This window comes from Musca vetustissima, unplaced genomic scaffold (assembly GCF_032173495.1).
Source record: "Musca vetustissima isolate MV318-11 ecotype Yass unplaced genomic scaffold, APGP_CSIRO_Mvet_v1 utg14306, whole genome shotgun sequence".
In the NCBI taxonomy this organism is placed as follows: Eukaryota; Metazoa; Arthropoda; class Insecta; order Diptera; family Muscidae; genus Musca; species Musca vetustissima.
The window spans coordinates 165,733-237,821 of record NW_026879768.1 but is presented as its reverse complement, the minus strand read 5'-3'; the positions used below and the strand labels follow the sequence as shown (position 1 = coordinate 237,821).

The 72,089-nt window shown below is 35.4% G+C and overlaps 6 protein-coding genes across 6 annotated transcripts in view; 5 read left to right on the top strand and 1 right to left on the bottom strand.

The window, feature by feature from the left end:
* The window catches only part of LOC133324922 (neurofilament heavy polypeptide-like), an 8,613-nt gene extending 6,731 nt beyond the window's left edge, over positions 1-1,882 (bottom strand). Inside the window, exons 1-2 of the mRNA XM_061533746.1 lie at positions 1,864-1,882; positions 1-1,817 (exon numbers count right to left, since the gene is read on the bottom strand). The exon at positions 1-1,817 is cut by the window's left edge and continues 189 nt beyond it. Coding sequence (XP_061389730.1) covers positions 1-1,817; positions 1,864-1,882 — 1,836 coding nt within the window. The remainder of the gene's footprint in view (positions 1,818-1,863) is intronic.
* Positions 1,883-38,841: 36,959 nt separating this feature from the next.
* Positions 38,842-40,050, top strand: LOC133324904 (annexin B10-like). Its single transcript, XM_061533727.1, has 4 exons — positions 38,842-38,859; positions 38,929-39,637; positions 39,699-39,880; positions 39,947-40,050. The coding sequence occupies exons 1-4, from the start codon at positions 38,848-38,850 to the stop codon at positions 40,001-40,003; spliced, it is 960 nt and encodes a 319-aa protein (XP_061389711.1). The 5' UTR covers positions 38,842-38,847; the 3' UTR covers positions 40,004-40,050.
* A 1,461-nt stretch (positions 40,051-41,511) lies between these two features.
* LOC133324925 (annexin B10-like) lies at positions 41,512-42,685 on the top strand. The gene is made up of 4 exons (XM_061533748.1): positions 41,512-41,539; positions 41,605-42,313; positions 42,375-42,556; positions 42,629-42,685. The coding sequence occupies exons 1-4, from the start codon at positions 41,528-41,530 to the stop codon at positions 42,683-42,685; spliced, it is 960 nt and encodes a 319-aa protein (XP_061389732.1). The 5' UTR covers positions 41,512-41,527.
* Positions 42,686-44,302: 1,617 nt separating this feature from the next.
* LOC133324924 (annexin B10-like) lies at positions 44,303-46,374 on the top strand. The gene is made up of 4 exons (XM_061533747.1): positions 44,303-44,366; positions 44,433-45,141; positions 46,064-46,245; positions 46,306-46,374. Exons 1-4 carry the CDS (start codon positions 44,355-44,357, stop codon positions 46,360-46,362), a joined length of 960 nt encoding a protein of 319 aa, XP_061389731.1. The 5' UTR covers positions 44,303-44,354; the 3' UTR covers positions 46,363-46,374.
* A 1,230-nt stretch (positions 46,375-47,604) lies between these two features.
* Positions 47,605-49,822, top strand: LOC133324921 (annexin B10-like). The gene is made up of 4 exons (XM_061533745.1): positions 47,605-47,639; positions 47,706-48,414; positions 49,519-49,700; positions 49,766-49,822. The coding sequence occupies exons 1-4, from the start codon at positions 47,628-47,630 to the stop codon at positions 49,820-49,822; spliced, it is 960 nt and encodes a 319-aa protein (XP_061389729.1). The 5' UTR covers positions 47,605-47,627.
* A 1,840-nt stretch (positions 49,823-51,662) lies between these two features.
* LOC133324920 (very-long-chain 3-oxoacyl-CoA reductase) lies at positions 51,663-62,640 on the top strand. The gene is made up of 5 exons (XM_061533744.1): positions 51,663-51,885; positions 52,150-52,196; positions 61,739-61,814; positions 61,884-62,224; positions 62,296-62,640. The coding sequence occupies exons 1-5, from the start codon at positions 51,723-51,725 to the stop codon at positions 62,638-62,640; spliced, it is 972 nt and encodes a 323-aa protein (XP_061389728.1). The 5' UTR covers positions 51,663-51,722.
* Positions 62,641-72,089: the final 9,449 nt, after the last annotated feature.

Below are 72,089 nucleotides of genomic sequence, written 5' to 3'. Positions count from 1 at the left end.
ACCCTTTTCTTTGAGCGATGAAAATTTGCCAATCTCCTTTTTGGGTGTAGCCTTTTTCTCCGATTTTTTCTCTTCCTCTGAGAATTCCAAGAGATTTTTCAATGTGGGCAGTTCCATGCGTATGTTCTCTTCATCCTCTGATCCCGACTTAAAGGCATAAATATCATCATCCTTGGCGTTAGCTTCTTTATCGGCCGTCTTTGCCTTGGCCGCCATTATTTTGGAGAGTTGTGATTTTTTCGTAACCGCTTTGGGTATTTTCGGCTTAATCGGATTAACTTTGTATTTCGGCTGTAATCTCTGTTTCAAGTTACCCATCTTCGGAGGCAGAGGTTTGACAGGCTTCGGCAGAGTGGCAGAACTTGGGCGCTGGGTTTCCTCTTTAGGAGATGTCTCCGGTTTTGAAATACTATCCTGTGGCGGAGCTTCCACTACCTCCTCTTTGGGTTGCTCTTTTGCTGCCTCTCCACATGAGTTGTCCTTTTTAAGGGTCGGTTTCTCTACGGCAATCTCTTCGATTTCCATTTGAACCACTTCAGTATTTGAGTCTATGGTTACTTTGAGTATTTCTTCTTTTTCTTCATATAATTCGTCTAATTTATTGCACTTTGTTTTGTTCGCAGGATCGGATTGCTCACCGGTCGTCACCGGTGGCTTTGAGATACCGGGTGACTTTTTGGGAGATTTACTGGGAGTTTTAACCTTCTCTTCGGTTGTAGTATCTTCTTTAAGATCTTCCTCTTTTGACTTACCTTCCCTTAGCTTTTCTCCCTTTAACTCCTCTTCTTTTATCTTCTCTTCCTTTTCTTTTTCGAGTATTTGTTCTAGGTCCTCCTTGAGAGGTTCTTGTTTTTCTGGACTCTTATGCTTGGGAGATTTTCGTTTCTTGAGAGTCTCCAACTTTGCGTCTTGAGATTCATCTTTATTTTCACTTGGCTTTTCTCCTTCCTTTTTATCGTTTATAGGCTCCTCTATCTTCTTCTTTTCTTCCTTCTCCACTAGCTTTTCTTTGCTATTCTTTTCAGTTTTAAGGTCCTCCTTTACTTCCTCGGATAACTTGGTTTCCTTGACTTCCTCAGGTTCCTTTATTTCCTTTTCCTCAATTTTACTCTCTTCTGTTGCAACCTCGGTCTGTTTTTCATTCTCTTTCACTTCCATTGGCTGATCTTTATCCTCCTTTTGGTCTTTGATCACAACGGCCTTCTTTTGTTTTTGTTGACTTTCCATTCTGGCCTTTTTCTTTTTACTATCCCCCAGCAAATCCTTTTCAATTTTCTCTTGCTTCTCTTGGTCTTTTTTCTCCAACTCTTTGGCGGCGTGTACACCACCACTTTTCTCTCCCTGTGCTTCTTTGCCGCCTGCCTTTGACTTTGAATTTTGTGCTTTCTTCTTGTCCTCTTCGCTGACCTTTGGCCTCTTCAAGGGTTTATTATTGGTCAAGGTGGCAATTACTTTGACTGCTGCTGCCCGAGATTTGGTTTTGACATTTTCCGAAATTGAAGATTTCATACCCAGCTCCTGGATATTTTGTTCCTTGGGCAAGAGATTATCAAAGCCACTGATTTTAATATCTAAATTCTTAAGCATTTTACTAATGGCCTTGTGTTTGCCATCCTTTTTGTCCTGATTCTTGCCCGGCAATTCCGTTGAACTAATCGTACTAGAATTGGAACTTTGTGGCTCTTCTTTGCGTGAATCGTCTTTCTCTTTTTCGGCTTCCTTTTTTAATTCTTCTTTGTGTAATTTTGCCTCATTATTCTCTTGGGCAGATTTCTTAAGGTTCTCCCGTGAAGAAGCTCTGGTGGTACTCTTTTTCTCTTCTTCAGGTTTAGGTCTTTCCTTGCTTTTCGAACGTTCATCAACTTTGGCGGAATCTTTGCATGGTGACGACGACTCAACCAAATCGGCTTTCCCACTACTAGTTGTTTTTGGATTCTTTTTAGCGGGTGATGTCGTTTTTGTGCCGTCCTTTTTGTTAGGAGTTCCAGATGTCACGGTCGAGGCAGGGGCTGCAGTATTTGCTGGCTTTGCCGGCGGTTTACGCGAAGCTGGCGATTGACTAGTGCTACCAGTGGCGGGACGCTGTTTCTTGGCTCCTGCTGCTGTTGTTGATGTCGCTGCTGTTGCTGCCGTTGTATTTGACCGTTGCTGTCGCTCAGCAACAGATAAACGCCTTTTAGGTCCCATCACCCTGAAAATGTGAAAATGAAATAATAAATACAATATTTTTCAAAAAATTATTCGTTATTTTAATTTTTATACAAAACAATAATGACGAAGCAGTGGCAAAACTATATTCTTGTACGTTCAGAAATCGAACATAAGTCACTATGACCTACATGCGTATACGTGCCGACAATAGTTATACGCACCGAGGCACACAATTATTATTTTCGACGATTCTATTATTTTGCAGGCGGCAAATATTAGGAAATTAAGGGCAATGCCGGCCCAATGTTTAAGTTTTCCACTTCTATAAATATCGAATATTTTTCAGGTCCTCTATAAATATCAGATTAAAGATTTCCCTGTGAGAAAATTGTGCCTTGAACGATCAATCATCCAGAGGTGTACTGGAGACGTAAACCAAATGGGATGATAATGTGATTCACTACTTACGTTTATTTAACGGCTATGAGAAAAGAGTTTTGGTCAAATAACTACCGGGATGTTTTAGCCTACTTAAAAAAATAACACCTATATTCCGGTAGATATGTAATAGATACTCTAACCGTATAATGAGCATGCATGCGGCGGTAAATACATTTAATTTTTATAAAAATAAAAAACAATAAAAAAATCTTCAGAATATTAAAGAAAATAATATAATAATTACCAAAAATAGGGTTTTTTGCGTATATATTTCTAAGTGAACTTTGGCAGTTGTATTTGACGTATACGTGTTGGCAATAGTTATACGCACCAAGGCACACATTTATTATTTTTGACGATTCTATTATTTCACAGGCGGCAAATATTTAGAAATGAAATATTAACGTATTCTTATTCTATAAATATCGAATGATCTTCAGGTCATCGATAAATATCATATTGAAGATTAACATTGCGAAAAATGCAGTGCCAAAACATGGACCAATTTTGAAAACTGTATACCTAGGGGCTTTCTATCTTCTGAAAAAATTCATGCTAAATTACAGACAGGGAAATGATCACTTGGAAAATTCGGTAAGAACATTCAACATATTGAAAATGACGTGGGACCTTTTATATGTTAGCGATATAGATTTTTTTACCAGGCCTTTTTTATCCCTTAATAATACAGAATTTCAGTTAATGTCACTGAAAAATGCGTTAAACAGCTAAATGGAGGCTGTATTCAAACATTTATTCAAATATATTTTTGAGGGTGAAAATTTCTTATGGGAATGAAAGGGAGAATATTAAGAACACAAAAAAAAACTCTTTAAATGAAGATTAACGTAATTATCACGTTTTTCATATTTTTGTAGGTAACAATATATTTGTTACTATGACACATTTTCTTTAGGAGAACAAGAGGCTGATCGATATTCTGAAAATATGTGGCGTATATGAACTGATAACATGCATTCGCACCGGATCGAGTTTTAAAAGTCGTATGGCGTATATAAACAGACTTATGCTGACAAAACCAATTTGTTCATAATCAATTTCTGTATGAACGTCTGACGTCTATTAAAATTTTAATTTTGAAAATAGGTACGAAGTTCTGCAAGTTTTTTGAGCAGTTACCTATTTAGCGTATGAGTATCGACAACATGTATACGCCTCTTGAGATAACAGAAATGTTATCTTTTTGAGATGGCATTTCTTAAGTCAAATCAAAGGAACAATATATTTGTAAAATATATATTCCTCAAAGATTTGAGACGGAGTCTTCACAGACAAGAAATCGATATTTTCATATTTTCATTGCGCTTTTTCATTTTTTTTCCGATTGTTACTCAGAAAATCCCATTTGGTCTATGAAAATTAACATAAAAAGTTAATTATGCCAAACATATTAATAGCATTTTTTCGCGGAAAATAGATCCGCCCGACATTTTGGAATCGAATTTTCAGATATTAAATGTTACGACTTTTCCTATCGAAGTTCAAGAAATATGGAAAATCTTTCGCACTAACTTTTAAAAAAATCACATATAGAGTAGTGGTATTCTTCTTCCACTCTAACACTTCCTACAAACAAAAGAAATTATAAAACGAACGAAATAAAGCTATTCATACCTAATGCTACAAATAAAACTACAAAATTTCCTGTAAATTGAACTACGTTTCAAACAGATTTCTTACTAATTCTTTTTCCATCCGTTCGTCTGTCCATTCCCACTTCCTTTCTTTTATGCCGCACACACACCCACTCAATAGCCAAACATTTAATTTCATTCTCACACGGCACGTGTTAAAGTGTTGCAAAGGTATTTATAGTTGTCGTTGAGTGTGTGTGTGGCCATACAAGTCTATTTGCAAACATTTATGGGAGGGTTGTAAGTGGACTTGTAATGCAACACATTGAACATTGAATTTGTGTTAGATTTGTTATTTGGAATTTTAATCGTTCAATGGTGTTTTTTCTCTCTTCCTTTTTTATCGAATTGTAAAAGAGTTATTTTTTCCTGATTTTACATTATTTACAAGAGATATAGAAAAAGAACGTAACTTGTAAAGTGATTTTGAATGGTTTTTCCAGTAAATCGTTTACAACATCTTATCGGAGAGATCACGTATGAATAAGTTAGCTTAGCTCAAATAACAAATCTATTAGAAGTTTTAAATATTAGTTTAATGGGTGCAATCAACATAGATAAATTGGAAAGGTAATGACGTAGAATTGAAAACTACCTTAATGATAATTGAGGTAAAAGAGAGAAAAGTGGAAAAGTGATATTCTTTTCATTTACAAATATTCGTATAAGTAATGTCGTCACGTATACGCACCAATGGGCACTATGTTTTTTTAAATAAATTTATTTCCGAAATGTATAATATTAATTTCAAAGTTTTATTGTAAATGGCAATATTAGAATGGTAATGAAATTTAAAACATTATTTTGAAAAGATAAAGGGATAAGGGTAAATCTTTTTTAATTTATATATAGACGTATAAGTGCCTTAGGGCTTACCAAGAGGCTATAACAATTGTTTAAAAAATCCACTCCTTAGGGCTTACCAAGAGGCTATAAAAATTGTTTAAAAAATCCGCACCTTACCAAGAGGCTGTAAAAATTGTTTAAAAAATCCGCACCTTACCAAGAGGCAATAAAAATTGTTTAAAAAATCCACGCCTTAGGGCCTACCAAGAGGCTATAAAAATTGTTTTAAAAAATCCACGCCTTAGGGCCTACCAAGAGGCTATAAAAATTGTTTTAAAAAATCCACGCCTTAGGGCCTACCAAGAGGCTATAAAAATTGTTTAAAAAATCCACGCCTTAGGGCCTACCAAGAGGCTATAAAAATTGTTTAAAAAATCCACGCCTTAGGGCCTACCAAGAGGCTATAAAAATTGTTTAAAAAATCCACGCCTTAGGGCCTACCAAGAGGCTATAAAAATTGTTTAAAAAATCCACGCCTTAGGGCCTACCAAGAGGCTATAAAAATTGTTTAAAAAATCCACGCCTTAGGGCCTACCAAGAGGCTATAAAAATTGTTTAAAAAATCCACGCCTTAGGGCCTACCAAGAGGCTATAAAAATTGTTTAAAAAATCCACGCCTTAGGGCCTACCAAGAGGCTATAAAAATTGTTTAAAAAATCCACGCCTTAGGGCCTACCAAGAGGCTATAAAAATTGTTTAAAAAATCCACGCCTTAGGGCCTACCAAGAGGCTATAAAAATTGTTTAAAAAATCCACGCCTTAGGGCCTACCAAGAGGCTATAAAAATTGTTTAAAAAATCCACGCCTTAGGGCCTACCAAGAGGCTATAAAAATTGTTTAAAAAATCCACGCCTTAGGGCCTACCAAGAGGCTATAAAAATTGTTTAAAAAATCCACGCCTTAGGGCCTACCAAGAGGCTATAAAAATTGTTTAAAAAATCCACGCCTTAGGGCCTACCAAGAGGCTATAAAAATTGTTTAAAAAATCCACGCCTTAGGGCCTACCAAGAGGCTATAAAAATTGTTTAAAAAATCCACGCCTTAGGGCCTACCAAGAGGCTATAAAAATTGTTTAAAAAATCCACGCCTTAGGGCCTACCAAGAGGCTATAAAAATTGTTTAAAAAATCCACGCCTTAGGGCCTACCAAGAGGCTATAAAAATTGTTTAAAAAATCCACGCCTTAGGGCCTACCAAGAGGCTATAAAAATTGTTTAAAAAATCCACGCCTTAGGGCCTACCAAGAGGCTATAAAAATTGTTTAAAAAATCCACGCCTTAGGGCCTACCAAGAGGCTATAAAAATTGTTTAAAAAATCCACGCCTTAGGGCCTACCAAGAGGCTATAAAAATTGTTTAAAAAATCCACGCCTTAGGGCCTACCAAGAGGCTATAAAAATTGTTTAAAAAATCCACGCCTTAGGGCCTACCAAGAGGCTATAAAAATTGTTTAAAAAATCCACGCCTTAGGGCCTACCAAGAGGCTATAAAAATTGTTTAAAAAACCCACGCCTTTGAACCAAAAAAATATTTTTTAAAAAATCCACGTCTGAGGGCCTACCAAGAGGCTATAAAAATTGTTTAAAAAATCCACGCCTTAGGGCCTACCAAGAGGCTATAAAAATTGTTTAAAAAATCCACGCCTTAGGGCCTACCAAGAGGCTATAAAAATTGTTTAAAAATCCACGCCTTAGGGCCTATCAATAGGCTATAAAAATAGTTTAAGAAATCCACGCCTTAGGGCCTACCAAGATGCCTTAAAAAAGGGTTTAAAAAACCTACCAGAACCTATGTAAATTGTTTATATATTTTAATGGTAATAGACGCATTTTTCAACCGATGTGGATATAACATATCTGGATTATTGACGGACAAATGTTGGACTATTGTGCTGTTCTTCAAGCGATCCGTTATTTCGTTGGAGAATTCCCAAGCATTTCAAGAAATTTCACTGCCGGGCTTATATTATATACGTACGAGATCACTTTGTGGTCGGATTCTTGGTCATCTTGACACAGAGAGCGGGAATAGGATCATATTTTCGTGTTGACATTTCTCTGAAGATTTGTTACAGAGAGCTGACGACACATATCTTTATGGTTAAGAAGTGTAAAGCAAAGGTGAAAACTGCCGCAAGAGCCAATATCGAAAAAGTTTAGCCAGGTTTAGTCGAATAGGAGCTTCAGAGAGGTGTCCACCCCTCTCAGAATTATCTGGAAGAATCTTCCGAATCATGAACACTACTGCAATCGTTCGCCTTGAGACCAAATTTCACAGTAGATTCCACAGAATACGCAAATGATCGTGATGACCTCCGTCATACGGTCTTTAAAAAGATAGATGGAGAGAACATACGCATAAAGTAAATAGGAGTACTACGTCGTTGAAGAATCTCCCGGAAAACTAAGTAATAATGCAGATCGCAATGTGACATACCGTGAGTTACAGTCATGCTCCAACATTTGTTCTATCAACACGCATTCGATATTGATAGAAAAGCTGTTTTTAAAAAGGTTCGGAACCGGTCTCTCGCATCTCTTGTTCTGTCTCTCGTATCCCGCACAAATGGACAATCAATCAAAAATGGATCGTGATGATGGGTGCAGAGAAAGCCGTAAATAAAATAATCACATGCGATGAATCATAGACATATGTATATGAACCCGAAAAAAAAAACAGTAATCAACTGTGAAGGCAAGCGGAATCCAAAGAAACGAATTCGTAAATAAAGCACAAACTGGCAATGTGGCGACTGTTCCGGTTAAGCAACGTAGGAGGCCAATTCTGAGTATTAAACCACAACTTATTTCCCTGGGGTCTTCGGAAAAATCGAAAAACGAAGGCGAATCATTGTTCGCCAGAAGATGTGTGTGTCTTAATAGAATTGATAATAGACCTTTAAAAATTAGTTTGATCGCATGAAGTCTATAAATCGCGTTGGAAAATATTTTGAATTTTTTTTTTACTATTTGCATTTCCAATAGGCCCGAAATATAAGCATCCAACCCACAATACCTCAGCATTCAAGCAGACCTTAAAACGTTTTTGTCTATAATATTTTTGAATAAGCCCGCTTTAAATTGAAAGAAGGTGGTGTATACTCAACGTCAACACATATACGCCCCTGGGAGAATACTCACAGCTACTTGGGTTAGACATATTTATACCCTACACAGCTATGTTGTCAGGGTAATATAGCTTTGTGCAGCCTCAAGAGTTTGTAACGCCGCGAAATATTGGTCCTACACCCACCTTTAAGTATACCAATCGTCATATCTCGATTAGCTGAGTCGATCTATGTTTGTCCGTCAGTCCATTATAATTTGTAAACACGACACAGACCATAGTTATGGACCAATCTTCATGAAATTTTGCATGTAGGATGGGTTCTGGTCATTGAAGATTGTTTTTGGTAAAGATCGGATAATATTTTGGGGATGAAATGGACCAAAAACTTTATTTTTGTCTGAATTTCTGGAGTCGATCTTAAGCCAAAATTATGAGCCAATGAAGGGAAGAGCTATACTGAATATTAGTAATAATTTTTGACCTCTAGTCGGTCAAGAGGGTAAAAATATCTGGAAATATTGCCCATGCTCAGAATGTAGAACCACAGAAAGTTAGATTTTCATGGAAGTTATGTAGGGTATCATATGGTCGGCCCCGTCCGACTATACTACTCCATTCACAGGTTTTATATTAAACCGACCTCTTATCTAAGCTACCGTAAACAGTTCGATATGGAGGGATGACATTAAAAGGAATTATGCGAATATTCCCCAACTGAAAGTACCAAAAGTATCATTTCATGGCATATCTTCATAGACGCACACCTATTTAAGATAAAATAAGTGAATACTTGTTTCAATAAATATTTCGAACAAGCTTTCTATCCCTTTTAAGTAGGGTTGGCGTATACTTAACGGCAACACTCATACGCCTCCCTATAGCAAGCAAAACAAAATAAATAACACCATTTTTAAAACATCACCCACATAACTCGTGAAAGTGAAATTCTAAATATTTAGCGATGCTGTGCAGGTTAGATATCCATATTCAAAACAAACCTTCTCACACATGTAAACAAGTGAAATTCCAACATGTGTTTTTAGAAGAACAAAAAATGGCAAAGTATCGCGGAAGTATTGAAAGAAGGAAAACAAGCCTACAGAAAAAGAATGCCGTGCAAATATTCACACGCAAAATCCTTTTTTTTCTGCAAATAGGGCAAATATATTGTTGTCGGCACGTGTGAATTACACTACACTTAATGGTTATTTGAAGTGACAATTGACCCAGGTCACTAAAATTGTGTTCAATATATATTGAGGATAATTGCCCCAGAAATATTTTCGTAAGCGAATAGTCTGCGAGTAAAGACAGAGGCTTCTGACTAATATAATTTCGATAAATAGAATATAGAAGGTCGTTGCAGAATTAAATAGTTGAAATTAACTATTCAGCAAAAGGAGCGATCGGTGCTAGGTTTGGATATTTTGTTCATCTAGCTCTTTTGCCCCTGATTTTAATCTTTGTTCTTGTTCATCAAGTTCCTTTCGATCCAAACGTTCATTAAGTTCTTTCCGTTCATTGGTCGAATTAAGTGATCAATGCCAATGAACAATTGAATTAATAGGAACTACCAAACTTAATGAATGAATTAGTTCCTTTTGTGGAGCGAACCGAAAATGAGCGCATCGCTTAAGGAACGAAACTGGCCAACTCTATTGGGTTATATTATTTGTTGAGAGGTCTCTTCGATCTTTCGAACATTAAATTGGATTGGATAACTTTCTTACCAACAATTTTAAAGGATCTCAACTAGTTCCTTTCATCCGGCGACATTTACATACAAATATTTAAAACGATGTATATTCCTCTACACCATAATAATTCTTCACGGGTTAGTTAGAATAAATTTACGCGCTGCTCTAAAACCATTTGTTTTACAAAACATGTCACATGCCATGCCATGGCACTGCCATGCTGGAAAACACAGTAAATATTGTGTTTGTTTTTGTTCGTATTGAAATGGTAATCGAGAAGAAAAACCTCCACTGGCAGTGGTTCCGGTAACACGCGTTTGCCATTTCACTGGCAAACAGAATAGAGAAAAAAATACAAATTCCATTTCGCATAACTTCTCCACACTCCGGCACGTGGAAATCTAACGAAAATGAATATTTTGCCAAATTGTTGCTGTCAGAAAACATCCAAATTTTTTTGGCGGAAATTGTCATTCATACGCCTGCCCTCCCACGAATAAAAAATTGTATTTCACTTCTACGAAGAAAAATGAATGATGGGAATGTTGCTGTGGATGCTGATCATCACCGTCAACAGAATTTCATGAACCAAATAATGGTAGCAAGCTAAAATAATGGAACCTGCCTCCTAAATGATGGTCTTTGTGACAGACCAAAATGTAAATGAAATTTGTCGTGTGGCTGGCCGAGGTAAAATGTTGTCACCTTAAATGTCAAACATGACGAAAAAGTGACATATCGAATAACCACATAAAATATCAAATGAATGAAGGGGAATTTCATACACCAGATGATGTAAATCTTTCACGAATAAATTGATGTACGAACGTCTTCTACAGAAGTCTTGAAGAGTGTCTTAAAAGTCGTTATAGATAAGCTGAAGCGTGACTTTTACGGTGGCTTTCTTCCATAGACGGTCTGCAATAAGAAATTCATCAAAGGTTTCTTTTTAATGACCTGTCGCTCATTGGTAAGCTAGTGGGAGACGAGTTGAAGGGTGTTTTTTACATCTATAGACTGAAGCTGAAGGGAATCTCTATAAACTAGCTAAAAAGAGTGAAAAACGAACAAGAGAAAATGAGTCATTGTGATCTTGGAGTTCTAATAATCCGGCGCAAACCAGCATCATTTTCACCGGGCAAAACATGGTATTGATAGGTCAAAACACGGACTTATAGTGAAAAATGCGTCTAAAACATTCAAAGAATAGAAAAGGGATTCGACTGTACCGAAATGTGTACCGGTATGTTTCATATGCAATATCAAGCCCCCTTAAATATTGGGACCTCAATAGGTAATTCATCTGAGATCTTTCTGGCGCAATGGTTATTTCATAATAATAAGAAACATATGCTCATTTAGAGGACCATATCATTTTTATGCAATTTTGCATAATCAAATCGCAAAGGACTTGAATAGACGAGAGGCCCTTACAGTGGACACCGTAATGCCGTAAGAAATCATTATCATATCTCGACTGACGAGGAAAAGGGCCTAGTCAGTCAAGATGACTTTCCACAGAATTCCGGTTCTTACACTGAACTAAAAAGCTTTAAGACCCAAGTCTTGAAGTCTGTGGAATACCCAATTAAGAAGCGACGTGGGTAGATTTTATTCTTCACATCACTAACTTGTTCAAAAAGCTCGACATTTTCTACCAAAATCTGTATTTTGGTCTGAGAGAAACTCTGAAAATGTCCGTCTTTCTGTTTGCTACGCACGATAATTCTCGAAGCGAATAACCGATTTGATCCATAGTTAGGTTAGGTTGTAAAGAGGGGTGGATGATACCACCACATGTCCAACATAAGAAGGCCATACACAGAAGCCATGTGCAACTTTATATTAAAAACATTTGAGTTTGATTCCCTTATGAATCAAGGAATGCCGTGTTTTTTACAAACTCCTTCAATCTCCTCCATTCACACCCCCTCAGATCGGTTAGTCCGTGAAGAGTGTCATTTCCCAAGAATTGTCTCCGAAGGCATGTAAATGCTGGACAATAGCACAGGAAATGTTCCAGCGTTTCACTGTCTTCCCCACACGCTCTGCACATGCTACTGCCTTCGCATCCAATCCTGAGTAGATGTGCCTTCAGGGTAAGGTGTCCCGTCAGAATACCCCTCAGTCGGCATATTTCTTTTTTGTTTAGGGTTAGGATTTGCTTAGTTTTGTCTTCACTTGGGTCGCCCCATAAGATTTTGGTGATTTTTCCTGTTCCCTCATTATCCCAAAGGGTTTTGTGGGTCTCATTCGCCACTTCCCTCATTTCTTGGCGTGTTTCGCTAAAGGGTTTGGCGGTATTCAAATCTATTGTGGGTAGTGCAGTGGCACTCGTGGCAAGTTGATTTGCTCCAGTACAGTTTTGGATTTAACTGTTTTGGCAGATATTGCCTTTATAGCTTGCTTGTTGTCCGTAAGATCGTGCTCTGTAAGACGAAAAGAAATTTCGGTACCCGGTTCTTCGATAAAAAGTCCCAGTCCAGTTTTTCCTTCTAATCGAGAGCCATCTGTGTAGCAACAGCTACCAGGCGGCATCTTAACTAGTGTTCCGCTATTCCATTGTTGTCTATCTAGTATTATATATATATTTTTATCCATTGCTGTCCACCAGACAGAATTAGAATTGGTCTTATAACGCTTTTATAGATACCCTGGTATCATCTTGGAATTAGAGCCTACGGCTCTTCTGCAGAAACACCAGCATCTTTGGGCCACGTCACCCCTTTGCTGTATGCGGCCTTTCCATTAAAGTTTCTTTTCTAGAATTACTCCCAGATACTAAACTTTGTTTGATATGGCTATCGTTTTGTTTTGGAAGATGGGCTCTTCATACTGACCTGAAAAGAAAGGACATATCTCCGTTTTGTCCGGATTTACGTTTAAGCCCCTCGGTTTTGCCCAATCGTATGCGATTTTTAGCCCCGTTTCGGCTTTCCTACATAATAAGTTTGGATTCTTTCCCTTAAGAAGTACTATAACGTCATCTGCGGACTGGTTCAAATCCTTCGTCGGTTAAGTTCCTTAAGAGTCCGTTTATAGTGGTTACCCACAGGAGCGGTGACAAAATCCCTCCCTGTGGTGTTCCCTGACCTACTTTGTCTCTGATTTTTATGCCATGTATGCTACAGCTTATCCATCTATTCCTTAGCATATAGTTAACCTATGATTGCCCGGTCAACTTGGAAGGTATCTAAGGATTGGATAAACATATTAGTGCTGACATTGTTGAAGGCTCCTTCAATGTCAATGCATACCGCTAAGGTATACATCTTCTCAGCGAAAGTGCCCTCAATATAGTGTACTACCTCATGTAAAGCGGTTTCCACTGATCTCCCCTTTACATACGCAGGTTGTTTGTATCATTGGGTTGAGTAGGAAAGAAGTTTTGAGTAGGAAAAAAGTTAGGCTTATTGGCCGATATGATTTTGGTGTGGCGTAGTTTGCCTTGCCGGTCTTGTGTATGAAGACTACCCTAGCTTCCTGCCAGGCTTTCGGTGTGTACGTCAAACTTAAGCATGCATTAAAGAGTGCGGCTGGATGTGGTGATAAAAATACGGCCTCTTTTTGTAATAACGCGGGGAAGACGTTATCCTGATCCAGAGTTTGTATGTGGAAATATTTTGTGAATAATCAATTTTGATGATAGGGAATATCGGGCTCTTCATACTGACCTGAAAAGAAAGGACATATCTCCGTTTTGTCCGGATTTACGTTTAAGTCCTTCGGTTTTGCCCAATCGTATGCGATTTTTAGCACCGTTTCGGCTTTTCTACATAGTAAGTTTGAATTCTTTCCCCTAAGAAGTATTATAACGTCATCTGCATAAAAGACTGGTTCAAATCCTTAGTCGGCTAAGTTCCTTAAGACTCCGTTTATGGTAGTTACCCACAGGAGCGGTGACAAAATCCCTCCCTGTGGTGTTCCCTGACCTACTTTGTCTCTGATTGTTATGCCATGTATGCTACAGCTTATCCATCTATTCCTTAGCATATAGTTAACCCAGTCTATGATTGCCCGGTCAACTTGGAAGGTATCTAAGGATTGGATAAACGTATTCGTGCTGAAATTGTTGAAGGCTCCTTCAATGTCAATGCATACCGCTAAGGTATACATCTTCTCTGCGAAGGTGCCCTCAATATAGTGTACTACCTCATGTAAAGCGGTTTCCACTGATTTAGGTGTGGCTTCCTGCCAGGCTTTCGGTATGTACGTGAACCTTAAGCATGCATTAAAGAGTGCGGCTAGATGTGGTGATAAAAATACCGTCTCTTTTTGTAATAACGCGGGGAAGACGTTATCCTGATCCAGAGTTTGTACGTAGAAATATTTTGTGAATCATCAATTTTGATGATAGGGAATATCGGCTCATTTCTTCTGGCACCTCCACCATCAAATGTTTATAAAATATTAATGCAAACGAATCGTTTATGGTCCAAACTTTGCACATCGTATTTTTTTAACAAACCTAGCATTCTACTTCTTACGTCACATTGCTCACAAAGGGTCTAAATTATTAAAAATTGTAAATTTCATATTAATATAATTCTGTATCCGCCATATTTTTTCCGATTTCGCAAACACAACATTGCATACTGAATAAGTGAATACAATATAAGAATATGCTAGTTGTCTGCCGGCAACAACGACTATGCTATCCGATCAAAAATGAAGGTCGGATCAAAACATGAACCATTTATTTATCTCCCTCTGATATAATACACGTATGCCTGCATTTTTCCTAATCCTCGAAACACTCATGAAGCGGACTATTTTATATAGACAACAGTTCAAATTTCGAGTTTTCTTTTATCTCCTCAATGTGTGTCTTTAGTTTTGGCAAGAGGAAAAGATCACCCACCGTTGGAGCCAAATTTGGTAATTACGGTAGTTGAGGCATTATAACGGACAGTAAAGTTGCTCTGCATGACTTTCGTTAAGTCGTTAATCTTTGTTGGGTTTCTCGATAGAATGGGAATGAAATAGCTGACAAACCACCTATCGGTTATTACATTGGCGAAATTGGTAGATCTACATCGAGAAAGCCGGTAACAGATGGTTCCTGAGTGCAGAACTTCACAAAGCATCTGGTCTGAGATTACAAGAACTACTTCGTTGCTGTCAATGAGGAAAATGGGAGAATAAGCTCACATCCAGATGGGACATCAATAGAGCCGATTATTGCCGACAATTCAAAATATACATTGAAGATGTACAGCGCTAGGTAACAGAAGATCTATCATATATCCATGATTCGTTACCAGGTTTGACCTTTTTGAAGTTGGAAAAATCTTCTATGCTGCACGTTTTTTGTCAATAATCTCCACACATATTTTTTTTAGCCGAACGTTATGCCAATATAATCAGGAACCTATATTAACTATTTCAATGTGTTACGAGCTTGGCCTAGACGAATAACTTCTCGAGTTTTGTTAAAGCGGTTATACCACAACTTGTGTTATGTTAATAGTTGACTCGCCAACACACGACTAGACTTATTATCTTTTAAAAACAAAATGACTATCCAATAAGTAATGATTTTCTAGCTCGTTTTTGAAAACAAAAAATATTTCAAGGTCCATAATTGTATACCTTGAAATGATTTCAGGACCTCTCTGCAACCATTTCTATCTAGTTTAAACTTTTCCCACAATCTTTAATCAATCAAATATCCCTCAGTGTCACTAAAATCCCTTTCACTACATTTCAAACTCCACCTTCGATTACCCACTTTATGAAATTACCCAAACATCTGAAAAATGTTTCCCTCCTTCGAAATTGCTATACCTACACCAATAATAATACTAATAAAAATAAAACTAATAAAAACAACAACAATAAAAATAATAATTAACTTTATTACTGTTATTATAAATATTAACATAACTGTCATAAATGTATACATAATAATTATTATGAATATATGTTTTGGTTATGTTTATGAGCGGTGTATGTGCGTGTATGCGTGCCGCAAACATTTATACATAATTACTAACAAATGTATCTAAATTGTAATCTAAAAATGTATCTACAAAATGTTTTGGGGCTCCGAAAGAGAAAACAAAAAAAAAAACAAAACAGAAGTGGCGCTTATTTCTACCCACCAAGTTGTTGCATGTCACATGCTATATTCTTTTGAATTCTCTCACTCTCTAGCCATTCTGCTCACAACCGTTTTTGTTGTTGTTAGTACTTACATTGTTGCTGTTATAACAGTGTTAGTCAACAGAATGTTAACAGTGATATTACATTTGTGCAGACTGTTAATAAAATGTAAACAGAAATATATTACTCTCTGTGCCACACACACACTCTCTCCCCCTCCCTCTCTCACACTCATTATCTTTCTAACCCTTAATTTTTTTTTTTTTGTATTAGAATTATTGTTGGGAAAATGTATCTGCGCGTTGCAGATTTACAAAAACAAAATTTTTTATTTCTTTTTGTTGTTGTTGTTTCTTTGTAAAATAATTGAAAAGAAATGAAACGTGTTCGCTGTATTCTTGTGTCATGTTGTTTACGACGATGGGGTTCGGAAGTAGAGCAAAAGAAAGGAAGTTGGGAGGAAGCCACCACAATAAAAAAAGAAACGAACAATGAAAATTCATATTGTCCAATAATACATACGAACATCTATGGCACTGTGTTCCAGTGGGTATTTTGTAAAAGACAGATGTTAAGCATTGATGTATTTCGGTGTAGCAAAGGTTAGGAACGGAGTATTTGACTGAGTATATATTAAGATCAACAGAGGCAAATAATAAATTCTTAGAGAATAAGGAATATTAAATTGAATGTTAAAAATGACATGCTTGATTGGTGACTCTTCATATAAACAATTTCCAACATCTACGATTGTATATGGACTGGTAATTAAATATAGGAGATCTCTTAAAAATTATTGAAGAAATTTGGGGGTGATCATATTAGGGACCGATGGGAATAACATTTTGTACCAGTCTTAAAAGCGCTAATTAAAGAAAAGCCTCAACTCGCATCCTCCTAATACTTCCAACCTTAAAGGGACGTAAATATTATAGTATTGAATTAATACCAATAAGCGGAGCAGAAAGAGAAAAGATCCTGGAGCAACCAGATAGAAGCCTTAAAAGGCCTTTTTATACAATAGAGTCCTTTTAACACTAGAACGCCGAAGGCAGTCATTTTGACCGCTTTCAAATTTCAAGTACAAAAGCAACTGTGCATTTAATGACACGATAGAAGCCTTTAAAGGGCTTTTGTAAGCGACGCGAAACAAGTAAAAAAGTGTCAGTAGGTGTTACCGACATATATATATATATATATATACCCTCAGCCAGGGACGTACGCAGGGGGGGAGCCCTGGGGGCCCCGCCCCCCCCCTGCAACAGCGATTTTTTTCATTTTGTACTACCGGAAACATTTTGTACTACCGGAAATAAGTTGTGCAAAGTTTCGTTCGTCTAATATTAGATTTATAATTATTGAAAATTTTGACCATTTGTAAGGGAGGTACCAGAATGGATGGACCAATGGGCCCCATCTTCGGCTTAGTAAAAATAAAAGTTAGTGCAAAATTTACTTCAAATCGAACATTCCATTCGCATCAAAATTGAATTTATAAATATTGAAGTAGTGGACCAATGGGTCCCATTTTTCTCCTGTATCTAGGCTTGGTAAAGATGATAGGTTTTGCAAAGTGTGGCCCAAATCGTACAATCCACTCCCCGGATATTGTATTTATAAATATTGGAAATGTTGACCCTTTATGTGGGAGGTACCAGAAGGAGTGAATCAATGGGTAACATCTTCATACTTTTGATCTAGGCTGGGTAAAGAAAAAAGTAAGCTGTGAAAAGATTAGTTCAAACCGGACATTCCATTCGCCTGATATTGGATTTATAATTGTTGAAAATGTTGACCAATATGTGGGGGAGGTACCAGAAGGAGTGGATTAAAGGTCCCATTTTCGAACATGACGTAGGGTTGGTAAAGATATGTTATACACAGTTTAGTTCAAATCGGATAGAGCGTTCGCATGATATTATAATATTAATTTTTGGCAAAATTCTGGGATATACCAGAAGGAGTGGACCGATATTCCCCATCTTCGAACTTGAACTATGTTTGGAAGTTTGGACGAGACTGGAATTTCAGTCGTAACTTCTTATCATACGCAAATAATTGCCAGAAAGGAGAAAAAAAAACAATCCTAAAAATCCGAACTTCTGCTAAGCGAAGATCACTCGTTACCGTAATTATATGTATGAGTGCAGGAGGTGCATTTATTCCTTGAAAAATAATATGAAATGCTCATCTTCGAACTTGATAGATGAAATTATTTACTTATTTCAAGACAAATAGCAATCATCTGCATCTGGGATGATGTATATTGTTACCGCAGAAAAGTCTGTATATTCTCATTATCCACAAGGCCACCCTCTTACGGCTATTGATATTAATTATAAAGTATCCACCTCGTTATATTTGTGACCACAGTGCAGACGATTTTTTTTATTTTCCCTTCACATGGAATTACAATGCTAAAGAAATTATAAACAAAAAAAAGCAATGTGCATAAAAAATTTCATGGCAAACAAACAGACATTCACGTGCATATTTTTTATTATTCAAATATCCGTTGAACCCATTTGTTTGTGTCCGTCCTCCCTTTCCCCGCAAAAGTAAATGAAATAAAATTGCAAAATTTAATTCTCTCTCTGTATTACTCTTTGCAATTTTAATGATCTCTTTTATTGCTACTGTCAATAAAAAATTACTACATTGTTGTTGCTATTGAGAACCACAGAATAAATATTAAATCACAAGTAAAAAAAAAAAAACAAACAAACGCACACACACACATGCTAAATAAATGAAACGCAAAGAAATAAATCAAACAACAATAACAAGAAATGTGTTGTTTGATTTGACAGATGACAACAGAAAGAACTGCCAAATGTATCTCAATTCGTGTTGTAGGCAGGGCTGCCAGATTTGACGATTTATCGTCATTTTGACGATTTTTTGGTCAAAAATTGAAAAATGACGATTTGACGATTTTTGCCCAAAATATGACGATTTTTGGCCATTTTAGTAATATTGGAATATTTGGGTTCTTTTTGTTATGGCAACATCAAAAATGTATAAAGCGAAAGAAATAGTAAAAAGAATATGAATATTTGGCATATGTGTGTGAGGTATACTTTGTACTGTTACAAAGCCAACAACAGTTTACGTTTACCCAGATAGATGAAAAACTACCAATCAGCTGTGCCGTTCTCTGGGTAGACAGCAACAAAACAAATAAAAGTTAACGGTTGTTGTTTTTTGACACGGGCAAATAGAAGAAAATTGGTGAACGGAAACGTTGTTATATTAAATTAAAGTTTCAATTTATAAAAAGTTATTACAATGTTAAAAAGATCCGATTTGAAAGCATTTTTAAAATGGTATCTATGATAAGTCCCACGAATATTAATAATGAAAAGAATAATTCATTTTTCGATATCCTTAAAGAATTTCCACATTTTGTGAACGAAGATGAAAAACAAAAATTGGATTCAGAATTTCACGAACTAAGGTTGTTTGATTTTGATAACATTTGTGAAAATGATGAAACCAATTTATTTCGTTTTTGGAATGCAATATTTGATTTGAAACGTGGTGATGGTTCATATGTTTTTCCTATAATAACTAAATTTGTACGGAAGGTAATGGTATTACCCCATTCCTCAGCAAATGTTGAGCGTGTTTTCAGCCAAGTAAATCTTAATAAAACGAAAAGTCGAAATTCCCCCAATAAGGGTTCAATGGAGAAATTTATACCAAAGATTATTTAAAAGTTAACAAAACAAATTGTTATGATACGATAATTAAAACCGACATGTTGAAAATGATTAACACAAATATTTCTTTTCAAAATGAATGACTTTATTAAAGTCGAAATTACTATTCAAATATTTTTTTATAAAATAAATGAATTTCTTGATTAGCTTTAAAAACGTGTTTAATAAACTGAATGCCTCTTTTATGTTCATTTTAATAAAAAAAATATATTTAAATATATCTAAATGTGCGTATTTAAATTTTTGACGATTTTTGATAAAAAAAAATCGTCATTTTGACGATTTTTCCAAAAAAAAATCTGGCAGCCCTGGTTGTAGGCACGCGCCTTGTCTGTATCACCTCTCTCATTCGTTTGAGAGATAGTGAGAGCCTAAAGACTAAAAAACTTGTGTTTGGCTGAATCTGCAAACACTTGGCAAGAAGTTGTTTACGTTTTGTTGTTGTTATTGTTCTTACAAAGATTTCTGTGTTTAACAAAGTAACGGACATCCATACAATTTTGACCGACCGACCGACCAATATTGCAGAAGGAAGATTGTTTGTCGATACGAAGAAGTCTGATTGGAAATAAAGATAGGTACGAAAGAATTTGCAATAGAATCGAGTGGTAATACATTTCAAAACAACTATAAGATTTTAAAAATCTATGATAAAAGGAACTTTGAAATTAATTATTGGCCAGTAAGGAAAGTAGTAAAGTCGAACTGGGCCGACTATATTATACCCTTCACCACTTTGGGTATATTCTACATATGTATCCGAAAAGACGTCGCCTTTTTGAAGGAATTTTGACATGAAATTGAACGAACATAAATATGTGATTTTTATGTCTTTCTGGAACCTATGCAAAATTTCATTATATTTGGGTAAGTTTGGAGTCGTTTGCGCACTGTAAGACAGATTTGTGTAAATCGATTTAAAGCAAACTGTTTAAAATTTAATCTCAATCAGACACCCATTGATATATGGAAGTAACCATATATCTATATCTGAACCGATTTCAAGCAAACGTGCAAATCGAAAGATATATAGGGACTTTGGTACACCATTTGCCTAAAATCGGGCGAAACTATATATAGGAGCTATATGTAAATCTGAAGCGATTTTCACGAAACTTAGCACACATCATTCTAGACCTAATTCAGTAGGCTATATCAAATTTCGTGGAAATCGAAAGATATATAGGGACTTTGGTACACCATTTACCTAAAATCGGGCGAAACTATATATGGGAGCTATATCTAAATCTGAACCGATTTTCACGAAACTTAGCACACGTCATTCTAGACTTAATTCAATACACTATGTAAAAATTCGTGCAAATCAAATGATTTTCAGAGACTTTGGTGCACCATTTACCTAAAATCGGGCGAAACTATATAGGGGAGCTATATCTTAATCTGAACCGATTTTCCCAAAACTTTGCACGCATCATTTTAGACCTAATTTAGTAGACTATACCAAATTGCAAATCGAAGGACTTTGGTGCACTATTTACCTTAAATCGGACGAAAATATATATGGGAGCTATATCTAAATCTGAACCGATTTTTCCAAATTTCAATAGGCCAAATAAGTGAGTTGTGCCAAATTTCATCCAAATCGGTTCATAAATGCGGCTTGTACTTTGTTTACAAGTTAATATCAACAGACTGAGGGACGGACATGCATAAATCGACTCAGAAAGTGATTCTATGCGTATTCTCAAAAGGAACCCTGTGTATATCTCGTTTCCATTTCCCTGTTACAAACATATGCACAAAGACATAATACCCTGTACCACAGCGTGGTGAAGGGTATAAAAAACGATTGTAATATGGTTAAACAAGGCTCAGACATTAAAATCTTCCAGAGGAATGGATGGCAATCCAGCAGACTTCTATATATAGAAATTGGAATTAGACACAGAAGTTATTATTAGCTTTATATAAGAAATATGGAGTGGACTTAACCTTGACTTCGTAAAGATAATGGGTTGTGCAAAGTTTGGTTCATATCGGACATTCCATTCGCCTGATATTGGATTTACAAATATTGAAAATTTGGACGATTTGTGGGGAGGTACCAGAAGGAGTGTACCAATGGGTCACATCTTCGGCTAGACTAGACTTCGTAATTTGACGGACTAATACGTGGAATTGGTTAGTCGTGACTTGAAAAGAAAAATATATGGTCAACGTTCCAGAAGAATGGGTTGTTGCTTTGAAAAATAGTGTCCTTCGTATAGCAAAAATACCTTCTAGAGGAGACTTTCTGAATGCCGTAATTTCATAAAATACCTGAATAAGTTCTCCTTTTGATATTAAACCATGGGTCTTCCTTAGGATGAAAATCGTCTTAAGTTCATAGTATAGATGGTGCATATATCACGAAATATTGCTCAGGTTCGAAATCCGCAGAAAGTTAGAGTTCCGTGGTAGTTGTGTAGAGTATAGTATGGTCGGCCCCGTCCGACTATACTGCTCCGCGCACTGGCTTTTATATGAACTATAGGACTTTATTTAACATGCTTCGGAATGTCCGATTTGGGCCAAATATGCAACGTTTTGTTATATGATTTGTTGCCATTTTAAAGGTAACTTCATAATGCCTCTCTCATAGAAGTCCTGCTCTTTATTTTCAAAAAAACTCTAGTAGTCCGGACTGTATGGCGGATGCACTAAAACTTCCTAACCAAGCTCCCGAAGTTTCTGGCGAGTCACTATAGATGTGTTTTTGGCCTAGTGTTGTCCTGGTAGACACCTCTCAGTTGGCCAATTCTGGCCGTTTCTGGTCAATTGCTATCTTCAATTGGTCCTGTTGCGGACAATAGAGATCAGAATATAGCGTTGGGCTATATGGAAGCAACTCATAATAAATAATCCCACCAAATGCATAGCAGAACTTTCCTGGCCGTTAGTTCTGGTTTGGCCACCGTTTGAGGTGATTCACCGCTCTTTGACCCCGATCGTTTTCGCACAGAGTTATCGTATGTGATCCATTTCTCATCTTCAGTCACCATCCGTTTAAAAAATGTGTCTATCTCATTCCGTTTGGCCAAGGCTTCGTAAAAGGGACTTTGATCTATCCTATTTTTATACCCTTCACCACACTGTGGCACATGGTATTATGTCTTTGTGCATATGTTTATAACAGGCAAAAGGAAACGAGATAGACACAAGGTCCGTTCGTCTGTCCATGTATTCTAGTAAACAAATTACAGGTCGCATTTATGTTCCGAATATGATTAAATTTGAATATGAATGGAATCACTTTCTAAGTCGATTTATGCATGTCCGTCCGCCTGTCTGTCCTGTTAAATTGTGAACAAAGCACAGGTCGCATATATGATCCGATTTGGATGAAATTTGGCATAGGTCATTTATTTGGCCCAAGGACGAACCCTATTGAAATTGGGAAAAATCGGTTCAGATTTAAATATAGAATGATGTGTGTTAAGTTAGATATAGCTTCTATATCTGACCAAATGAAAAATTTAGTATCGGTTGCAGAATGACATGTTTATTGATCCAATTTCATTTTACTGGTCCTTTAAAAATGCGACGTCTGTTCGTATTCCTCTGTTGAATATACGCAAAGTGGTGAAGGGTATCATATAGTCGGCCCCGTCCGACTTTACTACTTTCCTTACTAGTTTTTTAATTGTCTATTACCTATATGCAAATGACCATAACCACAAATTATAATGGACAGACGGGCGGACAACAATATATAGATCGACTGATTTTGTCGAGATATGATGCAATATTTCGTGGTTTTATAAACTCTTTGTCTATAATATACCCCACAATATATTTGCACAGTGTAAACTAATATACAAAAGAAAAAAACTATCGTATCGATACCCCGAAAAGATGGCCAAAATCCGTCTATGCCATAAATTTTATTTTTTGGTAGTTTTATTCATTGGTAGTTGAAACCACCACGGCAACCAACCAAACCAAATAAGGTATCGATTCTTTGGCGAATCCCAGAAACAAATAGTTTATTTGTTACTTAAAGACCGTCTAACAGTTTTCCGTCAATAGAATACCTTCCACAGGTTTTCTAAAGAAAATAATGATAATTCTATAGATAGGAGCAAGGTAGATCGGAATTGGGATGAGATATCAGTATCGAGCCTGATGGGTTCTTTAGTAAATGTCAATGGTATCTAATCAATCGGAAAAACATTTTCCTTTTAAACGATGTCGATTAACGCAGCTCATTGTTTGCCTTATATAAAGAATGGAAACAACGAGTTTATTGACACCCGAGTCATATTTCTTCGGATTAGCTTTGGAAGGTTCCTGCGAACTTTCCGGACTTATCCCACTAGTATTAGTATTCTACTACTCTTTCTAGGAGTGACCAAATCACATAAACCAAACGGAGGAACTTTATGCATCAGCGCCCACTTCCGTTTTTACTCTCTGTGAGGATTGTGAAATAGCAACAGCATAGGTAAATGAGATTCCGTGTGGGATATTAACGTCCTCAAATGAATTTGAAAAAAAAATTAACAGTAGAACGCCTGACTTTGCAAGTAAAATTTAGGATCATAGAATTTGGCATCGACAAATCAGAGGATTCACCTTGTTAGAGTCGCTTTAAATACACATCGGTTTGAGACAGATGTAAAGAAAAATTCCTGCAAGATGGCAAGAAACCGATAACTAAGGAATCGTTATGGAATTCATTGGACCAAACATCACAAAGAAAAATAAAATTCAATTTTTACATTTGAAAATTGTTTCTACGGAAATATATTTGTGCTTAGTATAATTTCGCTACTTACCTTTACATGTGAACCCCCTTATTGAGCGGTGTCTTTTTCATTACTGGATATCAAGCAGCGAAAATAAATCCAAAGGCTGTACTTGTCGACAAATTCCGTATTATTGGAGTTTCATATCCAAGATCCATAAAATTTTGTTCTATTTCTATATTCCTCTCACTTTATTTAAATTTCGATGTGCTAGTATCTTCGCGTTTGAAGAAATGCCATCATATTTTCATTACGAAGTACACAATATTAAACAATTTTCACAAATATGTTGTTGGTTTAAGTATTTTTCTTTTCACTTCACAAATTTCAATATATTTTTTACATTTTGATTGATTTATAATTTTTGATATTGCACAAATCCTACTTTGATTTCAAATAATTTTTTTTCACTTTTAAGTGTATTTATTATTTTGATGATGGTAGCTGTTAGAACTGTATCTGTAATACATATACGGAATTTATTTAAATTTTCTTCGGCGGGAAAATCATTTTAATTCATTACATTTAACGAATATAAATCAAAAGGGGAATTGACACCGATCTTTGACCCATTTGCAAGATTGTAAGTATTTCAAGGATCGGAAATTTAATTTAAAAGCAGCTAATGTGAACGTAATACCAAGTATACTTCTGAGGTTTACGAATATCAGCCTTTGCGTGATGGTGCTACATACATGCTTCAAATATTTTAAGGTCAGGTTTTCTTGTTACATATGATTTTCTCAGAAAGCCTTGCAGTCTATGGAATGATAGGATGCAACAATGGCAACTACTCGAGTAAGATGACGATGTCTTCCAAGTGATCTATGCTCCCAAAAGGCGTAACAGGAAAGTTATGTTGGTATTCAAAGAAAAATTCCCTTTACCACACTTTGGTACAGGGTATTATGTCTTTGTGCATATGTTTGTAACAGGCAGAAGGAAACGAGATAGTCCCATGGTTCCTTTTGAGAATATGCATAGAATCACTTTCTGAGTCGATTTATGCATATCCGTCCGTCCGTCTGTCCATGTTAAATCATAAACAATGTTATCCGAATGAGATGAAATTTGGCACAGATCATTTATTTGGCCCAGGGACGAACCCTATTGAAATTGGAAAAATCGGTTCAGATTTAGATATAGCTTCCATATATATGTTCGTCCGATTTTTCGCAAATGGTGCAATAAAGAGTCAAATTTAGACCGATTGGCACGAAATTTTGCACAACGTACCGAAGTTAGGATAGACTAACGTGTGCCAACTTTTATTGAAATCGGTTCAGATTTAGATATAGCTCCCATATATATATGTTCGTCTTATTTTTAGCAAATTCTGCACCAAAGAGTCAAATTTAGGCCGATTGGCATGAAATTTTGCACAACGTACCGAAGTAAGGTTAGACTAACGTGTGCCAACTTTTATTGAAATCAGAGTTCAGATTTAGATATAGCTCCCATATATATGTCCGTCCGATTTTTCACAAATGGCGCACCAAAGATTTAAAGTGTGTCCGATTGGCTCAACAATACCCGCAACGTATCGAAATGGGTCTGAGTTAACCGTTATATGGGGGCAACCCGAAAAAGTGCACCGATATTAATAATTTTTAGTGGATACATTTGATACGTGGACCGATAAAGCTCATCTTCGGACCTGCAGACAAGAGACAACTTTATGCAAAATTTTGGAGATATATCTCAATTCGATGAGACGCTGGAGTGATTACAATCGAAAGACGGACCTGCATAAATCGTCATAGAATTTTACGCTGATCAAGAAAATATATATACTTTATACAAATATACCCGGTTATAGATCGTTGGGTTAAATGGGTTCATATATAGACACAGATTACATATTTAACTTAGTCGTATTTCATATCAATGGTCCTTCAAAAATCAAGGTCTGTAAGGATGTATTTCTTGAATATAGCCAAAGTGGTAAAGGGTATCATATAGTCGGCCCCGTCCGACTTTACTACTTTCCTTACTGGTTATTTCATTATAAAGATGAAGATATGTCCTTAATGCCAGAGATATACCCTATACCACTCTGTGGTATAGAGTATAATGTCTTTGTGCATATTTTGTAACAGGCAAAAGGAAACGAGATAGACACAAGGTCCGTTCGTCTGTCCATGTATTCAAGTAAACAAATTACTGGTCGAATTTATGCTCCGAATAAGATTAAATTTGGCACGGTTCTGATTTAGATATAGCTCCCAAATATATTTGCGTTCGATTTAATGTCAATTATGCCACAAACTCCCAAGATGTGTTCGATTGACATACGTTGTGCAACGTACTAAAGTTGGCATAACATAACGTGTGTCACGTTTTGTTGAAATCGGTTCAGATTGAGATATAGCTCGAATATAGTTTCATCCGATTTTAAGTAAATGGTGCATCAAAGACCCAAAATTAGGTCGATTGACACAAAATTTTGCACAACGTACTGAAGTTACCTAACGTGTGGAATGTTTTGTTGAAATCGGTTCAGATTGAGATATAGCTCCAATATAACGTTTCGTCCGATTTTAAGTAATTGGTGCACAAAAGACCTAAAATTAGGCTAATTGACACACAATTTTGCACAACGTACTGAAGTTAGTATAACCTAACGTGTGAAATGTTTTGTTGAAATCGGTACAGATTTAAATATAGCTAAAATATATAGTTTCGTCCGATTTTCGTCCACTGTAACAAACAACTCCATATCTGACCAAATGAAAAATTTAGTATAGGTTGCAGAATGGCATTTTTATGGATTGAGCTTTTTCGGTTCACATTTAGATAAAGACCATATATTTTAGTCCATCAAAAATGCGACGTCTGATAGAATGAATCTGTTGAATATAACCAAAGTGGTGAAGGATATCTGATTTTCTGATCTATTAATAAAATTTCGAATATTATCAAAAATGATTTCATTGGGTTTCAAAGTATTCTCAACTAAGATTTACAAACTAGTAGGGAGTTGCGAGAATGATTGGAAATCATTGGGTGCCAAGCATGCCTGTACGGCGGATGACACATCAATGTCTTGGCTGGTCAATAAGGCGTTGGTTTTGACCCAATGTGTGAGAGTTTGTATTGTCATGCCCTTCCTCCATTGTTCGTTTCTCGAATTTCTCCAAAAACTACAGACAAAGGGACCTGACCGAACAGCTCTTCTCAAGTGGAATAGTCACCAAATGTACAGTTCTTTTTTTTACAAATTCCGATTTCCTTAAGATAGATTATGGTTCTCATTCGAGTTCATACGCATAAATCCCCAATTCGTCACTCTGTCATAATATTTTAAACGTCTTTTGAAACTCCGCCAAATGCTACCAGATACGTCCAGTCAGCAGGTACTAAGGAGACTGTCGGAGAGAAAGACCGACTTCCTATGATAACTAGATGGACAAGGCGAGATTGGCTGGATATTGGATATTTTAGGTTTTGAATCGAAGCTGGGAACAGATATTATATATTTCACGTGACCCAAATTTATTTCATTGTCCCGTCTTGTTGTAGAACATAGCCCCGTTGTCCACATCAATACCAGCAAATCGTAAATTAAGAGTGCCTGTTGATCCAACAGCAGTTTCTATAAAGCATGGTCCAATTAATCTGTAGAAGCATATACCGCACAAAAAAACATACGTTAAAGATTTAGAGGCTTCACATTAATAACTCTTGGGGTTTCGACTTTTTGACTAAGTAGGTAGAGGCCAAGATGATTTTTTCGGAATCTCGGAACCTTCCAAAGAACCATTCAATCCTCAGTCAATGGTCTGCGGCGACCTACACATATACAAACATGTTTTACTGTTCGCTTTATATAAGGTGTATGTTTCTATCATAGAGATGGGCATCCGTGGGAGGTACCCGAAGAAGGTGTTCAATAGACCACATTTTCGGATATAATCGGATTAAATCGGTTATTCAATTAGCTTCAAACTAAATTAATTATTTTAAAATGTTTAACCTATGTGAGTGAGGTGCCGGAAGTAGTAGACCGATGGTTCCCATTTTCGGACCTAATCTTGGTTTGGTAAAAATATTACGAATTGCAAAATTTTGAAACAAATCGAACATTTCATTCGCTTGATAATCGACCGATCATCAACAAGGACGTTTATTTGCTGACTGGTCCCTTGAAATAAAAAAAATCGAAAATTCATCTTAACTGTCGTTGGACCTGGTATTTTCAAAAATGACGTTAAATCCAAAATTACAGTGAATAGCTGGTGCTCTCGAGAGATGACTAATGTTGTTTATGTTCGGAGAATATAGTATTGACCTACATCTTCATTCTTTGGGACCACCTAAAAGATATGGGGGCCTATTCAAGACATCAAAAAGCAGTTCGTGTCCATATCGAGGACAATGGAAATCCACTTTGACATATCGTAATGAAAATACGTGAAAAATTTGCGATTTCTTTGATTACCAAAATAACAAATTGTATTGGATAAACCTGTATAATTGAAAACATAGTTCGAGTCGAATTTATAGTTTGAGTCGAAAATCAAATTATTATAATCACTATATGAGAATATGAGAATTGGTTGAATGACAAAATTAAGAAACCCTCCAGCTAAAAATGATTATAACAACGGTTAAGGGAAAGGTGATATCAAATAAAGAGCCGAACTTTCTTCGAGACTTTTGGATAATGTGGTTTAAACAGATTTTAAATTTATTTCGACTGTAATTATATTCTGGGCCTAACACGATCTATTCCGTTCAAGAAAAGATTTATCATAAAAAATAATTTTACAAAAATTCTTCATACTTTAATACACCGCCTACATTATTTTCCACTTAGTTACTATCATATTTAATTTTATTTATTCTTTTCACACATTAGTTATTTATTAACACATTTGTTTATTTTGAATTTGTGATTTTTTGTTTTCATTATTTTTTTTTTATTTTTGTTTATTTTTATTTATTATTTCCATTTGTTTGCTATACAAAAACAAAATACACAGTACACAAAACAGAATATTAGCAATGCATGCAAATTCCCCCACCGCATAACAACAACGACAACAACAAAATTTCAATGTCGTCATGATAGGCAGCATTTGCCGCTATGTTTTCTGTACTCTCCTCAATATGACAAGATAAAAACAATGCCATGTTCTCTCTCTCCTCCGCCTCACACAAAAGCAAACAAAGCAACAACAAACACACTGCCAAACAAACCAAACAACAGAGACACGATTCTGCAAAAAATTTACCACATGCAGAGAATGTTAAACAGAGGGAGAGCGTTGCGAGAGAGTATGCACGCGGAGAGCGAAAAATAAATACGGGAGAATATAGTTTTTTTGGATTTGTGTTTTTTTTCTTCTGCTGTTACACTCATTGATTTGATATCTTGTAGATACTTTTACAGATTCCGAACGCAAAAACACACACACACACTCACACACATTTACAAAGGCTATAGCAGAGCGAAAAAATCCATAGATACACATACACAAAATATGTAAAGAAAAAAAAAATTTTGCTTTTTGTTTAACAAAAAAAAATGAACTAATAAATTTTACTAGTTTTTTCATCAACAACACCTTCGTATCTTTTGTAAATGGATCAAAGGATGAAATGTTTTAATGAAATCGCCCGAGTGTAATAAACGGAATTAAAAATGAAATTTCCCAAGAAAAACTCATTAAAAACTGGGCGCGTTTATGGCCGTTTTTTTTCTTTGCTGTGCCACACAATGATGACGGCGACGACCTCATCGGTCGTTGCTTTCCACAATGGGTTTCGTTTTCTTTTTTGGATTTTTTGTTTAATACATTTTTTGGCATTTCATTGCAAAAAAAAACTGGCAAGTAAAATTTTGAAATTTTATTTCACCACAAAAACACGCACATAGTAGTACAACTTGCTTCGATCCGCAGCACGCACCTTCATGCCATTGACTAGTGGCTTGGCGAATTTTCACATTTAATTTTTTTACGACAAATTCAACGGACGGCAGACGGACGCGTACAACGACTCTATCAACAGCAGCAAGTTGAGGTTGTTTTTTTCTTTTTTACTACTTTTTTCCTTTCATAAATTAATTGAATACATTTTTTTGTTGTTGTTATTTTGTATTTATTTATTATTTTTCTTAATTATTTTATTGTTGTTGTTTTGCTTTGCAAAACGCGTTGCACAAACACTAAATTATTCTCATTTTTTTATGAATTCTTTCATTCTTCTTCTTCATCTTCTTGTTATTTTTTATATTTAATTCACTTTTGTTGTTGTTAACCTTAATTTTTTATGCGAAAAATTCCAACCGGGAACACAAGGTATCTATAAGATTTTCGGCACAGTACTGGATTCCAATTTACATGAATTGGGAGTCGAAACTGGTACTGGCTGACAGACAACGACGGGCTGTTTCTCTGTTGTGTTGTGTGCTGTGTGGTGAAGTGACTTGGCTGAAAACAAAACAAAAAAAAAAACATAATGAATAGTTTCGCCTACTCGTCATATTGTTGTTGTCGTCGTTGTTGTTGTTGCTGTTGTCTCGTCCTCTTCTGTTTCGAGTTGCTTCTTTTGTTTTTTCGCTGTGTGTTTGTTTATTTATTTTGTGTTGTTTTGTTTTAATTCTCATTCAACATTCTCTCGTCATCTTCTGCATAATTCATCTTCCTGCAATATTGCCACTCACTCTCTCTCAGTCTTCCTCTCTCGTGCGCTCTCATACTCATCCATCATATGGTGGTTATTCACCAATTGAAAAACGGTTACTTGAAAATGACAACGAATAATTAAGCACAACTTGCTGAATTTATTATTGTCGTTTCGTCTTTAGTCGCATTCGTAAACAAAACGTTTGTTTACAAAAAACTTCAAGCTTCGTTAGCAATTTTTGCTAATTTGCTTTGCTAACATACATACATAATGCGTGTTTGGATGTCTGTATATTTCAGTAAGATAAGTTTGTTTGTCATTGTAATATAATCAATTAAATAAACATATGTTTTAGTGCTACTATTGACTTAATTATTTTACTTGCCTCAGCCGGAAATAGCGGATATAGGACAATGTATGTTTGTGTGTGCCTTTATTCGGCTAACATATGTTATTTGGGTTATATTAACAGCGCTGTTCAGTTAACATGCTGTTGCTTTAACATTTTGTTTGCTAACAGTCATGTTATAAACAGTGGGCCTCAATCATAAAATGTACAAGTAGAAACTATGCCATTACTGGCCAGTAAGGAAAAGACCACAGTAGAAATCTGTGATTTCTCGAATTATAAGTTGATGTTATGCACTATATCAGTAGTTACAGTTCAGCACGGAGGAAGGCTGCAAAAGAACATCAGTTCGTACTGATCAACAAATTGTAATAGTAGTAAAAAATCTCCATTTAAAAGTTCAACGGAATTGTTAAGAGGGTAATCGTTGGATATAACATCAATAACAGAGTTTGTACAAGTTATGGTCCACATGCCCGAATACCATCAAGGATGTCCTTTAATTTCTGAAAAATCGGAAAGCCAGATTGGGTTTCGCAAAAGCTCATATCCATTGGAACCCGGCTAGGAAGTTTCATATTAAAGACACAGACACGAATAAATGCCGTGAGAAGGTAAAGAAAAATCAGTGTTGCAAGTTTACTAGGAAGCATGAGGTGGGTAAATAATTATTTTTTGAAGAACCATTAACACGAAAAAGAACAAAAATATGTGATCTTTACTTAAATGTGAACCGAATTAGATCAATACATAACCAGTAAGGAAAGTTCAAAAGTCGGACGGGGCAGACTATATGATACCCTTCACCACTATGGGTACATACAAGACATGATAATATCTACAATATCCTGTTGCATACATTAGTCGAGACCTAATTCGGTACACTGTGAAAAATTTTGCTTCAATCGGAAAAATATTGGGAGTTTGGTGCACAATTTACTTTAAATCGGACGAAACTTTATATGGGAGTCATATATAAATCTGACCCGATTTCAACAAAATTTCACATACATCAGTCGGGACTTAATTCAGTACTCTGTGCAAAATTTTGCTTTAGTGTATTGGGAGTTCGGTGCACTATTTACATTAAATCGGACGAAACTCTAAATCGGAGCTATATCTAAATCTGAACCGATTTCAACAAAACTCGGCATATAACTATCTAGACCTAATTCAATACTCTATGCAAAATTTTGTATCAATCGGATAACTATTGTGAGTTTGGTGCATAAATAAGTTAAAATCAGACGAAAATATATATGGGAGCTATATCTAAATCTGGACCGATTTTCTCCAATTTCAATAGGGTTCGTCCTTGGGCCTATTAAGTGACCTGTGCTAAATTTCATCCAAATCGGATCATAAATGGGACCTGTACTTTGTTAACAAAAATACATGAACGGACGGACGGACATGCGTAAATCGACTCAGAAAGTGATTCTATGCATATTCTCAAAAGGAACCATGTGTCTATCTCGATTCCTTTTGCCTGTTACAAACATATGCACAAAGACATAATACCCTATGCCACAGTGTGGTGAAGAGTATAAAAAGGGGGTTATATGGGGACTTCCCCTAAAAGGTTGCGAATTTTAATAATTTTTGGGAGGGAGGTTTGTTACCATATACGACTACAAAAAACCGAATTACAAAGAATTTGGTTGAAAAACGAAGAACAAAAAGCAAATTGAGGGGTCTTTACATAAATGTTAACCGAATTAAATTTACAGTGGAGAGATTTGATACAAGAACTCATAAATTACAGTCAATTCGGTAGAAAAATTTTTCAAAATACCAAAAATGTGGGGTACCGATATATGGGGACTACCAGAAAAACCGGACCTATATTTATAATTTTTAGTGGAGTAATTTGGTACCCAATAAGAACCCAAATTTCAGCGAATTCAGTCAAAAAACGCGCTAAATACCCTCAAAATACCGAAAATTGGGGGGTACCCTTATATGGGAGCTATGCCTAAACGTGGACTGATTTTCTCCAATTTCAATAGGGTTCGTCCTTGGACCAGTTAAGTGACCTGTGCTAAATTTCATTCAAATCGGATCATAAATGCGACCTGTACCACAGTGTGGTGAAGGGTATAATAAACATGACATTCTGCAATCTAGAGTAAATTTTTCATTTGGACAGAAATATACGATCTTCAGTACTTTGTGCAACATTTTGTGGCAATCGGACTAACTTTGGGTCTTTTGTGTACCATTTACTTAAAATCGGACGAAACTTTACATGGGACCTATAACAAAATCTGTGCCGATTTCAGCGAAATTTTCCACACCGTTGGTTATACTAACTTCAGTACGTTGTGCATAATTTGGTGACAATCGGCAATTTTTCTGATCTTTGGTGAACCATTAAATGAAAATCGGACGAAACTATATATGGGAGCTATATCTAAATCTGGACCGATTTCCACACAGCAGGTTATACCAACTTCGTTGTGCTAAATTTTGTGCAAATCGGCAATATTTTGCAGCTTTGGTGAACCATTAACTGAAAATCGGATGGAACTATATGTGAGAGCTATATCTAAATCTGAACCGATTTCAGTAAAACTTGGCACACGTTAGTCTACACTAAATCGGTCATATTTTGGAGCTTTGGAGCGAACCATTAACTAAAAATCGGTTAAAACTAAATTTCAAAACAAATTTTTGTGTTTATATGTTATGTTCTTTAAAAAGTGAATAAATTACCTATTTATGATAAATTAACTATTATGAAGCTTTATATACATTTTGATAAAACTTATTACTATGTCGAATTGCATAAATAAATTGGTGGAAAATTTAAAGTTGTTGCAACAAATTAGTAGCTCAGGTCAGGTTGGAAATAGGGGTGGTTTACACCACCACATGTCCAATATTAGGACATACACTGTAGCCTGTGGTTGGTCTGTTGTGCGCTCTATAATTTGTATACCCTTCACCACACTGTGGTACAGGATATTATTTATTTGTGCATATGATTGTAACAGGCAAAAAGAAACGAAATAGACACATGGTTCCTTTTGATAACATGCATAGAATCACTTTCTGAGTCAATTTATGCATGTCCGTCCGTCTATCTATGTTAAATTTTAACAAAAAGTACATGTCGCATTTATGATCCGATTTGGATGAAATTTGGCACAGTTCACTTATTTGGTCCAAGGACGAACCCTATTGAAATTGAAGAAAATCGGTTTAGATTTAGCCCCTATATATCTTTCAATTTGCACGAAATTGTTCATAGTGTACTAAATTGTGTCTGGAATGATGTGCGTCAAGTTTCGAGAAAATCGGTTCAGATTTAGATATAGCTTCCATGTATATTTTCGTCCGATTATATGTAAATGGTGCACCAATGTCCCTTTATATCCATCGATTTGCACGAAATTCGGCATAGCGTACTAATTTGAGTCTAGAATGATGTCTGCCAAGCTTCGTAAAAACTGGTTCAGATTTAGATAGAGTTCGCATATATATTTTCGTCAGATTTTAACTGAATGATGTGTGAAAATCGGTTCAGATTTAGATATAGCCCCCATTTATATTTTCCATCGATTTTATGTATAGTGTACACCAAATTTCCCAAAGTTTGTACGATTGACATACAATTTTATTGAAATCGCTTCAGATTTAGATATAGCTCCCATTTGTATTTTCGTTGGTTTTTAGGTAAATGTTACACCGGTTGACACGAAACGTATCATATTGAGAGTAGAATGATATTAATTGGCGGACACAGCTTCCATATATATTACAAACATGTATCTGATTGAGATTAAATTTATGTAAATAAAATCGGGGGCAAATTTATCCCATTGAACGCAAACGACTCTAAACTTGTCCAAATGAAATGAAATTTAGCATAGGTTCCAGATCACATATTCAAGTTTGTTCAATTTCATGCCAATGTTCTTTCGAAAAGGCGGAGTCTGTTGGGAGACATATGTAGAATATACCCAAAGTGGTGAAGGATATCATATAGTCGGGCCAGTACGACTTTACTACTTTCCTTACTGGTTTGATTTGGTTTTCCTAAACTTCAAGGAATTCTGTTTTGTTAGTGAAGTCCTCAGTTTATTCCATTCACACCCACTTAAGCCGGCTTTTTCAAGAAAGGTGTCACTTCCTAAAATTTGGGTTTGGAAGCTTGAAAAGGCTGGGTCTTCTCCACACATTTGCTTCCCTTGCAACCAATCTTGTGTAAGTGGGCCTGAAGGCTGTTATGTCCTATAGGAATACCGGCCAGTCTGCTGATTTTTTTTTACCTTAAGGGTTGCTTTGTCTTATATCCATATGGGTCTCCCCAAAACATTTTTGTGTTTTTCTTTTACAACATTTTTTGAGTTTCCGTTACCCATGACGTCAGTTCTAGACGCTTTGCACTAAAAGGTTTGGTAGTATTTACATCTATTGTATGTCAGTAGGTAGCAATTCTAGCTAGTATATTTGCTATTTTATTTCCTTTTATTTCTATTCTAATCACAAAGACAATCGTTGATTCTTTTATATTCAAAATGTCAAATTCGATACGTCTTATTTTTTCTGTTAACCCAAACATCGAGCTTCTTTTTGAATCCAGCTTTGTAAGTGGTTTAAAAAGGTTTTATGGTAGATTTTTAGCACGTGGGAGATGTTTCGACTGCTAACATGCCAATCAACTTCGATCATTTCTCCGATTTTATCGACATTTTCATAATGGATTTCTTTTTCCCCAACCTAATATATTCTGTCCAAAGTTTGCACTGAAATTTCGGTTTTCAATTGTTTAGTTAAAAATCCCAGTTCCGACTTTCCTATTAGCTTGTAGCCACCTGTCAGACAACAGTTACCAGGGGACATGTTTGCTAGTGTTCCGCTATCCCATGAGTTCCTGTCTGGTATCATAGTTTCACATGACTACTCTTATTTCAGGTATTCAGACCGACTCCGTAACATGATCTATCTTCTTACTTTCTTCTTTTGTTTTAAGGAAACACCCCCATATCCAGTTTTGGTTCGCGGGGACAAACAACTGATGTTGGTCCCATAACCTTCAGTTTTCACTAACTGTAATAAGTTAGTGTGATCATCCACCTTCCTCCTATCCGCTACCTTGAGACGCGTCCGGTAGGAACTGCCAAACTACCTCCGGAACAAATAAGTAATGTTAAGAATAACTGAGAATATTATCCAACGTGTTAAAGAAGCCCCACGATTGCCCATACAGCATCGCTCTATAGAATTGGACGTCCCACAAAAGTCATTACACCGTATTCTGCATAAAGACTTGGGACTTAAGGTTTATAAAGTTCTTCAAACACAAGAAAAATTATCTTAAGTGATAATGCACATTTTACCTCTAAAGCTACGTCTCCCAACAAAATTGTCGCATCCGGGGCTCAGACAAAGACGAAACTTTTTTAGAAAATAAAGTTGGATCAACAGTTTCGGTGAATGGATTACGCTGTCGAGAGATTACTATGGAAGTCTTCATATGAGGGGGTTTGCAAAACAAGTTTGAATGCAAAATTACGGTTATTTCGGTTAGAAAATGTGCCTATGACCATTAAAATAACTACGACTGGAGGGGACTTTAATATGGAGATTTTATAGAGGAGATTATGTCCAACAACGCAAGAAATTTGAAGATACTGTAGTGGCTGCAAATTTGCATAATAGCTTCGTTTTTTCCGCTGAAAATATCTCAGTACCCAAAACCCGAATGTGTCGATTCCTCATCGTTCTCAGGAATTAGGACTGTCTTGCGGAAGATTATAAGGCACTTTGCATTTAAGTCTACACTTACGTCGATATAAAGTCCAACTCACGCAAAAACTGAAACCAGCTGACCATTAAAAAAGTCGTAGATATGTGAAAAAGTTGTGGGCGGCAAAATATTCGTCAGAGATTAAGCACATTTCCACTTGGTGAGTCTGAGATCCCTCTTTTGTCCGAAGGTATGATTCGAATTTATTTATTCGAAAACGATTATGGAACTACTAGAATTCGGAGAACTATGGTCATATGATAACCGACTTTGTTTGCCTGCTATTGAAGAATACGACTTGTAGAAAAGGTGGTTTCAACATTGTCATCTACGAGTAATACAATGCGATTTAAATAGGCATGCCTGAACAACTTCGTCGGGATTTTTGATCTATAAATTAATTCTGGTGGTACACATCAAAGTATATCATGAGCTAGTTAGTTAGGCAGTTTTCAATTGTAATCCACACCCACGCCCAGAACCGGAACTTTTTCCATTTCGGATTAAATAAAATCCATCCATAAAAAATCAGAATTGGGCAACAGGGAAGTTTGTCAAAAATGTTCTGAAAATAGTATGCCTATGGTATGCCTCATGGTATAATAATAAAAGGTAACAGCAAGTGTTGTTGTACAAAAAACGATACAACAACCACATGGAAATTTGTTGTTGTAAGTTCTACTAGTGTCAACTCATTTGACAGAAAAATGTAAACAAACAGACAAATTATCATCAAATTATTTTTATTTTGAAAATGGAATATTTTCGAATCCTCAAAATAAAAATTGAAAAACATGAATGAAAATCTATCAAATTTATATTTCTATCGCTTCCACGTCTTTCCTTTAATTGAGCCATTGCCATATATATGTGTAACACATATGACAATGCTGGGAATATCGAGTTATTCCTTCAAGAAAGATTTGCTTCCTCAAACTTTCCCAGCAGGCAGATTGAGTAAATTGAATACGGGAGCAGATATATTTTCAAATTGTATTTCCCAATTTTCCTGTTGGGTGATTTTTTAAAAACATAATTTGTCAAATTCATATTGACACTAGTATTACGTTGGAATCAAATCAGCTGGGATTTGCTGTTACCTTTTATAATTGTACCATGGGTATGCCTTTTATTATGATTTATAATTCTTTATCTATATAACAATGCTAAAGAAAATTGCGCAAATATAGCGCTGTTTCCGATTTATCTTAAAAAATGATATAAATATTTCCAATTTTCAGTGAAATTTTTTTTCATTAATTTTTTCCATTAATTCTCTTGATTTTTGTTGCAAAAAAAGATATGTTATACCATAGATGTTTTAAAACCTTTAAAATATTTTAAATATGTTGCTTATTTTAACGGTCATCAACATTCATGCCCGCCTCAAATCATCTGTTTTCAATACATTCTCTTGCAGACTTAATATGGCAACTCTGCAATGAAAGTATTGAAAGTAGAATAAACAGAAAAGACTATAACAACAAACTAGATACGGGTAAAACGCTATACGTACTACTAACTTACTAACTTAGAGACGCCAGCAGGTACTTCGAAAGTTTGAAGCGGAAAGAAAGTACACCTCACATTTGTTTGCTTTTTACAGGTCTGTTTATCGTCAAACACCTTGGTAATTCATTCATTGAAACGCTCTAATTGACACGAAAAACCCTTCAATATGGATTATGATGTAAGTACTTTCTGAATAATTATTCGGCATTTATTATTAAGTTGAAATTATTGATTTTCTCCGCCACAGCCCATCCCAACTGTTGTACCAGCCGAACCCTTAGATGTCGAAGCTGATACGGTGGCATTGCGAACAGCCATGAAAGGTTTCGGCACCGATGAACAGGCCATTATTGACATATTAACAGCACGGTCTAATGCCCAACGCCAACTGATAAAGGAGAATTTCTTGCGTGAATATGGCCGTGATTTGATCGAAGATTTAAAAAGTGAATTGGGTGGTAAATTTGAAGATGTTATCATTGCCCTGATGATGACCCCAGTACAATATTTGTGCAAGCAATTGCATAAAGCTATGGCCGGTATGGGTACGAATGAAAGTGCTCTGGTGGAAATACTCTGCACCAAATCGAATGAAGAAATGGCGGAAATTGTGAAGTGCTATGAAGATATGTATGATCGTCCATTGGCCGAACATATGTGTAGCGAAACGTCGGGTCATTTTCGTCGTTTGTTAACATTAATTGTAACAGGTGTTAGAGATCCCGTCGGTACAGTAGATCCCGATAAAGCTAAGGAACAAGCTGAACAATTGTACAATGCTGGTGAAGCCAAATTGGGTACCGATGAAGAAGTGTTCAATCGCATTCTGGCACATGGTAGCTTTGCCCAACTGCGTTTGGTTTTTGAGGAATACAAACAATTGTCGGGACAGACAATTGAACAGGCCATCAAACATGAAATGAGTGGAGAGTTGCATGAGGCAATGATGGCCATAGGTGAGTAGAAATGTGGGCACAATGTATAAAGAGAAATTCTTCAGTGTTTTCTAAATTTCAGTTGAATGTGTACAATCTCCACCGGCCTTCTTTGCCAATCGCCTGTTCAAAGCCATGGATGGTATGGGCACCGATGATACCACATTGATACGCATTATAGTTTCACGTTCGGAAATTGATTTGGGTAATATTAAAGAAGAATTTGAACGTATTTACAATCGCACTCTGGTCAGTGCTGTTAAGGTAAAATTAGATGTTTTTTTTTTTACTTTTTTATTCTAATTTAAAATTTTATTATTTTCTTTGTAGTCGGAAACATCGGGTGATTACAAACGTGCCCTGTGTGCCTTAATTGGTGGTGCATAAATTTGTACAATAATTACTAATAACAACGAATCTCTTTGGCCAAAAACTCCTTTTTTATACTAATGGCCTTATTGTAGATGGAATCTTACGTTTTTTCCTTTTTTCAAAGCAGCTTTATTCGTATGCAAGTATTAACGTGCGTTGTGTTATTTGTTCATGTTATATTGTCAAATCTATGTGTTATATTTTATTCCAATTAGAACACAAAATAAATGTAGTGCCTCGTACAAAATTCATATCAAATCAAAATTCAATTTTTTAGGCTAATTTTAAAGCAGGACATATGTTAAGATTGAACCCCATGGAGACAAATTTATATACCTATCTGGAAATGGCACTGAAGGCCAAGGAATGTGTTGAGATGCGCAGGGCAAATCTGAAAGCAGACCCTCTATCAATACATTTTATAGGTATGCATAGGGTAATTTTAGCCAAGGTGCTTACCTATGGTTATAAGGGGAAACAATGTATATTATAGTAACATTATCCAATAAATTATAAGAGTCGGTAAGTGGAATATAGCATCAATGTTTTTACTACGTTCGGGAAGTATCCAGCAAGGAGAATATTACATTTAAATCCGTTCTTTAACCAGTAAAAATTCAATCTTTGAAGATAGATTTGCTCTTTCTTGTAAATATTGAAATTATTTGGCATACAAAATGAATAAAATGTAGTAATAATGTAAATATAAAAGAATGATATTTAGTTTATAACCTCCAAAGGAAGTTTTTTTGAATTAGGATTTTTAGTTAAAAAGATTTTTAGTTAGTATTAAGTCTATTTGAAATATAACTTTTTTATTTTAATGGCTAACTGTTCTCCTAAAATAACACCTTTTGGTATATTGAAAATGTTCCCTAAAACTTTCTGGTATTTAGTATTATACCGAAATTCGACATTGCTGACAGTTTTGTGCCTCAATCTGTCATCAACCTAACAGATTGTGTACTTCTTCCGGTACCTCCTCCACAAAGTATAAACATTTTGAAAACGTATACATTACAAATTAAGTTAATAGATTACCCAATTCGGTCCGACCTTTGCATATACAAGCTACACATTTTAAAACATTTCAAATTAAAAAAAATATTTTGCAAATTGCTTCTGCATTCAACAGAATACATTTTCAAAATGTAACGGCTTATGTGATGCCAGTTCCTCTATAAAAATTCCGTCAGTATGGTACCTTTACACATTCCAAACGAAGAGGTAGAACAAAACAAATTTCTGGAAAAAAAATATTAATTAATTTCGCTCTTGGTAAACACGATCGTGCTCTTTTATTTAGTAGTTGAATTGTTGACAAACAACCTACAGGTGTTTCGGAGTAGTAGACGAGAAGCGTAGCAAGTATAAACAACAACGCAACATACACGTATACAACCCAATAGAATTTATGGTGCGACGTATAAGTCGACAAGCAAACAAAAAAGAAAGTATAATTGTTTATAGTTAGAGTACGTAGTAAGACGTCACTCAAGGGTAATTAATTAAAATTATTAACCAGAAATACTCTGAATCATGGATTACACAGTAAGTTTTAATATTAAATACAGGAAATGAAGATCATCTTATGTTTTGTACTGTATTCCCATTAGCCAATACCTTCTGTGGTCCCAGCCAATCCCTTTGATGCTGTAGCCGATGCTGCCGCTTTACGTAGTGCCATGAAAGGTTTTGGCACCGATGAGCAGGCCATCATCGATATTCTCACCGCCCGGTCGAATGCCCAACGCCAGTTGATTAAAGAGCAGTTTTTACATGAATTTGGTCGTGATTTGATTGAAGATTTAAAAAGTGAATTGGGTGGTAAATTTGAAGATGTCATTGTGGGTCTTATGATGCCTCCAGTTGAATATTTATGCAAACAATTACATAAAGCTATGGAAGGTATGGGTACCGATGAAAGTACCTTGGTGGAAATTCTATGCACCAAATCCAATGAAGAAATGTCGGAAATTGTAAAATGTTACGAAGATATGTATGATCGTCCGCTGGCCGAACATTTGTGTAGTGAAACAGATGGACATTTTCGTCGTTTATTGACATTAATTATTACCGGGGTGAGAGACCCAGTGGGTAAAGTAGATCCTGAAAAAGCCAAGGAACAAGCTGAGCAGTTGTATAATGCTGGTGAGGCTAAATTGGGTACTGATGAAGAGGTGTTCAATCGTATTTTAGCTCACGGTAGCTTTACCCAGCTGCGTTTGGTTTTCGACGAATACAAGGAATTGTCGGGTCAGACATTGGAACAGGCTATTAAACATGAAATGAGTGGGGATTTGCATAAGGCAATGATGGCCATAGGTGAGTCAAAAAATAGGCACAATGTATAAAGAAGTAGTTTTCATGGTTTTCTAAATTACAGTTGAATGTGTGCAATCTCCGGCGGCCTTCTTTGCCAATCGCCTGTTCAAAGCCATGGATGGTATGGGCACCGACGATACCACATTGATACGCATTATTGTTTCACGTTCGGAAATTGATTTGGGTAATATTAAAGAAGAATTTGAACGTATTTACAATCGCACTCTGGTTAGTGCTGTTAAGGTAAACTTAGATGTTATTTTTTTACTTTACTTTGTTTGATTCTAATTTAAAATTTTATTACTTTCTTTGTAGTCGGAAACATCGGGTAATTACAAACGTGCTCTGTGTGCCTTAATTGGTGGTGCATAAATATATTGAAATACTGTCTAATTAAAACGAAGCTCTTTGGCCAACAATTTCTCTTTTATACTACTGGCCCTAATGTAGATAAAATCTTACGTATTTTCCCTTTTTTCAAAGCAGCAGCTATATTTGTATACAAGTATTGTCTATTCTCTATGTTATATTGTCTATTCTCTTGTTATATTTTATGCTAATTGGAACACAATATTAATGTAGTGCCTCGTACAAAATTTATATCAAATAAAAATATATATTTTTTATTTATTTTGTTTTCGTTCTCGTACTTTAGAATTGGTAAAAGAGCTTTTTATTCTGGATTGTTGGTAATACAAAAATACGTCCCCAAACATTTACCTTTTAATTTGTCAACATAAAATAAAAATTGGGTCAAATTGATTATTGATTGGTAATCAACTGCTATGATTATTTGTTCCAGAACTGCAAGAATCTATTAATGTTTACATTTTTTCGATATTATAAGGGAAAATTTACGTCATAGTTAAATTTGTTAATTCTTGTAGTACAATTGCCTAATCTAAATCCGGAATTTCATATTTTATGTTGACTCACAATTTCCAAGGTGGTTGCTATCAAAAGTCAGCCAGCGCTTCAAGTCCTTGCGTGTGTCGTTCGGGTGTTTTATCAGGTAACACGACGGTTTTGTCTGGTCTAACCTTACATTTTTTGTTGTTGGAGTTTTTTTTTTATTTGGAAGTTACCCAAATTGATGTTAAGGAAACTAGGGAAGGGAAAGCCATTTAAATGGACACTACCTTATTGATATCGAATGAAACGTTACCAACATTTTAATGTTTATGCTATATGAGAGATAATGAGAATATAATATCGGGGGTCATGTCAAAACATGGGCATAAAGTTATGTTTTTCAAGGTTTCTGAATTTCAAATTATAGCCCGTTAGTTTGAAAACTCGTTACATTTAGGGGCTATATTAAAACGTGGATTGATATTTACCATTTTAAACACCTAGATCCTAGATGTAGTAACAATGTATGTGCAACACTTCAAAATTCTATCTTAAATATAGCATGCTCTATCGTGATTTCAACAGATAAACAAGAAGACGTAGCTAAAATGACATAGAATTTTATTTTGATGAAGAATATTTATATTTTATAGTGTATCCGACAAATATTTCAAAGTATTGCAAATGAAATGTCCCTTTCATCGAGAAGACATAGAGTTGCGGGTGAATATTCAATTCAGAATATTGGGAAAACCAAAATTTCATTCAATGATACAAAAAAAATATTTTCAAAATGTAACGGCTGATGTGATGCCAGTTCCTCTATAAAAATTCCGTCAGTATGGTACCTTCACACATTCCAAACGAAAATGGCGAACAAAACAAATGTCTGGAAGAAAAATTATTAATTAATTCCGCTCTTGTTAATCGCGCTCATACTCTTTTAGTTAGTAGTTGAATTGTTGACAAACAACATACAGGCGTTTCGGAAGTAGTAGCCGAGAGGTGTAGCAAGCATAAACAACAACGCAACACACACGTATACAATCCAACAGAATTTAAGGGGCGACGTATAAGTCGGTCGACAAACCAACAAAAAAGAAAGTACAATTATTTATAGTTACAGTAAAGAGTACTACGTCACTCAAGCGTATTTAATAAAAACTATTAAGAAAAAATACTCTGAATCATGGATTACACAGTAAGTTTTAATATTAAATATAGAAAATGGAGATTATCTCATGTTTTGTATTTTATTCCCATTTAGCCAATTCCTTCTGTGTTCCCAGCCAATCCCTTTGATGCCGAAGCCGATGCTGCTGCATTACGTAGTGCCATGAAAGGTTTTGGCACCGATGAACAGGCCATCATTGACATTCTCACAGCCAGGTCGAATGCCCAACGCCAGCTGATAAAAGAACAATTTTTACGTGAATATGGTCGTGATTTGATTGAAGATTTAAAAAGTGAATTGGGTGGTAAATTTGAAGATGTCATTGTGGGCCTTATGATGCCCCCCGTGGAATATTTATGCAAACAATTACATAAAGCTATGGAAGGTATGGGTACCGATGAAAGTACATTGGTGGAAATTCTATGCACCAAATCCAATGAAGAAATGGCGGAAATTGTTAAATGTTACGAAGATATGTATGATCGTCCGCTGGCAGAACATTTGTGTAGTGAAACAGATGGACATTTTCGTCGTTTATTGACATTGATTATTACCGGGGTGAGAGATCCAGTGGGTACAGTGGATCCTGAAAAGGCCAAGGAGCAGGCTGAACAGTTGTATAATGCTGGTGAAGCTAAATTGGGTACCGATGAAGAGGTGTTTAATCGCATTTTAGCTCATGGTAGCTTTGCCCAACTGCGTTTGGTTTTCGATGAATACAAAGAATTGTCGGGTCAGACATTGGAACAGGCTATTAAACATGAAATGAGTGGTGAGATGCATGAAGCTATGATGGCTATTGGTAAGTATTTTTTTATACATGTTGATGATTGAAATATTAGCATTAATAATACAGTATATAATTCTAGGGTTTTCAATACAAATGTCCTAGCGTTGCCATCTAGATCGAGGGTTATAATAATCGAAAGTGGTCACAGTATTTAAAACATATGACTAGTATTCATAGTTCTCTGACTTCGTTTTTTATTCTATATCATCTCAGACATATTCGGCGAAATTTTTTATTTCCTTACGACAACATTTGGTTTTGAAAGATTCGTCGGAGACCCTACAAAGTAAAATCTTGATAAGAGTAAGAATCTTGAAAAGAATAAAGGATAGAACTATAAAATTTTAAACATACATTACCACTATACCAAGGAAGTTTTGTATTGATAATTGGATATATCCGTCTACATTTAGTTATATCTAAAATATAACAATACCCCTGATATTTTAGTTATGTGGCAAATATTTCTTCTAAAATTATAATTACCGGCTAAAGATTGCTATGCAGAAAATATTCATTTTTTAATGAATATTTAGTAAGTAGATGACAGTAATTTGACTTTTCGGGTCCACAATTTGTTACTCTGTAGAGAATGCTAGAGTAATTCATAGATGAGAATAATACTCCTGCGTATAAAATGTTCGCGAACGGTTTAGGTAGAATATATGTACGATAAGTAGAATATGTACATTTTGGGAATTTTCCTGCAGAAAATTATACTAAAAAGCCGACGTTTAGATTTTCCAAAGGACATAGAAAATATATCGATAAATTTAATTTCGAATTTTATATATTTGTTCTCAAATCGATCACCAGAATCTGATAAACACATTTTTTTTTAATTTTATAAAAGTTTAATGGCAAAGTGTAGTATTAAAATACCATAGTTTTTCTATTTTCGAATTTCATAATTATTTATTGTTTTTTTTTTCAGTTGAATGTGTTCAATCACCAGCTGCCTTCTTTGCTAATCGCCTGTACAACGCCATGTCCGGTGCTGGAACTGAAGACACAACTCTAATACGTATTATTATTTCGCGATCTGAAATAGATTTGAATAATATTAAAGATGAATTTGAGCGGATCTATAATCGCACTTTAGTTAGTGCCATTAAGGTAATTGTTGTGTGGAATATTAAAAACTGCATTGTAATTTATTTTCCTTCTTATTTTCAGTCCGAAACTTCTGGTGATTATAAACGGGCCTTGTGCGCCTTAATAGGTGATGCCTAAATATATATGTTTAAATAAATTACTACTGGTAAACGTGTCTCATTGGCCTTTAATGTGGAAATTGAATTTTTAATTGTTGTTGGTAGCAGCTGTAATTGTTAAAAAAATGAATGCGTCCTTAAAAAGAGATTAATTTTATATGAATGTGTGTTACGCAAATAAAAATAAATTATTAAATTTTAGATGATTTTCTATTATTTGATATAAAGGATTATGTACGCGATTTCAGGATTCATCTGGTAAGTGGAATTGGAAAAGGCTGGAAATTGTTTTTGAAGGTTGAAAAAAACAATTACGGACCTATATTAAATATTTTTTCCAATGAAGTTTTGTCCCAACTTAGAATCTGGCATGGCAAATCGGTTGTAAAACACCATAGAGCATAAACGTACCCATAAAAGGAGATATTAAGAATTTCAAGGTCTCTGAATGTCAAATTATATCCCCTTCGGTAGAAACCCCGATATATTTGGGGCTATATCAAAAAGGTTATTAATATGTCTCATTTTCAATACTAAACATCATAGAAGTAGTGGCAATGTATGTGTAACACTTCAATGTTCTATTTTAAATATCGCATGCTCTATCGCAGATAAAGAATAATTTTATATCTGAATTTCTGCCTGTAAAGGCGATTATCATCGTATAATTCAGTTTTTTCTCTTTTGAGTCGAGCATAGAAAAGGCAACCTAGTTCAAGAATATTTATACTTAAACTATATAGGGTATACAAATAATTCAAATTGTTGCAAATGAAATGCCCCATTTTCCAGGAGACACAAAATTGCTGATAAATATTCAATTCAGAATATTGTCGAAACTGAATTCACAATCGATGATAAAAAATATTGCAAAGTGTTTCACGATTCAACATAATGCATTGACAAAAAATTAACGGCTGTTGTGATGTCAGCTCCTCTATAACAATTCCGTCGATATGGTACTTTTACACATTCCAAACGAAGAGTAGAACAAAACAAATTTCTGGAAAAAAATATTAATTAATTCAACTCTCTCGTGCTTTATTCGTTAGTTGTATTGTTGACATACCAACATACAGGCGTTTCGGAAGTAGTAGCCGAGAGGTGTAGCAAGCATAAACAACAACGCGACACACACGTATCCAACCCAAAAGAATTTAAGGGGCGACGTATAAGTCAGTCGACAAGCAAACAAAAACAGAAAGTACAATTATTTATACATACATAGCACTACGTCATTCAAGCGTAATTTATTAAAACAATTACGAAGAAATACTCTGAATCATGGATTACACAGTGAGTTTAAATATCAAAATACACGAAATAGATATTTTCTTATGTTTTGTATTTTTTCCCTTTTAGCCAATTCCTTCTGTGGTCCCAGCCAATCCTTTTGATGTCGAAGCCGATGCTGCCGCATTACGTAGTGCCATGAAAGGGCTTGGTACCGATGAAGAGGCCATCATTGATATTCTCACCGCCCGGTCGAATGCCCAACGCCAACTGATAAAAGAACAATTTTTACGTGAATATGGTCGTGATTTGATTGAAGATTTAAAAAGTGAATTGGGTGGTAAATTTGAAGATGTCATTGTGGGCCTTATGATGCCTCCGGTTGAGTACTTATGCAAACAATTACATAAAGCTATGGAAGGTATGGGTACCGATGAAAGTACCTTAGTGGAAATTCTATGCACCAAATCCAATGAAGAAATGGCGGAAATTGTTAAATGTTACGAAGACATGTATGACCGTCCGCTGGCTGAACATTTGTGTAGTGAAACAGATGGACATTTTCGTCGTTTATTGACATTGATTATTACCGGTGTGAGAGATCCAGTGGGTACAGTGGATCCTGAAAGGGCCAAGGAAGAAGCTGAACAGTTGTATAATGCTGGTGAATCTAAATTGGGTACCGATGAAGAAGTGTTCAATCGTATTTTAGCTCACGGTAGCTTTGCCCAACTGCGTTCTGTTTTCGAGGAATATAAAGAATTATCGGGCCAGACACTGGAACAGGCTATTAAACATGAAATGAGTGGTGAAATGCATGAAGCTATGATGGCTATTGGTAAGCATTTTTTTTATCATGTTGATGATTGAACTATTAGGATTCATAACACAGTATACAATTCTAGGGTTTTCCAAATAAATGTCCTAGCTTTACCATTTAGGTTGAGGGTTATATTAATCGAAAGTGGTCATGGTTTTTATAACAATTGACTAGTATTGATAGTTTTCAGACTTTTTTTATTCTATTTATCATATCAGACATATTCGGAAGTATTTTTTATTTCCTTACGACAATATTTGGGTAATATTCTTGATAAGAATAACATGTTCGTAATATTTAGGAATAGATCTATCCCAAATATTACATTTTATTCATATCAGAATTTGGAATAATTGTTATATTCCAAGGATGTTTTGTATTGAAAATGGTATGTATCGATGATCAATTAGTTATAGCTCTAATATAAGAATACCCCAATTTTTTGGTTATTTGGCAAATATTTCTTCCAAATATCATGAAAACCGGCGAAAGATAGCTATGCAGAAAATATTTTTTTAATATAGTCCATATTTTTTGTATTGAAAATGGTATATATCGATGCACAATTAGTTATAGCTCTAATGTTATATTACCAATTTTTTGATTATTTGGCAAATATTTCTTCCAAATATCATGAATAGGGGCGAAAGATAGCTATGCAGAAAATATTTTTTTTAATATAGTCCATATTTTATACAGGGTATCGCAATATTTAAGTAATTAGATTGCACTAATTTTATTTTTCGGGTCCTTGGAGAATAAAAACAATAACAAAACGCAGTTCCGGCACTTATTTTGGCACTTTGCAGGGAATATTCGAGTACTTCATAGATGATAATATTGTTCCTGCGTCCATGTTTTGGCATAGCCGCTAGAAATGTTCATTTGGGGTACTTTCCTACAGTGAATTATAGAATCTCCCCAAAAGGACATAGAAAATATATTTGAGAATTTAATTTCGTTTTTATATATTTGTCCTCAAATCGATCATCAGAATCTGAAAAAAAAAACATTTATTTTTTAATAGCATAAACCTTTAATGGTCCTATTAAGCTAAATGTGGTATTAAAATGCCTCTCTGGTTCCGAATTTCATAAATAGTCATTCTGTTTTTTTTTTCAGTTGAATGTGTTCAATCGCCAGCTGCCTTCTTTGCCAATCGCCTGTACAACGCCATGTCCGGTGCTGGAACTGAAGACACAACTCTAATACGTATTATTATTTCGCGATCTGAAATAGATTTGAATAATATTAAAGATGAATTTGAGCGGATCTATAATCGCACTTTAGTTAGTGCCATTAAGGTAATTATGAAGTGGGATATTAAAAAAATACATTGTAAATAATTGAAATTTATTCCTTTTTTCAGTCCGAAGTATCTGGTGATTATAAACGAGCCTTGTGCGCCTTAATAGGTGATGCCTAAATAAATATGTTGAAATAAGTTATTACTGGCGAAAAAGCATCTCATTGGCCTTTTATGTAGAAATTCAATTTCTAATTGTTGCCTGCAGCAGCTTGTAGTTGTTTTAATAGAAATTATTAATACGTCCTCGAATAGAGATTTACTTTGCTTGTATATGTGTTATGCAAATAAAAAAAAAATAAATTAGTAAATAAGTTTACCTATTTTATTTTAAAGGGATATGTGTTCCATATTTTATTCAGATATGGGAATTGTTCCACTTTGATATGATGGATACGTTTTCGTACTTGTGACACCTATAGTCTCTATACACGGAATGATTTATAAATGTGAATGGAAGCCAAATGAAACCTGAATTGATATATTTTTATTGTTAACGACGTTTGACCATCCAGGATCCCTGGATGCGATTGGAATATGCTATTTGGAAAACGACGTTAAGTTCGGACATACCAAAAAGTGTATACCCTCTATATTGAGATTGACATTTAAAATACCTAAATCAAAGATGGGGACATTGTAAATTTAGGTTTTGAAGAAATCAAAGTACCAAAATACAGACGCGTAGGTTGGAAAATTGGGTTAGGACCTTGAAAATACAGAAAATGTCGCGTCTTATATACCCATCAAGTGACGGCAAGAGTCATTCTCAAACTTTAAACCCATTTTTCTCAAAGCAATGTTTTTACGAATGGCGGGCACTATAACTCAAAAAATAATAATCCAATCGGTTCCAAATTTTGACACGTTTCTCTGGGAATGTATAGCTATCGTATGAACTAGGATAAAGGCAATCGGCGAAGAACTTCCTTATCTTTTAACTTAGTTTGTGGTAAAAAATAGGCTAAAATGCATTTCATTTTTTAATTTTTGAGCGAAGTCATACGAGAGCCAGATATGTACTCTTTCTAACACCCCTTGGAATTTCCGGATTCCGATGTGAGGAGTTATCATGCCCGCAATCAAAAATAAAATCACTCATCATCCATCAGAAAGATTCGGTTACACTCTCAACAAAAATGAAAAAATATTCGGTGCTTCAAGTATCGGCCTAAAAGTATGCTTTAATATTTATCGAATAAACTACCATACCAACAACCCCTAACGACATGCCACTCTGTGCTTAATACCAAATCGGACGTTAAAAAAATCAAAACAAGGAAAACAAATATCCACCCCACATACTTACATAAAAATAGGGGGTTAAATACATACACATATATAGTGATATCAATGTGTGAGCGCATAACGGTATTGCTGGGGGAGAACTCTTGAGAGGCAAATTGTAATGCGCACACCCTTTTTTCTATTTTGAAAATGAGAAGAACAAGAGGAAAACATTTGCACACACAGCAAAAACTACAATGAGACGAAGAGAATGGAGGAACGAACATGCCGAAATTATGCCGGTTGAGAATTTTATACTCAGGCACGGCCATGTGAGAATGTATATGGGAGCACGGCACAGCAACATCGTTCACACATTAAGGGGGAGAGTACACACTGATTGTTTGCCTCCTTATCAACCGCCATATACCCAAACAACCAACCGACCCACCACATGCATATTTGGCGTATGAGTTCTGAATATTGAATAGAAATAAAAAACTACTCAAATAAAATAAGAAATTCCGAGTTGTTTATTTCAATTGAAAGTCAGACCTACACATAGAACAACGTGCAATTGTGGAACATCACTCGTCACTTGAACGCTCATTCACTCACGGAAATCGATGAACACAGAAAATTTAATTTTTTTCAAGTGACATTAGTTAGTTAATAGCAGCGGCACAAACTAAAACATACATAAAGAAAACTAAAATTGAATAAAATAACGCACGGAAGAATTAAATAAATCGACAAAATTCAATCGACCAAAAAAGTTGCCAATAAACTCATTATGGACTTCGATACGAAGTGTATGCGTATTGTCGGCACGGCTGCCGTATCCATTGTTGGATATCAACTTGTTACAAAATTCCTGCCATGGCTGTATATTAATATAATTGCACCGAAATTTCTTGGACCTAAGGTCGATGTACGGCGTATGGGATCATGGGCTGGTAAGCGATTTGGTTTTACAAGACATATTTTTTACGGAGGAAGATAACACAAACATAACTCACCTTTAGTTGTATCGAAATTGCATTTTTATCAGTAGTTCGACAAACATATGTACATACATACATATCTTTCGACAAAATTATTATTTTTTGATAAGATTAAGGTGATTATGTTTGTTGTTAGACTCCACAAATGGAATTCATAGTGACCAGGAAAAAATAAATTGTTGTAATTAAATTTTATTTTCTCCATTTGTTTTATAGTGGTTACCGGTGCCACCGATGGTATTGGCAAAGCCTATGCAAAAGCGGTAAGTGATTGAATGAAAATGGCGAAAATTGTGCTATTAGTGATTCATTTCACGTTCAATGTTTGATGGTGACAACAGACTTTGTGATATGAAGAAAACTAGAATAGAAGTGGTCAACCCATTACCCTAAAAAATGCAGAACCTACATTATAATATAAAATCGGAATACTCCAATAGGAAGAAAATTTCGAAAATTTAAAACAAAAATTATGCGGAAACCCAGAAGAAGGCTTCAGGATTGGCATGTTAAGTTGGCTTTTTTATTGTAAAAGAATAAAGGAGAATGGTCACATAGACCTTTGGGCTTACCGATCGATAACACAAATTGTCATCCTATAATATCAGACAAAATGTATCGTTATGAACTCGGCGGCATATTTAATGGGAGCATTTATAAAAAATAAACCCTTAGGAATAATTATTTTCCAATGCAGGGAATGGCAAAATACTGAATTTGCTGCCCGGACCGTTTATACGCCCTTTGGAAGTTTTGTAACTCCTCGTCAATTTGTGCAAGCTCATAAGGTTCAGTCATACCATTTGGAACACCTTTGTCATACCATTTGGAACACCTGTGCCCCAAAATCATATATTCTGCATATATCTGTATATCTGCATATATCCATTCGTCTGTTGAAATCACGATAGAGCTTGCAATATTTAAGTTTGAGCTTTAAAATTTTGCATATACATTTCTACTACTCCTATAGGATGTTTTGAATTGAAAATGGTATAGCTCCCATATAACGGTACACCGAAATTCGATATTTTATGGAGCTTTGACTCATTTTAGCTTTGACTCAAATTAGCTGTAATTTGGTATTTATACCCTTCACCAAACTGTGGTACAGGGTATTATGTCTTTGTGCGTATGTTTGTAACAGGCAAAAGCAAACGAGATAGACACATGGTTCCTTTTGAGAATATCCATAGAATCACTTTTTAAGTCGATTTATGCATGTCCATCCATCCGTCCGTCTGTCTGTCCATGTTAAATTGCAAACAAAGTACAGGTCGCATTTTTGATTCGAATTGGATGACATTTGGCACATTTATTTAGCCCAAGGACGAACCCTATTGCAATTGGGAAAAATCAGTTCAGATTTAGATATAGCCCCCATATATATTTTCGTCCGTTAATGTAAATGGTGCACCAAAGTACCTATATATCTTTCGATTTGCACGAAATTGGCCATAGCGTAATAAATTAGATATAGCTCCTATATATATTTTTTCGTCTGATTTTAGGTAAATAGTGCACGAAAGTCCCTATATATACTTCGATTTGAACGAAATTTGGCATAGCTTACTGAATTAAGTCTTGAACATTTTGAATTAATTTGTTTAAAAATCGGTTCGAATTTAATTATAGCTCCCATATATATTTTCGTCCGATTTTATGTAAATAGTGCATTCCCTATATATCCATCGATTTGCACGAAATTTGGTATAGCGTACTGAATTGAGTCTAGAATGATATGTGGTAAGTTTCGGAAAAATCGGTTCAGAATTCGATATAACTTCCACCTATACATATATAACCATTTTACATAAATGGTGCACCAAACTCCTGATGTTTGTCCTAATAACACGAAATTTTGCACAACATATCAAATTGTGACTAGAATGACGTTATTGTGATTTGTTGATATTGTTGCATATGTATTTCGAACGGGTGTCTGATTGAATTTAAATTTTTAACAGTGCGGCGTAGCGAATAGCCTGTATCAATTTTGCTAAAAATCGTTTTCCATAAATTTGTCCCATGGTACGCAGACGACTCTAAATCTGCTCGAATGAAATTAAATTTATCATAAGTTGCAGCAAGACATGAGTATGTTCCTTCGAGGGAACATTGGCATGCAATTGTAAGGATACATATGTACAATATACCCAAAATGGTGAAGGGTATCATATAGTCGGTGCAATCCGACTTTATTTTTCAAAAAGATAAGCTTAATTTTTTTATATTTAGGATTATCATTGGTTAGAGTATTTTTCGAGAGTTATCGTGCGCACTAGCCGGCCAAACAGACAGACGGACATTTGTAAATCGACCCGGTCTGCTACCATTTCGGACCTTTAATAAGCATTTTCTATAATTGCGTCTTTTACTCAGGGTTCTATTTGGAACCCATTATATGGGGCTTTGTCATATGGGGCTTTGTATATTGATAATTTTCTGCGAAGACAATTTTTTACCCAGCATGAACCAGGGATACCTAAAATTGTACTGGATCCTTATAGAACAATTTTTTATAATACAATTTATACCCTCTAAGAACCTCGAATGCGAAATATTAGCCCCTGTTATCCACAACAAAACAGGAGAGAAAATTCAAACAAAATTGGACTGGGTCCTTATAGAACACTTTCTTCGAAGACAATTTGTACCCTCTAAATACTCGGAATGCGAAATTTTAGCACAACGAAACAGGAGTGAAAATTCGAACAAAATCGGATGGAAAATTTGGCATCAACCTAATATATTCGGGATTACAACATATACATTGGTGAAACTAAATATGGGACTTAAAATTATATCCTCAGCCTATGTCTTATAAAATTGAATTTATCCTGGCATCTGGTTATTTTCAGAGTCCAGAGAAAAAAATTTACTATTATATATATATATAATAATAAAATATAATCAGGAACAGATTTCAAATTTTATTACATTTTGGATTTTTCAAAATTGTGGCAATTTGAGGTGAAATTTTCACACAGCACATCCTCCTTGGCACCCATGTTCACGTATTTTGATCATAACTGGAACCTCATGAAACTTTTCAAAGCGATCAGTGTGGTAATGGGTTACTATCTCAATCTGGGTTAATGCGTAAGCACCCGTAAACATTTAAGTGTAACTCCCACATCCGAGTACATACAACAATATAATTGGTATCAATTTAAAGGTCAACCACTCCTCTTGGATATACTATCATCTTCTCAGGTCGTTGTCCTTCGCCATAGAATACAAATTTTGTGATTTTTCACACAAAAGTCAGGGTCCATTGGACCCGCTAAACATTGATCGATCTTTATCAAAACAGGCATGCTTATTATCATGTTTACAAATTATAATGGACAGACTGGCGGACGGACACACATGTGTAGATCAACTCAGCTAGTCGAGATATGATGATCGGTATAATTAAAGGTGGGTCTAGGACCAATATTTCGCGGCGTTACAAACTCTTGGGGCTGCACAAAGCTATAATACCCTGACAACATAGTTGTGTAGGGTATAAAAACTCCTTAAAGGATTTAAAAAACTTATATGATAGATAATAGGTATAAATGGATAGGTGTATGATTTTCTATATAATAACCCCAATAAATAAAAATTCTCTAAGGTGTAATTTTGAGAGTGATTTTTCTAAAATCCTACACAGCCCTTTTCATTATTTAAAATAACACCTTGTTCATTTTTAAAAAATTCTAAACAATTAAAACAAAATTCTCCAAATTCCCTTGACCCATAATACTCTTCTTCTTTCATTCGTTTAATTAACACAATTCTTGGTTAACATTTATAACAAAATTATTTATTCAAAAAAGAAATACAAAATGTAATAAATTAAAATAAAGAATTTAACAAAAAAATGGTGCGTACCTGTTGGTGTTATTGGCTATTCCGCTAACTCATCATTATTTTCAACACGTACACTGAGCTGGGGTACGACGAACATTGTCGGTCTGCATGTACGTACACACCGCACATGGCACCACCATATTCAAATATCGATATCAGAAAAAATAAACCATTGAAACCCTTTGACTACAAAATTCATAGTTCAATTGGCTTTTGCACAATCCAAAAGCTGGCATTTTGGCTCAGGGAATTTATAATTAAAAATTTTCGAATCGTTTAAAACAAAATAACGCTTGGAACGGAAATTATGAATACGTTGACGTTTACGTCAATTGCATTGACCTATGGTTGCATGTCTTCGAAGAGGGAAATGCTAAATTTGAATCGAAATTTTATTTAAATTGTCAATAATCGGTGTGTGTATGAGATGTAAAACAAGCATTGCTCCCAAATTGCTCAATCATTACTTTCGTCAATTTACCAGATGCGATAATTTGGAATGCATTCACGAATTTTATAGTTTTGTTTTGAAATTAGTATACTATACATTACATTTTGTTTTTATATAAAGAGAGCATATTGCAGATTTAGATATAGCTCCCATATATATTTTCGTCCGATTTAGTTTAAATGGTGCACCAAAGTACCTTTCTATCCTTCGATTTGCACGAAATTTGGGATAGCGTACTGAATTAATTCTAGAACGATGTGTGTTAAACTTTGTGAAAGTCGGTTCAGATTTAGATATAGCTCCCCTATATATTTTCGCCCGATTTCATGTCAATGATTTACCAAAGTCCCTATATATCCTTCGATTTGCACGAAATTTGGCATAGCGTACTGAATTAAGTCTAAAATGATGCGTGGTAAGTTGTGGAAAAATCGGTTCAGATTTCGATATAGCTTCCACATATACATATATATTCGTCCGATTTTACTTAAATGGTGCACCAAACTCCTAATGTTGGTCCGATTAACACGAAATTTTGCACAACGTATCAAGTTGAGACTTGAATGGCGTTATTGCCTTTTGTTGAAATTTGTGCAGCGTACCGAATAGCGTGTATCAATTTGGCCATATATCGTTTTCCATAAATTTGCCCCATGGTACGCAGACGACTCTAAATCTGCCCGAATGAAATTAAATTTAAATTGTAAGTATACATATGTAAAACATACCCAAAGTGGTAGAGGGTATCCCAGTCCGACTTTACTACTTTCCTTACTGGTTTCTATAGAAAAAAATCAGCGCGACAGGACAGGTTTTTTTCTATAGAAAACAATTCAAGACAACAGGATTGATGTTTTTTTCTATAGAAAAATGTTCAGGAAAGAGACTGGTAGTATTTTTCTCTAGAAAAAGTTTAAGTCAAAAGAAGAGATGTTTTTTATGGTTTTTTATATAAAAAAATCAAAACAACAGGACTGATGTTTTTTTTCTATTGCAACAATTTCAGGACAACAGGACTGATGGACATTTCTAATGATAATAGGGCTGATGTTTTTTCTACAGAAACAATTTCAGGACAACGGGACTGAATATTTTTCTATAGAAAAATTCAGAATAACTGGATTGATGTTTTTTCCGTAGAAAAAGTTTTATGGTTTTTTTCTATAGAAAAAATTTTAATACTAGAGGACTGAAAAATTTTCAGGACAATGGTCAGGTCGTTTTTTCTTTTGAAACATTTCCAGTACAACAGGACTAATGATTTTTATTATAGAAAAATGCAGGAAAACGAGGCTGATGGTTACTTTCTATAGAAGCAATTTCAGTAATGATTTTTATTATAGAAAAAATGCAGGAAAACGAGGCTGATGGTTACTTTCTATAGAAGCAATTTCAGTACAACCAGAGTGAAGTTTTTTATTTAAAAAAAATCATGTTTTCTACAGAATATATTTCAGGATCACAGGACTGATGGTTTCTTCTAAAGCCTGTATGTTAAAGGTCCTGTCCGATTTTCCAGTCAGAGTTTGTATTTTTAGAGTTGTGGGCAGCAATTTACCATGATATATATGGCATATAAAGGTTTCGCAAAAAATGTCTATATTGGTCCAAAGTCACCATCTTAAATTGACGTAACGTTTCGGTATATTTAAGGACCTGACGCTATTTCCCTAACTGATTCTTTATTTGATCTCCCATTGGTCTTCTATAATGAAGACCCTTTGGTATTCCGAATTATGATCCTCTGGTCGTTTATAATGGAGACCCAATTGGCTTTTATAATGGAGACCCATTGACTTCTATAATGACCCTATGGTCTTCTGTAATAAATACCCTTTGATCTCCAATAATGAAGACTCAGTTTTTAGTTTTTTAAAAAGAACCCCCAATAAGATTTTTTCATGAAGAACCTAAGATCTTCCACAATAAAGGCCCTGTGATTCTCTATGAAGTCCCTATGAATATTACAACAATTAAGAGCCTATTTTTCTTCAGATTTTTTGTCGACCTAACCTATATCACGGAAACCAACCAAATGTTTAGTTTGCAAAACTAAATCTATCTATTTACAGAACATTTGAATAAAACACAATAGGTGTTAGCACATCTAACTGATTTATAAAATAAACATTTACATCGATTAGTTGTACAAATATCGGCTGTGATTTCAAGTGCAGCTGTTGCATCATCGCATTACACTTCAAATCCAGATGCATTGAAAATTTTGTGTCAATTCATGAAAATCCAACGAAGAGTCATTGTCAAGTACTGCCCATCTAGAAAAAAATCTGAAAATTATTAATGATTTATTTACAGGGTTATAGACATCATTAGTTTTTTTCTCTCTCCTTATTTGTTTAACAAAATTAAACAAAAAAAAAAATGTTAAATAATTTTTGCATTATTATGATTTGCCACATGTGTTTATTTTTCAATTAAATGGAAAAAAATCAATAGAGATTTTGACCCAATACTTCATACATTAGATGAGTTTTCGATATTTTAGTTTGTTAGTGGAATATGGAGGGCAATGAATTGCAAAGGTGATGCAATTAAGACAGCAATAAATATTAAACAGAATTCACATTTTTTTGTCGTTTTTGGGAGAAATCGGAACAAAACTAAGGACGCTTTTAGACTATGCCTCCTAAATCGAGATAGAGTTAAAGTACATTTACATATACGATTTTAAATCGGCTTGATTAACGAAATCCAGAAATACACCCTAAAGGGCTAAGCAGAATGCTCGCGTTGAGTCATCCGTTGCGTTATGTGTTATCGAAAATACAACAACCACAAGGAAACGATAACACAAACGCTCGAAGTTGATGTGCGCTGCTCAAACGCTCAACGCGAGCATTCTGCTTAGCCCTTAATTGTTTACACATACTTTAATCATAATCTAAGTGTCTATCAGCTGATGTTTGTTAGTATACATACAAAATTATTAATTTGCACCAAAAAATATTTGCAATTAAAAAATTAAAAAAAAATTTCAACAATGGAAATGCCTTGGTTAGCGATTGAAAAAAAAATCTATTAATAATTTTTGTTTTTGCAAAATAGCGAGGCTGAATCCCAGTTTGTTGTTTTTATGAAGTCAGGCGCCAACGGAACGAACTTCTCATTGAGGTCGGATCGCTGGTAACATAAGAACATCGAATTTTCGTTTTCTTGGGGTTCAGAAATACAGTTTTAGGACAAAAATTTTAAAATGTTTCAGAAGGAGTGTCTACTAAGGAAGTTTACTGTAGCTGTAGCCTTGCAATGAATCAAGATAATCTGCAACAATACTTAGTCCTTACACTTTGAACCCTATAACTCATGCAGAATTTATTGCGACCCAATCCAAAATCAATGTTCCCCACGTTAAAAGATAAGACTCAACAAACTAAAGATATTCTTACTACTCCTATCATGATTGGTATTGAAGAAGTCATTTATACCGGTACCGCACCATGTCTTGTTTTCAATTCGATATAACGAATAACCTTTACTGAAGTCACCATTGTTGTCGGGCGCCACTTTGCTACCATTTTTGCCAGCAAGGAAAGTAGTAAAGTCGGACTGGGCTGACTATATGATACCCTTCACCACTTTGGATATATTATGCATATCACTCATTTGCTGCAAGAGTTGCATAACTCAAAAAATGTGATCTTCGAGTTAATGATGCACGATTGTTCGCAATAATAGACCTCATGTTGTGTAAAAAATTCATATGAATATCTCTTACACACTCTAATTGAGAAGCTGTAGAAGTTCCTCTGTCCCATTCCCTCAAGGAATATTCCCTCGAAGGAACATACTCATGTTTTTCTGCAACCTATAATAAATTTAATTTCATTCGGGCAGATTTAGAGTCGTCTGCGTACCATGGGACAAATTTATGGACAACGATTTATAGCAAAATTGATACACGCTATTCGCTACGCCACACTGTAAAAAATTTAATTTCAATTAGACACCCGTTCGAAATACATATGGAAGCTATAGCTGCATCTGCATATCAACAAAACGCAATAACGTCATTCAAGTCTCAATTTGATACGTTGTGCAAAATTTCGTGTTTATCTGACAAACATTAGGAGTTTGGTGCACCATTTATGTAATGTATCGAAATCTGATATAGCATCAATCTAGACTCAATTCAGTACGCTATGCCAAATTTCGTGCAAATCGAAGGACGAAAATATATAGGAGCTATATCTAAATCCGAACCGATTTTCGCGAAACTTAGCGCACATCGTTCTAGACTTAATTCAGTACGCTATGCCAAATTTCGTGCAAATCGAAGGATATAAAGGGATTTTGGTGCACTATTTACCTAAAATCGGACGAAAATATATATGGGAGCTATATCTAAATCCGAACCGATTTTCCCCAATTGCAATAGGGTTCGTCATTGGGTCAAATAAATCATCTGTGCCAATTTTCATCCAATTCGAATCAAATATCCGACCTGTACTTTGTTTACAATTTAACATGGACAGACGGACGGACATGCATAAATCGACTTAAAAAGTGATTCTATGATTATTCTCAAAAGGCCCATGGGTCTATCTCGTTTTCTTGTGCCTTTACAAACATATGCACAAAGCCATAAACCCTGTACCACAGTGTTGTGAAGGGTATAAAGTGTGAAATTTGTGATCTCATTGAAAGTCACAGACTCTGAAATTGATGTTCTGCTGACCTGTATATAGGTTTTGAAGAGGTATTCATTGTGATCAGCGGTTGCAGTTTGATGGAAGGTACGACCACTTGATGGAAGGTATTTGACCCCTTAGTAGACGCTGCTCTCCACCCAACAATTGCCTAGGAAAGGTTGCAGGGAAAAAGATATTACATTTTTCGTCTGCCTTGACAGAAATCTCGATATGAATCGAATTTTTCTAATCTAAATTTTCCGTGTGCATTGTTGGAGATTGTTTGTTTGATACTTCGCTAAGTTTGTATCTATAGTTATCTTCGTTACTCTATTGGTTACTTGGGGTTCTTAACTATTCAGCGAAATCGACTGTCGTTGAAATTGGGAATTTCGGAGATTTTTGCTTTGCAATTTTTTCCACGACATACTCTTTGAGGTTCTAGATGGTGTCATTACTCAAGTGATATCTTAATGGATCATGGAAAGTAGCGCCCAATATTTATCAGTTGCATAGGTTCCTGGTGTCCTTCCCATTAACTGTTACTTCCTAATAATGGGGTGACCAAGTCCCCTTTATGCGTTCTTCTGATTTTCTGTCAAGATTCCAACTATATTCAAATGGAGCCTGTTACCTGGGAGCCAATCATTGGTTGACAACAGATATGGATGGCAGTTGAATACGACAAATAAGAACCAAAAATCAAATGATATAGGTAGTTGTGGATGTATTGGTTCTCAATAACTAGAATCTATGTATATTTTCCAAATATAAATAGAGCGTATAGAATTTAAATCGTTTTTCGTAATTTTTTAAATAATTTTTATATTTCTTTCTTAAATTTCAGTTGGCCAAAAAGGGTCTTAATATTGTGCTAATCAGTCGTACTCCCAGCAAATTAGAAGCTGTTGCCAAGGAGATCGGTAAGTATAACAAACGAATATTTTACAAACAATTATAACCTCAAATATTTATTATCCTCTTCCTCCTAGCTGAAGCATACAGTGTTGAAACCAAAATTATCGATGTCAATTTCACTTCGGGTCCAGAAATTTATGAAAAAATCAAGACAAATATTCAAGGGCTTGATATTGGTGTCTTAGTGAATAATGTCGGCATGAGCTATGATCATCCCGAATTCTTTGTTGAACTTAGTCAAAAGAATCCCAAATTTTTGTTGGACATCATTGCCGCCAATGTACATTCGGTAACACATATGACCGCTTTGATTTTACCCGCCATGGTGGAAAAGAAAAAGGGTGTCATTATCAATATATCATCAACGGCTGGTGTTATACCAAATCCATTGCTCACGGTTTATAGTGCCACAAAGGTAATTAGGAAGAATTTTTTTATTTGAAAAATTTCCCCTCATTCCAATCTAATAATTTTTATTTTTTACAGGCCTTTGTCGATAAATTCAGTGCCGACTTACAAACAGAATACCGTACACGTGGCATTGTTGTACAAAGTATTCAACCAGGCTTCGTGGCCACAAATATGACAAAAATTAGGAAAACTTCAGCATTTGCTCCCTCAGCCGATACTTATGTTAAATCCGCCTTGAACACATTGGGTATTGCCGAACGCACAGCCGGCTATCTGCCACACACTCTATTGCAAAATGCAATCAATGGCATTGGCTATATAACCTGTGAACAATTCGCTAGTCAAATAGTTTTTAAGAATCTGCTACAAACCCGTCAACGTGCCCTACGCAACATTGCCAAGAAAGCGAAGGAACAATAGAAATAGCGCTTGTAAACAACTGGGTTAATATTTTTAATTTATTTCACTTGAATCTTTGATGAATCGCATAACCTCACTTTTGACGTTATGCGCAAAATGATGTAACCACATAAACTAAGATTATTTAAGGTGTCGTATGCATTTGTACTGTATTTGTTTTTCCAAAAAAGTGTCATATAGAATTATAAATTAGATAAATTGTTCAGTTTTAGTACAAATTATCGGAAATAAAGTAAAATATAAACGTATGTGTTGCCATATATGAACATATGATTTTATGAGGGGGTTTATCCGCAATTTATCGGAAGGTATATAGATAGATTATTATTACATTTAAAATATAATATATAGATCATCGAGAGTAGAATGCCAACGATAAATGGAATCGATGAAACAAAAATTAGCATTCCCAAATTTATCAGTTAAATTTCATGCCTTTTAAGATACGATATCCCAAAGTCTTATTCGACAATGTGACCGTCGTCGCTGTTATAGTTTGATGTTGCTAAACCGAATAATTGGTGTCGATGTCAAACAATTCTGATATGGACATCGTTAAAATCTTTCTAACCACCATTAACATTGTTCCATTCATAATATGATCCCTTATTAAATAGAGTTTTACCTCGATGTGCTTCTCACGTTTTCTTTCTAAATACCAATACATCAGTTATTATCTTCGTATACATTTATTTTTTATTTTTCATCTATTTCCATGAGATCTTGTATAATTCCCCTTATCCACACAGCTTCTCTTATAGTCATACTAAGAGCCACATATTCCGCCTCAGATGATGAAGTTGCTACAGTCTGTTGTTTCCTTCTACACCAAGATACCGTACATCCATACATGTTACGTGCACCTCTGTTTGGACGGCGGACAGATGCATAATGACTCCGACTAACTGAGCCGTCTTTTTCTCCAGGGTGTAGTCCCAACCCTTCTGTCCTAAATGAGGCACGCAACAAGTTTTTTTTTCCTCTAGCAAACATTCAAAAACACTTACAACCAAATACTTCACTGCATTATGGAAACCAACACCTGATGGCCAATATTCTGCCCACCCAACCTTGATCACAATCTTCCTTGTCTTTCCTTATGTGATCCCACAACCCGCCCACATCACATCACTTACCTCGTCTTCAATCCTCCATTTTTAAATTACTAACACCTCATCATTTCGATCAAAAATCCTTATATTTAAATCATATTCACTAATACTAATTATACTAATTTTAACACAAAAGAAATTTAAATAAAAAATACGTTTAACAAAAAAAAAAGGTCTAACATGGGTTGAACAAAATAAATAAAATCTTTTACATAAAAAAATCAATTAAGAATACACGGAGTTTTTCTTTCATATATCAAATTCAAAGGCGAATCGCCAGTAAAAAAATTCAAAACGATAGGTCTTGTGACCAATACATCAATATATGTTTGGTTTTTGGGTAAATTATATCACAATCATAGGTGATCATTCAAAGTAGCATGAGAATAAATTCCTAAATAGATTGCCTATGTTATGTTTCGATCAGAAATCCTCCTATCCTCTAAAGAGCTCTTTTGGGGAATAATTGGGGGTTAATAACTTGTCAACGTTAAACTGGAAATCTATTTTTTTTGGAAGTTATAAAAAAAAATGATAATTCAAGGATCCCAAAACACAAACATTTGCAAACAAAAGAAAATAGATTATAATAACATAAAAACTTAAAAATAATAATTAGATCAGTTAATAATAATAAATAATAATAAATACTAATAAATAGAAATTATCAATTATATATGTGTCAAATTCAGTTTTTTTTTTTTTTTTTTTTTTTGGATTTTTGATATTTTTAGGTCTTTTTATAATGACCACAATTTTTGGGATCTTTAGTCATCAAGGAATGGTTCGCTGGGATCTTTCTTCTTATTTATTTTTTTTTTGGGACACAAATAACAAAAGGCTGTAGTCTGAGCTTACTGTTCCCATACGATATTTATTGTCCACAGCAAAATTTTTTTTTTGCGTTCATGGACGGACTTAGGGTTTTTCGAGAAGGGCCCCGCAACAAAACTCCACCACTGACTAAGCATGAAGACAGTGGTGGTGTGCGTGGGACTGTATGACTTATTGGTTGGTGTGTTTATATCCCAACGTGGGGAACTCTCACACCCTGAGATTGAGTTTCATGCTCTACGGACTGAGCCGGGCATTCAGATTAGGGAAGTATTTATTTTCAATAGTGTCATTAGGTTTTGGTACTTTATGTGATTTTGTTTTGTTTTCAGGTCCCGATGACGTGATGTTTAATCTTCATAGAGCCGGACTTAGGATTGTCACCAACGGGTAAAAGTGCTGGTGAGTGGATATACTATAGTGTAGATGTATAATCACGTAGGTATATAATTGAGTAGAGGTATTATTAAGTGGGGGGTATAATTAAGTGGATGTAAAATTACGGGGGGGTATAATTAGGCAGATGTATAATTAAGGACACTACGGACAGATATTTCAGGTACTTGATATATCACAGAGTTAAGATCATTATATTGCACTATAAAGATAAACTTAATATTATTAGGACATCACAAACATTAATGTTAAACCCTAATAGTATCACAGTTAAATCTTTATATTGCACTTATGACTTTATATCCTTCACGTGATATATTCCGATCGGAGATCCCTGTAAATTCTCTAATTCGTACATATTGTCCCCCACGGGTCCCACAATTCGGCATTTTACGAACTTTTTGCAAAATTTCGAATTCAGGTTTTTCGAAAAGTCAGAATGAACAATATTCCGACGATATACTTCTTGACCAGGTCTAAATTTCACCACTCTTGCCCTTCGATTATACCTTTCTGAACTTCTCAGGTATGCTTTATGCAAATTTTCTTTTATTTTATTTCTTATTAGTTCCAATTTCTCAGGACTCTGCAACTCCTTCACTTCGTGCTCCGTCATTGACATAAGTTTCCTAGCCAGATGATAATCCTGGCCACTGGAAAACATATGAAAACCGAATAGCGCGAAAAATGGAGTGACTCCCGTTGCAGAATGTACTGAGTTTCGTAAAGCACATTCAATCTCAGAGAGGTATAGATCCCAATCTCTTTGGTCTTCCTCTAGATATGTCCTTATGGCGGTGATAACAGACTGATTCACCCGTTCCGATGCATTGGATTGCGGGGAGTAAAACGCTGTCTTTAGATGGGTTATTTTATAGTTTTCGATCATCTCTTGAAACGCTTTTGATATAAACTGGGCCCCATTGTCACTATGTATAACTTCGGGGACACCAAATTTATGAAAAATTTCCTCTCTTAAAAATTTTATAACATTTACGGTGGTAGCTTCTTTCATGGCTTTTAAAAAGAGGAATTTTGAGAAATGATCAACCACTATAAATATGTATGCATTTCCTTTTTTCGACCTAGGGTATTTTCCGAGGAAGTCAATGTACACTTTCTGAAAAGGGCGTTCTGTTATAACCTCTTTTCCGATTTGGGGCATTAGATGCTGGTTACTTGACTTTAGCTCCTTACATACTTGGCAATTCCGAATATATTCCCTAACTTGGGTTGCCATATTAGGCCAGTAAAAGAACCTCCTTATTCTTTCAAGAGTTTTTACGATACCTCCATGGCAAGATGTTGGTGCTTTGTGGATTCTATCTAAAATTTCGTGGGTAATAGTCCGAGGAATCCATAATTTCCACATCAAGTCTTCATCTGCTTCATACTTTGGAAAATGTTTTTTGAAGATCATACCGTCTTCCACCTTAAGGTCTGGTAATTTTTCTGAGTTCTGTTGAATTGTTTTTATCAACTCCAGATACTCTTCACTTTCAAATTCATTCGTTTCAAAATCTAGAATATCGCTCAGATTTAATTCGTCGACATTCTCTTCGGTAGTAGCTCTGGATAACATATCCGCAACTATATTTTCTGACCCTTTCCTATGCCTTATTTCAAAATCATATGCCTGAAGTTCCAGTGACCATCGGGCTAAACGCCCACTCAAATCTTTTAACGACATTAACCATTTTAATGACGCGTGATCGGTGATGACAACAAAGGGCATCATTTCCACGTATGGTCCGAACTTCTTTATGGCCATAACTGCTGCCAGGCATTCTTTCTCAGTCACGCTATAGTTGCGTTGACCCGAGTTCAGTTTTTTGGAGAAAAATGCAATGGGATGCTCTTCTTGTTTATCCTCTAATTGATATAGAACAGCCCCTATGCCATAATCCGATGCGTCGCATTGAATATAAAACGGTTTTGAAAAGTCTGGGTGACGAAGTACGGGAGCAGATGTGAGGGCCTTTTTCAAAGTCTCAAAGGATTCCATCGCAGCCTTTCCGATTTCAAACTTTTTACTCTTTTTAAGGGTATCGGTTAAAGGAGCAGACAATGTGGCAAAGTCCTTGATGAACCGACGGTACCAGCCAGCGGTTCCAAGAAAACTTCGAACTTCTCGAGGACTACGAGGTAATTTCATCATCCTTATTGCCTTGACTTTATCAGGGTCTGTCTTTAACCTGCCTTGCCCTATGATGAAACCAAGATACTTCAATTCTTTAAAACAAAATTGAGACTTTTTCATTCCTATCGTAAGATTTGCCCTTTTTAGACACATTGCTACTTCGTTTAGCAGTTTTAAATGTTGATTAAAATCGCTCGAGATGACGAGTAAATCATCGAGGTAAATGAAAACATTTTCCTTGAGTTTCTGGGGAATGACCTTATCCATTAATCTGCATAAGCGCTGCGCTGCGTTACAGAGTCCAAAAGGCATCACCCTGAACTGGTACAATGGCCGTCCAGGAACTGTAAACGCAGTGCAGGCTTTGCTATCTTCATCTAATTCTATTTGCCAGAAGGCGAATTTCAAATCTACACTGCTAATAAAATATGTCTCGTCAATTCGGCTCAGGATACCATCGATGTTTTGGAGAGGATACGCATCTTTGACCGTTAATTTATTTAACTTTCTCGCGTCCAAACAGAACCTATTTTTACCCGGTTTTCTAACCACCGTGGTTCTATTGCTCCAGGGACTTTCGCTTTCTTCTATGACGTTAAGCTGAAGCATTCTATCAACCTCCTCATAGACTATTGCCTGAACCGCTGGAGAAATCGGATAATGTCTATCCTTAACTGGTTCTGCACCTTCTATTAGTTTGATCGTGTGTTTTTCGAGGTTGGTTTTCCCGAGGCCCTTTTCTTCAAAAGTGTCAAAATTTCGGATCACCTCATCCAATTGTTGCTGCTGCTCTGTTGTCAAATCGTGAGGGTTCAATTTATGTGACTCTTCATCCGCTATATCTTTTGGCAGATTCTCGATATTCAATTCCTCAATCCCAACAATATCTGGTGCTAAACTGAAATTTCTCCAAAAATCTACACCTAAATATAGTTCCTGTTCTAAGTCTGGACAGAGATAAAGATCTAAATCATTTATTATGTCATTATATTTTATTTGCAACTTTATTTTTCCCAAAATCCGTTGCTGATGACCAGAGGCAGTTTTCACGGAGGAGTATATGGGTCTCACTTCCCCCTGAACCAAATCTAAAAACTCCCGACATCCTTTGCCTAAAATGCTGACAGAAGCACCGGTGTCGAGTAAGCCTTTTTTCTTCACCCCTTGAATTTCAACTTCAGCATATATTCTCGAATCATACTGTGAATCGACTTTCCTCACAGATTCAACTAAAAGTTTTCTTTCCTTCTTTTTCTCTTTAAATTTCTGTCTAGTTTTATATATTTTGGAATCATAAATTTGTTTATCATTAACATTACCCATTATCCTTTCTCGTATTTTTTTATAATTTTCTTCTCTTATCTCAAGTGGCAAGTAATGTCTCATATGAGGGTTAAATTTGTCCGTATTGGCTTTTGACATATTTTGAATTATAGAATTTTTAAATATTGTCTTAGAATTTTTTAAAATTTGTGTTACTTCCGGGGGTACTCCGTTGGACGTGGCCCCCCTTTGTTCTCCACGCCCCGGTTCGGGTTTCCCATTTGGCAAATACTACAATTCGGAGTTGTTGTACCTGGATTCCCGCATTTGTAACAAAACAAAGTTCGTACGGTAGCCTCACAATCCCTGAATCCGTGACCCGATTTCCTACAATTCCAACACGATAAGTTCGAATGAAACTGCCTTTCCACATTAATTGCTTCTACTTCTTCAATTTCGGTCCTATCTGGACTATCTCCATACGGATACCCACCATCGTCGAGAATTACCTCGTTCACCTGCCTCACTGGACGAGATGGTGGAACAAAGGATCTATGGTCCCGCCTTAGATAATTCTTCTCCGCCTCGTTGCACTCAATTCTAAGTTGCTCCACTGAAGACAACTGGATTGGATACACTATTCGGCCAATATTCTCTCTGACATTTTTTTTCATAATCTTTATCATGTCATATTCCGGAATTGGTTGAAAAAGTTTTGACCGAATCTGTCCCATTATGTGGAAAAATGTATCAACAGTTTCGTTGGGTTGCTGTTTGCGTTGAGCCAGCTCCGTAATTATTTCAAAATTTGACTTGGAAGTCTGGTACTGGTTCAATAAGCTATATTTGAGGTCCTCCCAATCGTGTTGCCTATTTGTTTTTTGGAATAACCAGTACCACGATTCTGCACGCCCTGACAAAAGAAGAGGGAAATCTCTAATAATTTCCGACCAAGGGATTCCATATTGCCTTTTAAAATATTCGAGGCGATAAATAAATTCCTCAACTCCCAGCCCTGTCGAACTACCATCGAATCGTAACCCTAATTTATTGATTCGGACACTGGTCCTGGGGTCAAATGGTGCGTGTTGACTGTGTCGTGGAAAGACTTGCAAATTGGGGTTTCTAATCGTGGACTCTGTTTCACTGGTATTACCCTGGGGGACTGCCTGAAGAGCTCCTGGATTTCCAGACAAAGAACCATTTTCATTTATAGGTGGATGTGCCAATACGCTATCTCCTGAGGCCATATTAACCTCTACAGGTTCTCTACAATTCCCTCTCGTTTCTTTCATCGCTTTGGTTAATTCAATTATTGATTTCTTGATTTCGTCCATTTCACTTTTCAGATCTTTCATCCTATTATCAATGTGACGATTAATCATCACCTGATCTCGGAGCGTGAAACCTGTTTCAACATTTCCTGGTTGTTGTTCTCCGATTTGACCCTGAAGATAGAGTGGTCCTAAGGAATTTGTTACGGGAGAGTTAACATTTATGGTATGGGATAAGTCCCTAATCTGGGCATCATTTGGATTATTTTCTGCCATTTCAAGGTCAGTATCCTTTTTCTTCTTATTTTCAATGACAATTGATCTATTTGTATCAAACACCGTAGGTCTATCCCGTTTCCTGTTTCTAACCTTGGAACGAGTTCCTTCACTCATCACCTATTCAACACCAAAAAATGTTCCAGTCGAACCACAGACGTAATTAAATTCTTGTCAATAAGTTTGGCTAAATATAAAATATACTTTTTAGTTAATTTATATCTATAGGAGGAATAAAGACGAGATGTGATGTGTGCGGTTATATATAGCCTTCAAAAAGGTTCCATAATACAGTGAGGCATAAGACAACATTAAACAATATGGATAATAAATAAACAAACAATTTGTAATATGACCTGACACGTCGCCATCACGACCGTATCAATCAATCCACTATTGTCGGATACTGCAAACTCTAGATGGCAGCTAGAGCGGCTATCCTCATCATGAATTGGTTCAACAAACAAATTTCACGCTGACACTAACATTCAATCAAGCCCTATATATGCCTTACTACTACTATTGGTTCACTACTATATATTCATATTTTGGGGGTTGGAAAAGTTAATATCTCACTTCATACAACATTCTAGCTCTTGTCCAGAATGGAGCCCAAAAAGTTAATTCTATTTCATTTTACTTACCATAGCCCAATATGGACTAGCGTTTTGATGACCTACACTAACGATTTACAGATTTTGAATTGGGCGCCATACTGTTACGTTCACCTCTGTTTGGACTGCGGACAGATGCATAATGACTCCGACTAACTGAGCCGTCTTTTTCTCCAGGGTGTAGTCCCAACCCTTCTGTCCTAAATGAGGCACGCAACAAGTTTTTTTTTCCTCTAGCAAACATTCAAAAACACTTACAACCAAATACTTCACTGCATTATGGAAACCAACACCTGATGGCCAATATTCTGCCCACCCAACCTTGATCCCACAACCCGCCCATCACATCACTTACCACGTCTTCAATCCTCCATTTTTAAATTACTAACACCTCATCATTTCGATCAAAAATCCTTATATTTAAATCATATTCACTAATACTAATTATACTAATTTTAACACAAAAGAAATTTAAATAAAAAAATACGTTTAACAAAAAAAAAGGTCTAATATGGGTTGAACAAAATAAATAAAATCTTTTACATAAAAAAATCAATTAAGAATACACGGAGTTTTTCTTTCATATATCAAATTCAAAGGCGAATCGCCAGTAAAAAAAATTCAAAACGATAGGTCTTGTGACCAATACATCAATATATGTTTGGTTTTTGGGTAAATTATATCACAATCATAGGTGATCATTCAAAGTAGCATGAGAATAAATTCCTAAATAGATTGCCTATGTTATGTTTCGAAAGAAATCCTCCTATCCTCTAAAGAGCTCTTTTGGGGAATAATTGGGGGTTAATAACTTGTCAACGTTAAACTGGAAATCTATTTTTTTTGGAAGTTATAAAAAAAAATGATAATTCAAGGATCCCAAAACACAAACATTTGCATGCATAAAACAAAAGAAAATAGATTATAATAACATAAAAACTTAAAAATAATAATTAGATCAGTTAATAATAATAAATAATAATAAATACTAATAAATAGAAATTATCAATTATATATGTGTCAAATTCAGTTTTTTTTTTTTGGATTTTTGATATTTTTAGGTCTTTTTATAATGACCACAATTTTTGGGATCTTTAGTCATCAAGGAATGGTTCGCTGGGATCTTTCTTCTTATTTATTTTTTTTGGGACACAAATAACAAAAGGCTGTAGTCTGAGCTTACTGTTCCCATACGATATTTATTGTCCACAGCAAAATTTTTTTTTGCGTTCATGGACGGACTTAGGGTTTTTCGAGAAGGGCCCCGCAACATACACTATAAAAACGTATCTATTCACAGATTTTCTATCAACAGTTTCCGATGACCAAAATGTATCTGCAATCCCAAAAAAGGGTTCGTCTTCATCTCTTTTAAACACGAGCTTGGCGGATGGTTATCTTTAAGATATCCTGCAATGGATTTTCTCATGGATTTTCCTGAAAACGTCCACATTTCTCCCACTCTTTTGCTATTCTCTTGAGATAAAGCCATACAACTATTTTCGTTTACAAACTTTGTACCTATGAAAAATTTAAGTGG

Coding starts and splice junctions, on each gene's coding strand:
- LOC133324904 (XM_061533727.1), top strand. Junction 39,638..39,698: donor TGAGGCAATGATGGCCATAG/GTGAGTAGAAAT, acceptor TCTAAATTTCAG/TTGAATGTGTACAATCTCCA. Junction 39,881..39,946: donor CTCTGGTCAGTGCTGTTAAG/GTAAAATTAGAT, acceptor TTTTCTTTGTAG/TCGGAAACATCGGGTGATTA.
- LOC133324925 (XM_061533748.1), top strand. Junction 42,314..42,374: donor TAAGGCAATGATGGCCATAG/GTGAGTCAAAAA, acceptor TCTAAATTACAG/TTGAATGTGTGCAATCTCCG. Junction 42,557..42,628: donor CTCTGGTTAGTGCTGTTAAG/GTAAACTTAGAT, acceptor CTTTCTTTGTAG/TCGGAAACATCGGGTAATTA.
- LOC133324924 (XM_061533747.1), top strand. Junction 45,142..46,063: donor TGAAGCTATGATGGCTATTG/GTAAGTATTTTT, acceptor TTTTTTTTTCAG/TTGAATGTGTTCAATCACCA. Junction 46,246..46,305: donor CTTTAGTTAGTGCCATTAAG/GTAATTGTTGTG, acceptor TCTTATTTTCAG/TCCGAAACTTCTGGTGATTA.
- LOC133324921 (XM_061533745.1), top strand. Junction 48,415..49,518: donor TGAAGCTATGATGGCTATTG/GTAAGCATTTTT, acceptor TTTTTTTTTCAG/TTGAATGTGTTCAATCGCCA. Junction 49,701..49,765: donor CTTTAGTTAGTGCCATTAAG/GTAATTATGAAG, acceptor TCCTTTTTTCAG/TCCGAAGTATCTGGTGATTA.
- LOC133324920 (XM_061533744.1), top strand. CDS start 51,723: ATGGACTTCGATACGAAGTGTATGCGTATTGTCGGCACGGCTGCCGTA. Junction 51,886..52,149: donor GCGTATGGGATCATGGGCTG/GTAAGCGATTTG, acceptor TTTGTTTTATAG/TGGTTACCGGTGCCACCGAT. Junction 52,197..61,738: donor GCAAAGCCTATGCAAAAGCG/GTAAGTGATTGA, acceptor CTTAAATTTCAG/TTGGCCAAAAAGGGTCTTAA.